General features: G+C 51.0%; 1 protein-coding gene across 1 annotated transcript; it reads right to left on the reverse strand.

Moving 5' to 3' along the window:
• Positions 1 to 1,685: 1,685 nt before the first annotated feature.
• Positions 1,686 to 59,756, reverse strand: CDCP1 (CUB domain containing protein 1). Its single transcript, XM_030305665.2, has 9 exons — positions 59,681 to 59,756; positions 30,414 to 30,623; positions 24,423 to 24,785; positions 22,714 to 23,082; positions 14,328 to 14,549; positions 12,474 to 12,854; positions 9,738 to 10,103; positions 7,469 to 7,556; positions 1,686 to 5,013 (listed from the first exon to the last, which is right to left on the reverse strand). The coding sequence occupies exons 1-9, from the start codon at positions 59,754 to 59,756 to the stop codon at positions 4,599 to 4,601; spliced, it is 2,490 nt and encodes an 829-aa protein (XP_030161525.1). The 3' UTR covers positions 1,686 to 4,598.
• Between the last annotated feature and the right edge of the window lie 10,999 nt (positions 59,757 to 70,755).

A 70,755-nucleotide genomic window follows, 5' to 3' on the forward strand; every position in this document is an offset into this window, starting at 1 on the left:
CCCTCAGGAGCAGGAATCCTTCAGAGATGTGGCCGTGCCGGCAGGGGTGAGTGTGGGGAGCTGGACTTGGCAGGGCCTGGAGGGCTGCAGGCCCTTGGCTCTGTGGCTGACACCAGATTCCCAGGCATCCCCGACAAGGGGGAGGGGCCGCTAGCACAAAGTCCAGAGAGGGCCTGTGGCGGCTACGGCGTCCCCGAGGCTTCCTTCTCCCGAAGTTCACGGCCTCCTGTAGGAAGGGGGAAAAGATGGGGGAGAAAAGGATCCCATGGGAGTCCGGGGCCACCTCTGGCAGCCCCTCACCTGATCCCGGATCCCAGAACTGGGCCCTCCTGGGCTGAACTGAGCAGGGGAGCAAGGTGGAAAGGCTGCTATACATTTGTTGCTCCGCCTCTTCTGGGTTTGTGTCCCTGGGCAAGTGACTCCATCTTTCCGGGCCTCCTTTCCTCACCAGTAAACGGGATGAAGCACTGCCGTTGGGAGTCGGCAGCGGCTGCCGGGAGGGAAGGCTTGAAAGCTTCTAGCACGGGTCTTTGTCTGGCATCTAATCCCCGCCCTCCATCTGGTAGCCTCGAGTAGGATACCTGCCTGATGTCACTGCGGAAGCACAATATGTCTCTGTTGTGACAGTTAACGTCCCCGATGTTGTTTCTGGCCACCTGCTGTGTTGAGCAGTATGAGGAAGCCGAACCAAGTACAAAATACAGACTCCTCCCTCCAAGAAAAATACAATCGTACTGGGCAAAACACAAGTATAACCTTTTTTTTTTTTTTCCATTTTTTAAAATGTTTTTATCTATTTTTGAGAGAGAGAGAGAGAGAGAGCACGTGAGCGTGAGCAGGAGAGGGGCAGAGAGAGAGGGAGACACAGGATCCGAAGCCGGCTCCGGGTTCCGAGCTGTCAGCCCAGAGCCCGACACGGGGCTCAAACTCACGAAGCCCGAGATCATGACCTGAGCCGCAGTCGGAGGCTCAACCGACTGAGCCACCCAGGTGCCCCCAAACTTCCTTTTTTGAAGTGTACATTTGATTTTTTTTTTTTTAATTTATTTCGAGAGACAGCAGGGAGGAGCAGAGAGAGAGAGAGAGAGAGAGAGACAGAATCCCAAGCAGGCTCTGCACTGTTAGTGCAGGGCCTGACGCGGGGCTTGAACCCACGAGCCATGAGATCACGACCTGAGCTGAGATCACGCATCGGACTCCTAACCGACTGGGCCACCCAGGGGCCCCCGCAAGTACAAACTTCTAAGTAATAAAACTAATGTCCCTCCGTGCAGACTATTGCCATTCAGAGGGAGAGCCTGGGCGGGGGGGGGGGGCTGGAGGGCTTCTTGGAGGAAGTGGGCAATGGTGGATTCTGAAGTGCTGGTAGGCTTTTTGCCAGGAGGGGAGGCAGGTGGCACAGCTTTTGGTAGAGAGTGGTCCAGGAACAGTGGCAGGAGCAAATCACGAGCGGTCACACAGGGAGGCGCGCGTTGTCTCAACAAAGACAGAGCAGAGCGCGCTCTGGTGTCCGAGGTACCCACTGTCAGCCCAAAGCCTGGCATCCCGTGCCATAAGCACCCAGAAGACACGGCATCTCCTGACCTTGTGCTGAGCCCGTCACAGTGAACTGGGGAATCTGGCCCTCAGCCGACCCAGGGGGCAAAGAACCAAAGCATGTAAACAACTCAACGCCCGTTTTTCTTTCCTGTACATTTGTTTATTAAAAAAAACAAAAACAAAAACAAAAAGTGTAGGAAATGAAGAAAACGGCACCGAAAAAGTATCTACCACAAAATAAATTATTTCCAGCGAAGGATTACAGATCCACACACACCGGTTCTCTAACTGTGACCAAGGACCGTAACCCAGACATATGCTTTTCCCCCTTGACTCTTCCTGGGCCTTTCTCCTCCTGGGCAAAATGACCCTAGCGCTACAGCCCAGGCCTGGACGAGCCGGGCTTCTTCACCAGCCCAGCAGACGGGTGTGGGGGCGGCCCCGGTGCAGGCAGTCCCAGCAGGGAGGGCACCGTGCCAGCACAGAAGGCATCAGCAAACATGTCCGACTGGTTTCCAGTGACCCCGAAGTACTTTACGTAAGTGGGGGTCTGGGCTTTCAAGAAAAGGGCCAGGGGTATGTTGGGCCGGCACCTGCAGGGAGGCAAAGCTTCAGAAAACGGTTCAATTCACCTGTGGTCTCAGGAAGAAGGCAACTGGGTCTGGGGCTTTGAGCTCTCGGTTAAAAAATGGCCACACGGGGCCCAAGGGTGGCCAGCCACGCTTCGTGGCTACAAGATGCAGGGCATGGGTTGAGGGGGCTTCCGCAGAGCCCAGGAGGTCGGGGAGGGCAGCAGGTGGAGGCTGGGGCTCCTACAGGGACTGGAAGCAACGATCCAATTCCAGTTGTGGGCAGGAAGCCCCAGCCCTCCGCTGGCCCCTCATGGGGGAGGTCGCCCGCATCTCAGGCCGAGAGGCCGAGGGTAACTGGGCAGGGGGCCGCCTTTCCGAAGGGAAAGGTGCCGGGGGCACCACCAAGGTCATCACTAAAACAACCGACTCTTCCTTCTGGAAAGAGTCCAAGAGGCCTCGGAAGATACACCAGTCCGGAGACTGCACAAGTCCTCATGGAGGCAAAGTAGCGAAGTCTAGGCCGGGTGTTTCCCAGGTGAATTCACCGAACACAATGAAGCCGGTTTACCTTTAAAGGAGGTCTGGCCACAGAAACACTGACCTCTGGATAGTGTTGTCAAGCCGGAACACCATCCCTCTCCTCCCGGAGGACAGCAGGGGCCACAGAGGCAAACGCCCACAGGAGCTCGGCTGGTCATTAGTGTGAACGAGGGACGCGGGGCTGTGTGTGGGAAAAACCTTTCCTGAAACACACACCAGCCTCGAGGCCTGTCTTCTCATTCGATGAGAGATCTAGGGCCCAAACTTTCCATTTCTTTATAAACAAAGCAACCCTGCAGCGGGGTGGGGGGACGCGCACTGATCTTTAGCCACAGACTCAGCATCAGTGTGAGAAGAAATGTGGTGGCAGGGGTGGGGGGGTGGGAGGGGGGGGGAGGCTGGGTTGAACCGGGACACCAGGTGTCCCACCTAAAACTGGACCTGCTTTACCAGCTCCAGCCAGCGGCTGCTGGGTGACAGCGTGAGCCCCCCAGGCCAGCCGCACGTCCCGATCCAGATTTTTACGCAAACATTTTAGAATTTTAAATGTTAGTGGCTAATTCTTAAAAAAAAAAAAAATAAAAAAGATTCTCAGGCCAAACCAAGCACACTGGCGGGCTGGGTCATTTTACAGTCTGTCCTGCACTGGCAGGGGGGTGTGATGGGCAGAACAATGATTCCCCAGAGATGTGCCCAATTCCCAGGGACCTGTGGATATGGTACCTCACACGGCAAAAGGGGACTTTTCAGTGTGATTAAATTAAAGAGCTCGACACGGGGAGATGATCCCGGATTATCTGGGTGGGTGGGCTTTCTAAACGAAAGAAGGAAAGAGGGGCATCAGGGTCACCCTGCCAGTGACAGTGCAGGTGCCACGGTGTGCCCAGCCCCATCGGAGGCAAGGAGTGTGAGCAGCCTCTAGAAGCTTGAAAAGGCAAGGCAACCGACTCTCCCCTAGAGCCTCCAGAAGGGGCTAACACCCTGATGCTAGCTGGCCCCGTGAAACCCATCCATGCCCTTCTCATCTCCAGAACCGGAAGCTAAGAAATTTGCGTTGTTTTAAGCCACCGGGTTTGAGATAATTGGTTACGGTAGCGATAGGAAAGGAACCCAGTGGCCAGTCTCCCCTGTGTCATTAAACACTTTCAGGGGATGCAAATCCTCTCTACATTTCTGCTTAAATACCGAAGTACGGCTGGAGCTGGGACAGCCACCCACGGCAACTCAAGGAAATTTCTCTTCCTTCTGGGACTGAAGGACAGTGAGGATGACCACGAGCAGAGCAAGAGAACCATGAAGCCTCTTGTCAAAGCAGGTAAGTGTCAATGCCCTCAAACATGCACACCCTTTCCTGGCTGGACAGATCGCAAATCATTCCCATCTTCCAGGGAACAGGTACATGTTTATCTAGTGGTCGGGAGAAGTCAAAACCCAGCCATCCAACCAGTGAGCGTGAGCTGTCACTACGTCAGGTGAAAAGAGCTGCGTGGTCATACCTTCGACTTCTTAAATACACAGGACCCCCAAATAAATAATAATAATAAGGCACATCGTCCTTTTCATCCAGGGGGCTCCAGGGGGAGCAGGGACCTTGGATGGGCTCCTAGGGATCAGTATTGTCGCCCTGAAGAGTTCCAAATCCAGATCCAGAGCTCATTACAACCTCGTACGGGGTGACTCACAGCCCTCCCCTCTCCTTACGGCTGGTTTACAACCCAACCTGGCTTCAGAAGGATACGGACTGGGACGACTGTATCCAGGTAGGCGTTCATCACTTTCAACGTCCCATTGTCGGAACAAGCCCGCTTGGAAATCAGGGGTTGGTGGCGTCCAGTAAAACCTCCTGCTGTTCCTTCCATAAAACTCCTCTTTAGGGTTTCTGCTGGAGACCCCTAAAGGGTGTCTCAGTGCCCCGCTTTCAGCAAAAGTCTTTGGGATGGGTCCAGGTTACTCCCCAGGCTCCGTGGGCTCATGGGTGTCCAGCAAGGGAATGTCTGTGTTCCCGTTGTTGGGGTGGGAGAAGGTATATGGTTCACTCTCAGACTCAGCAGGGAAGCTGGGGGATGGCTCGTCTACGGTCAGCTTTGCAGTCGGGGTCCTGGAGCCTGTGAGGGGTGGGGAGGGAGGGCAGTCCCCCGTGGGTCCCTGGAACGGCCGGTAGGTATCCACCTCTGGCTGTAGGAAGGAGCCGTTGGAATCTTGCAACAGATGGCCATATACCATGGTGTCATCGATGACTGCATACACGTGGGAGTCACTGTCCTTTCGTCCCTTCTGAAACTTTTTTGGCTGCATCGGCATCTGGGTGTTGATGTTGCCGTTGTAGATGCCTACAGATGGGCCTTTGCTTGTCTTCTTTTTCCTACCGGCAGAAAGGGAACAGGGCAGGAAGGAAACGACCTTAGCTGTGTTCCATTTGTAGAGCCCCTACCGGAACTCGGGCACTTTGGGGTTCCCACACGTCTCCCCCAAGTCTCTCAAATCCCTCGGTCCTTGAAGTGGAAACTCCTGTCCTTAGAATTTAGAGGGGACCAGTTTCTGGGGCGCCTGGGTGGCTCAGTCGGTTAAGCATCTGACTCTTGATATCGGCTCAGGTCATGATCTCACGGTCTGTGAGATCGAGCCCCGCATCGGGCTCTGTGCTAACAGTGTGGAGCCCACTTGGGATTCTGTCTTCACCTCTCTCTGCCCCTCCCCCTGCTCACATGCTCTCTCACTCTCAAAATAAATACATAAACATTAAAAAAAAAAAAAAAGGGAGGAGCTTTTGTCTCCAGTCTTCACAGTGGAAACAGGGTGGTGGAGACAGTGCCCGTTTTAACACTGTCTGTGCTTGGATGTGCTTCGGCGAATGCGCAGTAGCCCGGGGTGGAAACATCTGACAACCAGCTCCCCTCTGTCCTACGAGAAAGGGCCGTGCCCCACCCCGACCACATCAGGTGCGGTCATGCCCAGGCCAACCCTCTACGACTCAGTCCTTCCCGTAGCTTAAGGCTTCACCCCTCCTTTGCATGGGTAGAACTCTGACCGTCTGCATTCTCAAGGATAGGACATAGGAGACTCAGGATGGAAGGCTGTATCCTAGTTTTTAGCTGGAGCCGGGGACAATGGAAGTCAGTATTAGCAGAGGGATCCAGCCCTTCCTTATGCAGGAAGCTGCTAAGGGGAAAGAGCTCAAAAGAAAACAGCATTTAGGCCGTGACGCCAGAGCTCCTCGGTAACACCATTAACCTTTGGTTTGTAATGTTCTTTGGTCCTTGGGCGTGGACGGGCATTAGCACTCGCCGCCACGGAAAACAAAGCTTCGCCCTCCATCGCCACGAGCCAAAAGCAGGGGACGCTGGCTTTTTAGCTGACCAGTGATTCAAATGGAGGACATTAGCCCAATTAACATAATGGACCGTATAAAGCACAGGCTGGCGGCTCACTAACTGTGGACAGGCTCTCTGTCTTTTCTGAGATAAAAAAATAATCTAGTACATTTAGCTTGTAACACCGCGTGTCTGGCTGGACTGATGGGTTCCGAAGGCTCCACCCTGAAGCCCTGAGACGGACGCCCCTCATTCGTGCTTCGCAGAGCCTCGATGCTCTCCACGAACGCTCTTTTTAGGCAGTTCTGAATCTGGTCCTTCATTTCGTCCCTCTGCCCCCACACCGGGCGGTGGGAGAGACTCTGTCCTGCTCACTGTTGCATCCCCAGCACCGTGCACGGTCCCCAATGTCCAGGAGGCCGTCATTCTCACTGCAGAACCTCCCTGCCCTCCTACAGCTGGTGGCCTCCCCCACCGCAAGGCCGGGACTGGCGATTCTCAGGCCAGAAGCTGGACCCTCTCGTCGCCCGGTTCCCTCCTGATGGGCAGGGGCCCAGTGTTAACATGGAGCTTTCTGGTCTGGGTGGAAGAGACTGCACCCCAGACAAGGAAGCTTCCTAGAGAAACCATGAATCGATGATTCACAAAAAGAAGTCCTTTCTCCCCGTGCGATATATATACAATCCCATCTCATGGAGAAGAGGTGTTTCCCCGGATCGGCCGTGGGCAGCCCCCTCCTCATCAGCAGAGACATTTCTGGACAGTCTCACTGTTGGTCGGGAATTTCGGTTGTGTGCTCATGGCCCCAGTTAATAAAAAAAAAAATTTCGTTTTGGCTTGTTGGAAGGTTGAGTCGTGCTAAGGAAAGCAATTTCCCCCCCTTCCTCACGGCTTTCGTCAGAAATACGAGCAGAACTGATCAAATCTGGTAGCAGCGTGTATTAGGTCTAAAAAGGTCAACGCTTCCCTTTCGTGAAACAGCAGCCGTCACCCTGAGGGGGAGGGAGGGGAGACTGAGTCAGATAACTGGGTCTTCCTTCCTCTCGCCCACAGGGCTAGCTTTTTGGTGCCTGTCTGGAGTCCAATAAACAGACATAAAATAGTTTAAGAAACCGGAGGAGAACATGCCGGGGGGGGGGGGCAGCGTACGTTTGCTCTCAAGGGGACAGAGGACACAGGCTCAGAGGCCCGGTCTGGTGGGGCCGACGTGATGGTTTTCCTGCTAAGGTCACCCCGGTGATGGCCACCGTGTGATGAGCAGACAGTACATGATTCACAGCTGACTTGTGCTGAGGCAGCTGTGTAAAAAACTGCAGGCCGAAGTGTCACCAGCCGTGTTTTCTGTTTTTTTCCGCCCCGTCCCCTCCAAACAATATTATCTAACACCGATCCTCAGGAGAGAAACCGGGAGTAAGGAAAGAAATCCGTAATTCACGACAGCTCTGGTCTGTGGGATCTAAGGAGGCGTCAGGGCAGCTGAAGACAGTTTTGAGAAATTCCACCTACTTCTTTCTCACGAAGCAAATGATGAGTCCGAGGGCAAACAGCAGCAAGGCGCCACCTCCCACGATCGCCGTGATGATGACAGTCAGGTCTGTGAGCAGAGACACGAGGGAGAGGGATGAGGAGACGCGGGGGCGTCGGGTCGACGATCAACCGGAGGAGACAGTCTCCAGAGATGGCCGCCATCCCTTCCTTCCCCCCGCCCCCCATACACACACGCTGCTCCTCATAGTGAGAGGACCCTATTTCCCCCCTTCTCGACTCTTCTTGACTCGCCGGTTCTGAAGCCTTCTAGAGGCCTGGCAACATCTTGCACTTCCTGTCTGAGGACAAGCCAGTCAGACGCCACAGAAGAAGTCTGACGACGCTGAGGCCACCATGTTGTGAGGAAGCCCAAGCCAGCCATGTGGAGACTCCGTGAGGAACATACACCAGGGAACCTGGCCGAAGGTGACTACTAAGGCTCCAGACATCTGTCCCCAGGTGAACCATCCCAGACAAGAGCAGAGAAGAGCCACGCTGCCGTGTCCTGTCCAAATTCCTGACCCACAGGATTGCGGGCAAGCAAAATGGTGCATTGTCTCAGCTACTAAATCTCGGGGCTGTTTGTTACACGGTGATAGGTAACTAAAACAAACTGGGGGCCCTACCAGATCCACTCCAAAGGCTACGCTGGGCCTACCCCTGGGTGTATCTACCGGGTCGCCTCAGCCTATGTGAGAGAGGAGAGCAGAGGGGGTGGAGGGAAAGCAGGGAGTCAAAAGTCAGCAGTGAAGGTGTTCAGGACAGGGTTGTTTCATCTACGCTATTCTTTTCCTACAGCTGTATAAGAAGAAAGAAAATAAATCAGACAGGGAGACCCACGCTGAGCAGGGATTTAGCATTTCTTGCTTGTTTACCAAGAAAACGAAAGGTGAGGTTAAGAGAGAAACAGGAATAAATGGGGCATCTGGCGGGCTCGGTCAGAGGAGCGTGCAGCTCTGGATCTTGGGGTCGTGAGTTTGAGCCCCCCATTGGGTGTAGAGATGGCTTAAATAAACTTAAAAAAGAGGAAGAAATAGAAGTTAATGACAGAAAATGAATGTGAGAGAGTCAGCAAACCTGGGAGCTGAGCTGAGAGTATGACAGAGCTTCTCACTTGTGGTTTTTGGTTCCCCCGAGTTCTCCTGCTGCTGATCAGCCGTGTGGCTTGGGCAGACACGCAGTCTCTCTGACCTCCAGAGAGGGAAGGAAGGGGCCGGGAGAAACCACCTCCACGGTCCCTCCTGGTTCCAACACTCTGTGGTGCTCGGTGACTATCTTGGAATAAAGGCAAACGTGGCCCCATCACGTTGGCCGTGCCGCACATGTGTTTCCTCGCTGGGAACCCTTCAGCGGATTCTGCAACTCTGAGCATGAGACCTGCCCCTGAGGGCATTTTCCAGGGCTTCACCGGACTTGGAAAAAAATGCCAACACCAAACATCTGTGTCGCACTTTCCAGGTCCCTGCATGTGAATCCCCAGCGTGAAATTCCCACTGATATTTCTCTGAGGTAGTTATTACCATCCACCCTCTACAGACCAGGAAGGTCAGGGGAGTGAAGACACTTCCCCAGTTGTCAGAGAGAGATTAATGGTAAATGACCGTGACAGACGGACAATAAAAACGTACTAGTTCTCCCCACTCCCTGAACGATGTCTTTTACTATGTGACCCTTGCGGCTCCTCCCACAGAGAAGTGGAGTCGTTTGGTCCACCCCCTTGACTTTGGGCAGGGCAAAAGAATTCCAGGAGGGATGGTGTATGAGTTCCTAACCCAAGCATCAAGAGACCTTGTAGGCTTCCCCCAGACTCTCTTGGATCTCTCTGCTTCTGCCGTGAGAACAAGGCCCAGGCTGGAGTGAAAGGGACAGTGGGGAGGAGAGCCAAGGAACCCAAGCATCCCAGCTAATTGCGGCTGGGCCCCAGACTTGTGAGAGTGTGCGGCCAAGCTCGGCAAAGTCCTCTAGCTCTGTGCAGCTGCCCACGGGTGCATGAGTGAGTGAACCCGGATAAGCCCAGCTCAGACCAGAACCGCCCAGCCAACGCGTGAGCAATAACAAACGGCTGTTTTTAAGCCGCTGAGTGCCGGGGCCGTTTGTTACGCAGCACTGCTGATGCAAAAGCTGACAGAGACATGGACAGCCAGCACTCAAATCCATGTCTTCTGACTCCCTCCCAGGCTTGCCCCCCAGGCTTCGGCTGCCCATCTGCCGTCCACCGCCACCCGCACAAGACCTTGCAGGCCCTTACCCATAGTCCTTGGGGTAAGCAACACCCAGAAGAACAGGTCCAGCTGCTTGCCACTCACAGGGCTGCAGTTGGAGATGTTGACCCAGAAGCTGTGGTGGTGGAAGCTTGGCTTGGGGAGGACCTCGTCCTCCAGGCTGAAGATCTCCTCGGCCTTGGTCCGCTGCTCCTGGATGATCATGAATGCACGCCCCGTCTGGCAGACCACGCCGGTCCGCTCCTTGAGGAAGGTCAGGCAGGCCACCTGGCCGCTGGGCACACTGATGTTCCAGGACACTGAGGTGAGCGACGGCAGGCCCCGGTCCCAGTTAGGGCTCCTCAGGTAGACCTTGCTTTTTGTGTCTGGGGTCACCGTGAAAACGCCTTCCTCTGCAGGAAAGGGGAGAGAATCCACACAGATGTGTCACTGAACCCAAACAGAGGGGAAAACGACAGAGGAGAGGACGTTCAAGTGCCTGGACTAGTGTTGTCCAACAGAGCTCTCTGCGGTTTCTCACAGGCTCACCTCGTTTTGCTACACTTTGCGGATCCTGCGTTTTTTACAGATTGAAAAACGTGGCAACCCTGCGACCGGCAAATCTGTGGCGCCATTTTTCCAACAGCATGTGCTCACTCTGTGTCTCTGTGTCACATTTTGGTGATTCCCGCGACGTTTCAAACTTTTTCATTATTGTGTTTGTTACGGCGATCTTGTGATCGGCGATTACAACTTGCGGGAAGCTCAGACGATGGTTAGCATTTTTTTAAATGTTTTTTTTAATGTTTATTTACGTTTGAAAGAGATAGAGACAGAGTGCGAGCTGGGGAGGGGCAGAGAGAGAGGGAGACACAGAATCCCAAGCAGGCTCCGGGCTCTGAGCTGTCAGCACAGAGCCCGACGCGGAGCTCGAACTCACGAACTGTGAGATCGTGACCTGAGCCGAAGTCGGGTGCTTAACCGAGTAAGCCACCCAGGCGCCCCAATGGTTAGCATTTTTTAAGCAATAACTTTTTTTTTTTTTTTTTTTTGCTTACAAAAATCTTATTTTTATTTATCTTAGACCACAGTATGGTGTAAATATAACTTTTACATGCGCTGGGAAACCAAACTCATTTCACTTGCTTTATCGCAGTCGACTGGAACCGAACCTACAATATTTCCTGGGTGCCTCTATCTATACCATCCGGGGGCAGAGCCACAGCCATGAGCGTTGTGGACGGCCGGAAAAGTGCTTGATGTGACAGGACCTACATTTTTAATTTTGTTATTAATTTAAATATAAATTGCCACACGTGGCCAGCGAGTATTGGTCAGCACAAGGTTAGAGTCTCAGGTCAGGTGCTCAGATCTTGAACAAAACCAACCAACCAACCAAACAAACAAACAACAAAAAAAGAGGCTCCTTTGCCAAACCGCTGGTTGTCTCTGGAAGCTTCCTTTCAGAAACGCCCTCCAGCTAACTAACGTCCACCCGACGCGCTGCTCCCAGCGGGACTGGTAAACAGCGATTTCTGTTTCAGAGACGAAAACGCTTCAGGTTCTGGGGCGCCTGGGTGGTTAAGCGTCCAACTTTGGCTCAGGTCGCGGTATCACGGTTCGAGCCCCGCGTCGGGCTCTGTGCTGACAGCTCAGAGCCCGGAGCCTGCTTGGGATTCTGTGTCTCCCTCGTTCTCTCCCCCTCCCTCGCCTGTGCCCTCTCTGTCTCTCTCAAAAATAAATAAATAAATATTAAAAGAAAAACCCACTTGGGGTTCTGGGAAGAATGGGAGAATTGCAAAGCTGAAGAGCCTCCGACACATAACTGGATTCATTCTTGGCCTTCACGTGAGATAAAACCCCAGCATTGACACTGCACGGAGTATGTCTTGTTTTCAAAGAGCCCCCAGAAGGGGTTTCTCGGGTAGCCTTGGAGAGATCTGGCAGCCTGGGCTGACCTTAATCTTTTTTTTTCTTTTAATTTTTAAAAAGGTTTATTTGTTTTTTGAGACAGAGAGATGGAGAAAGAGAGAGAGAGAGAGCGCACAAAAGTGGGGGAGGGGCAGAGAGAGAGGGAGACACAGAATCTGAAACAGGCTCCGGGCTCTGAGCCGTCAGCACAGAGCCCAATGCGGGGCTCGAACTTGCAGACCAGGACCTGAGCCAAAGTCGGATGCTTAGCCAACTCTGGATAAGCCACTTAAGCCACTCAGGTGCCCTAAGGCTGACCTTAAGCTTATGGCCAAAGATTCTTCTCCCTCCCCACTCAGGCCTCTGGGAACAAATTACAAAGTGAACTTCAGATAAAAGTCTTGGTTGGGGCGCCCGAGTGGTTCAGTTGGTTAAGTGTCCATCTGCCTCTTGATCTTGGCTCAGGTCGTGATCTCAAGGTTCAGGAGATTGAGCCTTCCAAGTGCAGAGCCTGCTTGGGATTCTCTCCCTTTCTCTCTGCCCCTCCCCTGCCTGCACTCTCTCCCTCTCTCTCTCAAAATAAATAAACTTTCAGACTTGAACCTGATGATTTGTTCTTCTGCCTGCCACCCGTCACCTCCCGCTGTCAGAGACTTATTTCTACCTCCCGGAATTTTCCACACGAGGCTAACGGTAGAGTCAGGAGGAGGGCTCCCCAGTCTGTCACATTTCTTGCGCCAGGACCTGGCCACTCAGCTGCCCCTTCCCTTCGAGTTGACAACTTCATGAAGGCGATCGCTCACCCAACAGAAGAGGGATGCCCAGACAAGCAAGGGGCAGGGAGATGGGGACACAGAGGGAGACGTCCTCACCTTTGAAGTAGGGGATAAAGGACACGGTCAGGCCCTGCCTGGAGGCCTCTTGTTGGAAGCTGGGGGCGAAGGTGCGGAGGGTCACGGAGACGTTCTGCTTCACCTGGATGTGCTGGATGGAGCCTCCGGGGCAGAAGGAGCCGAAGTAGAGGTCCTGGCCGGGGACCGTGCTGGCCACCAGGTAGCTGTAGCTGGTGTTGCAGACCTTCTCGGGCGTGTGTTGCTGCAGCTTCTGGGCCGGCACCAATGCCAGGCTGAGCCTGTCCTTGGGTACCAGCAGTTTCCAGGAGAAGTCGTGCAGCTGCACGGGCAGCTGGAGGACGTCCCTGGGCACCTGGAGGGAGTAGGGCCTCCTGGGGCAGTACCGGTGGTCCATGCAGCCTGGAAGAGAAGAGCTCGTGGCACCAGGCAGGGAGGAGACCAGCAGGTGCATCCTGCCCTGCCCTCAAGGCCGCCCAGGCTCTCTTGCTTTTCCCTTTGGTCTCTCCTCTCGTGCTCTGTCCTCCAGTCCTGGCTCCCTGATGCTCCTGTTCCAGCTGCCCCTCTCGCCCCCTCACATTCTTTTTAACATTTTTTTTTAATGTTTATTTTTGAGAGAGAGAGCAGGGGAGGGGCAGAGAGAGAGGGAGACATAGAATCCGAAGCAGGCTCCAGGCTCCGAGCTGTCGCCACAGAGCCCGACGTGGGGCTCGAACTCGTGAACCGCGAGATCATGACCCGAGCTGAAGTTGGACGCTTAAGCGACTGAGCCACCCAGGCGCCCCAGATTCTTACTCTTCCCTAAACCGGCAGACCCGCTTCTGGGGAGTATTCGGGGCGGAAATGTTCTGTTCTTGTTTGCCAGCGTCTCTTTTGTGGATCTGAGTCTCAGATGCTAAGTATGGGCAGGGCATATAGGTTCTCCCTCCACCCAGACCTTCGTCCCAGCGTCCATGACCGTGGGCGGGTAGTTTTGTGCAGTGGTCAGAGCAGGGCTGGAACTGGGGAGACATTAGCCCGTGTCCCAGCTCGGCCACCTCCTAGTGAGCAGGCTGCTTTGCGTCCTGTGGCCTCGGCTGCTGCATCTGCGGAAACTCGGAGAGCATCCACGTCGAAGGTCATGGTGGCCCAGCGGGGGGAGGGGACTATGTGTTCCGCTGCCCTCCAACCGTCAAACATTTATTAGGTGACTAGTACGTGTGCAGCACCACCAGGGGCTCAAGGGACCGAAACAACGGAATAAGCCACAGTTCTTGACCTCCAGACGCTCGGTCTCACGCAAGGGGTGCTAAGTGCACAGTGAGCGTGGAGGTGGGGACATGGGGATGGGAGAGGCTGGGGAAGGCTACACAGAGGAGAGGATCTCATGAGGGATTCTGGAAGGCTGGGCAGAGGAGACAAGCAGGGACGTGGGGATGTAGTGTACTTCTGAAGGACACCGATGCAGCAGAGGCTCTGGTCCGAGAGGGGCGCATCTCTACCTCTCCTGGTCGCCCCTGCCTATTCTGTACTGCAGGGGACATTTCTTTTTTTTTTTTTTTTTTTTAATTTTTTTTTTCTTAAGTTTATTTTTGAGACAGAGAGAGAGCATGAACGGGGGAGGGTCAGAGAGAGAGGGAGACACAGAATCGGAAGCAGGCTCCAGGCTCTGAGCCATCAGCCCAGAGCCCGACGCGGGGCTCGAACTCACGGACCGTGAGATCGTGACCTGAGCTGAAGTCGGACGCTTAACCGACTGAGCCACCCAGGCGCCCCTGCAGGGGACATTTCTGATCAGACTGTCTATAGCCTACCCAGTGGACCCCATGGAGAAGATGGGGAGGGGCAGGGAGAGCCACCCACGGCCCCAGAGGAGTGCCAACCAAGGGGACGTACTTATGGTCTTCTCGGCGTTCACCCACAGGCGAGTCAGGTCATCACAAAGGAAGGAGATCTTGTGTTTGGAGCCGGAGGTCAGGGTGAGGTTGGTGCTACAGGTCCGAGACTCCAGACACACGAAGCAGCCGGGGACAAACCTGCGGCTGAACTTGACGGGCCGTGGCTCGATGGTGAGCGACATGGCTTGCTCATTGCTCAAGTCGACCACGTAGATTTTATCTGAAACCGCAAAGAGAAAACAGGTCTGAGGCACGGGTCAGCGGCCACCCGGCGGACAGGGCAAAAATTAGCACCAAACCTCTCCTGGCTGGGAAGCATTGGAAACACGTTTTATTAAGTGAATACACAAAGGGGCGCCTGGGTGGCTCAGCCGGCCAAGCGTCTGGCTTCGGCTCAGGTCATGATCTCGTGGTTCAGGAGTCTGAGCCCCGCGTCGGGCTCCACGCTGCTGGTGTGGAGCCTGCTTGGGATTCTCTCTCCCTCTCTCTCTGCCCCACCCCCCCGTTTTGTGCTCTCTCTCTCTCTAAATAAATAAAATAAACTTAAAAAAAAAGAGAGAGAGAACATACAAGAACTCCAGGAGAAACTGAAAAAGAAAAATAATGGACTGAGTTTCTACCACTGCTTAACTACTGTTACTCCTTCAAGTTCATCTTGGTCCTGGGTCACGCACGCATATGAACGTTTTCACCTACGGAAAAGTACAGTATACGTAAAATTGTATACTCGGCTTTTCCTTTATTACTTTACACGGCTTTGATTATGTTTCCAGGTAGTTTTCATATTCACGAATCTTTGAAAATATTCGGTCATTTAGTGGCTGCTTGATAATGAACAAGTGATATTCACCATCATTTATTTAAATATTTTCCTGCGTAAATATTCTCTTTTTTTTTAAGTTTATTTATTTTGAGAGAGAGAGAGGAGGGAGAAGGGCAGAGAGAGAGGGAGAGAGAGAATCCCAGGCAAGCCCCGCACTGTCAGTGCAAAGCCCGATGGGGGGCTCGAACCCACGAACTGTGAGATCATGACCTGAGCGGAAATGCTTAACTGACTGAGCCACATGGGCGCCCCTCCTGTATAAATATTCTCATGTGTAGTAATTAGCAGCAGTGTGCCATTAGTTCAGGGATAGAAGATTAATAGATACAATATTTCTTCATAGATATTATCATTATTCATAGATTTTATACCCATTGATATTATAATGTGGTCTCTAATAAATGCTATTATTTCCAACAAGTGAGAAAAAGATGAACCACTCCTGGCTGGGCCAGGAGAACAGTGTCTCCCATTAGTAAAAGAATCAAATTAGACTGGTACTTCAAAGCAAAGACAATATCCTTATAGATGTGGAACAAACACAAATTATGAAAGAAAAAAGAAACGTTTAGGGGCGCCTGGGTGGCTCAGTCGGTTAAGCGCCCAACTTCCGTGATCTCACGGCTCGTGAGTCGGAGCCCTGCATCGGGTGCCGAGCTGCCTGCTTGGGAGTCTCTCTCTCTGCGCCCTGCCCCCCTTTCTCTCTCTCAGAATAAATAATAAATAAACTTAAAAAAAAGTCAGCACATCAATCTTTTATTCAAGCTCCCTGTGTTCAGCTTAGGACCTCCCTATTCATGCAAATAGGATCTCTGGTTCAAAACCTTCCCTTTACCAGGGAAGAAATTCCTATCTTCTGTTGGTCTGGGGCTGGAGTGGCTACTCCAGCTTTTAGCCCTAGTTCTGGAGGTAGTTACCTCCAACTGCCAACTCCTGGGCCTTTGAAAGTTTCTTCTGGAAGTTTCCCCACTGTGGGATTAGATTCTGCACTTTCGGGTCTGCTGAATCAGTTACCCGTCTACATCTCACTTTGGGAAATGTGAGCATATTGTTTCCTTTCCATTAGTCATTTCCCTTGGGATTTATGCTTTTAGAAATGTTTTAAATGCCATGACAGGGTGGCTGAAGAAGGAAGCGGATCTCTCTTTAATGGGAAGTCCTCATTTTCCAATTGCTTGCCTGTTCTTCCCGTCAGAGAGTGAACTTCATGGATCTCCATGACCTGCATATCTGGCACATGGCAGAGAGTCCCTGACGTGTTAGGTTAAGCCTCATGATATCCTTGAGAGGTAGTGTGTCGGTCAGCTCGGGCTACGTTATGCTGCGGTAACAAGTGGTCCCGAAATCCAAAGGGTTAGAATACCAAAGATTTATTCTGCATTCAATGTATACATCCATCGTGAGTTGGCTGCAGTTCTGGTGCCTGTCTTTTATTATTTTTTTTTAAGTTTATTTATTTATTTATTTAGAGCCCGTGCGGGGGAGGGGTAGAGAGAGAGGGTGAGAGAGAATCCCAAGCAGGCTCTGCGCTGCCAGCTCGGAGCTCTATGCGGAGATCCACCTCATGAACCGTGAAATCATGACTCGAGCTGAAACCAAGTGTCAGAGGCTTAACCAACTGAGCCACCCAGGCACCCCTCTGGGGCGTGTCTTTTTAATTCTGAGATCCAGGCTGAAGGAGAGGCCTCTGCGACACCCCGGTCTTATGACGGTGTTTGAAAGGTGAACCACAGGACATGTGCTGAAGCTTCTGCTTGGAAGTGGTACCCGCATTTCCCCTCACATCTCATTGGTTGAAGCAAACTCACATAGCCAAGCCTGTACCCAATGGGGGGGACGCCTGGGTGGCTCAGTCAGTTGAGCATCAGGACTCTTGGTTTCTGCTCGGGTCATGGCCTCGGGGTTCGTGGGATCGAGCCCCGCGTCGGGCTCTGTGCTGACAGCTCAGAGCCTGGAGCCCGTTTCGGATTCTGTGTCTCCCTCTCTCTCTCTCTGCTCCTCCCCTTGATCACATTCTGTCTCTCTCTCTCTCTCAAAAATAAACATTAAAAAAAAAATAAAAAAAAAAAAAGGACCTTCCCTTTGGGAAGTTCAAAGTTGAGATGTGTTTAAGGTAATACTGCTTTTATTACCTCCATTTTATTTTTTATTTGAAAAATGTTTTAATGTGTATTTATTCTTGGCAGAGAGAGAGAGAGAGTGACAGAGTGTGAATGGGGGAGAAGCAGAGAGAGAGGGAGACACAGAATCTGAAGCAGGCTCCAGGCTCTGAGCTGTCAGTACAGAGCCCGACTCAGGGCTTGAACCTGTGAACCGGGAGATCATGACCTGAGCTAAAGTCGGCCACTCAGTGGGACTGAGCCACCCAGGTGCCCCTATTATCTCCATTTTATAAACTACAACTTTGAAGCTTAGAAAGGTTAAGTAATTTTCAGAGAGGCCTGGGTGACTCTGTCGGTTAAGAGTCCTTTTGGTTTCGGTCACGATCTCACGGTTCGTGGGTTCGAGGCCCATGTCGGGCTCTGTGCTGATAGCACGGAGCCTGCTTGCGATTTTCTGTCTCCCTTTTGCCCCTCCCCCACTCACCATTTATATGTCTCTCTCGATCTAAAAATAAATAAATAAACTTAAAAAAAAAAAAAAAAGGATTTAAGGGGAGCCTGGGTGGCTCAGTGGGTTGAGCGACTGACTTCAGCTCAGGTCGTGATCTCGCGGTTTTTGAGTTCGAGCCCCGCATGGGGCTCAAACCCCCTAACCGCGAGATCACGACCTGAGCTGAAATCAAGAATCAGACGGTTAACTGACTGAGCCACCCAGGCGCCCCTGTTACATATTCTTTTACAGATCTTTGCGCAGACTTACGGTTTTGTTTCTCTGGGCTAATTACCCTGGAGTGAAATTTCTGGGTCATAGGTAGGTATAAGTTTGTGAGAAACTGCCAGATTGTTCTCCTAAATGATCGCACCCTCTTACCCCTCCTGCCAGCAGCGTGTGAGGCTTCCAGTGCCCCTCGTGTTCGCGGACCCTTGCCGTTGCCACAGCGGCACAGCTCCTCTTTTCTTTGAGGAAGAGACACCCACTGTATACTGAGACACCCAGCGGTTAAGCCAAAACAGAGAGCGGAGTTTGTTGGGGAGAACAATCCTGATTCCGGGGCAAGACAGACCTTGCATCGTGGGGAGCGTCAGGAGACCCCCGGCCTCCGTGCTAACACGCTGCGTGCAGCCGGTTCTCTGGTTCTGCGTATGCCTTTCATTCATTAGTCCTCTGACGCGCCTTCTTTCCACACTGAGTCTGGTTGGCTCTCAAAGTAAGTTGAGGGGTTGGGGTGCCTGGGTGGCTCGGTCAGTCGAGCGTCCGGCTTCAGCTCAGGTCATGATCTCGGGGTTCACGGGTTTGAGCCCCGCATCGGGCTCTGTGCCGACAATTTGGAGCCCGGAGCCTGCTTCGGATTCTGTGTCTCCCTCGCTCTCTGCCCCTCCCCTGCTCGCGCTCTGTCTCTCTGTCTCTCGCTCTCAAAAATAAACATTAAAAGATCTTTTTTCAATGACTCGAAGGGCAGACACAGTAAATTCACGTGCTGCCTCAGGCACGTGCTCCCAGGGGGCCTCAGCTGTCAGAGCAAGATAGACGTGCGCACCCCTCACCTCTCACAGATGGGAGAAATGGAAATGTCACTATTTACATTCGCAATTCTTGCCTCACCCCACCCTCACCAGGAGGAGGAGGGGTAGGTGTGACCTTGGCCAACTTACGGCTGAAAGAGACCTCCGATTTGCTCAAGGCTACATCCTGATGGAAGGTTTCCTACCGCAAGAGAATCAGCAGGTGCTTCCTCTCGGTAAAGAACACCGGAGCTGGAGATTTGGAAAGACACCTCCCCCTTAAGAAAAAAGACAACCTTTCACTACCTGCTACTTACGGACACCGTGGAAACCCCTGAAGGGATGAGCTTATTGACTGAAGTTTCATAAAGGCCCCTCATCATTTTTGTGGAATCTGTAGAGATTTTTTTTTAAAGTTTATGCACGTACGTTGAGAGAGTGGGGGAGGGGCAGAGAGAGAGGGAGAGAGAATCCCAAGCAGGCTCCATACTGTCAGCACAGAGCCCGACGCGGGGCTTGAACCATGAGATCGTGAGCTGAGCCCAAGTTGGACGCTCAGCTCCCTGAGCCACCCAGGCGCCCCTGGGCATCTGGCTCTTGATCTCAGCTTAGGTCTTGAGCTCAGGGTTGTGGGATCAAGCCCCGCGTTGGGCTCCATGCTGGGCATGAAGCCTACTTAAAAAACAAAAACAGGGGCGCCTGGGTGGCTCAGTCAGTTAAGCGGCCGACTTCGGCTCAGGTCACGATCTCGCGGTCCGTGAGTTCGAGCCCCGCGTCGGGCTCTGTGCTGACAGCTCGGAGCCTGGAGCCTGTTTCAGATTCTGTGTCTCCCTCTCTCTGACCCTCCCCCGTTCATGCTCTGTCTCTCTCTGTCTCAAAAATAAATAAACGTTAAAAAAAAAAAAAGATTAAAAAAAAACAAAAACAAAAACAAAAACAAAAGGGCCTGGAATGTGCCAGAAACTGTGGTGGGTGTAGGAAGACGGAGGAATGAGACAAGATTCCTGATTGGGAAGAGGTTAGCGGGACACAGCTGTGCGGACGGATAAATACAACATTGTGCTGAATGCAACCCCCCCCACATGTGTGTTCTTGGGGCGCGGGCTCTGCTCTGGGCAGTTGTTTCTTCTACCGGGGCAAAGGGCGGTCAAGTGAAGGGCAGAGGCTCCTACCGAGGGACTCCGTGTCTTGAAGTCAACCCCACAGCTTCTTCCTTCTCATTTCCAAGGCCAAGAAAGAGCAGAAACAAACAGCACACAGACTAGACTCCCTTCCGGAGGCAACGAGAGGCAGCAACCGTCCGGGGGCCTCCTGCGTAGACGGGAAACGCCAGGCTCTGCCTTGAGTCTCCCCCCAGAAATCCTGCCAGCCTGCTCTGCACTCCCCGCCTTGAGCCCCATGGCACACACACCCCCGAAAACTCCTGGGACGTGACCTCCTGCATCCTGCAAGTCATGTCTCTTCTGGGTTACAGGCTGTCTCTGAGGTCAAGCGCTGGGTCTTTGATCTAGAACACGTAAGGGCGCTGACCACCTGCCAGGCACTGTGTTACCTCCTTTCATCCTTAAAACATCCCCACGAGGGCGGGCCCACCCTCTCTATTTGAAGTTGAGGAACTGAGTCACACAAAGGTGAGGTGCTCTGTCCACAGTCCCACGGCACGTAGGGAAACTGGGATTCAAATCCACGGAGGCAGATCCCACTTTATGTGAAGCCGGGACACCGCTAAACAGCTTTAAACCGCAGCTTAGCGACTCTTTACTTACCTCGAAACTAAAGCCAAACCCTTCTTGATGATGGTGAAGAAAGCGTGTTTAATAGTCTGATTCGTTGTAGAGATCAACTCAGCTGACGTTCCAGGAAATACAAGAAATCGACAGCACTTAACCATAGCTGAGATGATAAATCTCTCTGTCTCCTAAACTCAAACCCACACCATTCTTGGGTGGTGGTTTTTAACATTCTGATGATAAAATTGTGACAGTGGGATCATGGAAATACGTCGGTGGACACACCACACGCACACACCTTCTACACCTTCTACACGGTTATTATAAATCAGAAGTCATCTTGGGTCAGGACACGGTGGGGCTGGGGCACCTGGGTGGCTCAGCCAGTTAAGTGTCCAACTCTTGGTTTCGGCTCAGGTTATGACCTCACGGTTCATGAGTTCGAGCCCCTGCATCGGCTCTGTGATGACAGCACGGAGCCTGCTTGGGATTCTCTCTCTCCCTCTCTCTCTCTCTGTCCCTTCCCTGCTTGCTCTCTCTCTCTCTCTCTCTCTCAAAATAAATACAAAAACTTAAAAACAAAAATGGATGTGGTGGTGTTGCATCTTCCAGAGACGCCCAGAGGCAGCCCCTCGGGCGGGTCCCACACTGTCACTTTCCAGACGTTTATCAGCTCTACTAAAATAAACACCATGCTCCCATTTAATTCCACTCTGAACTCATCTTGTACCTTTTTTTTTTAAGTTTATTTATTTATTTTGAGAGAGAAAAAGCACAAGTTGGGGAGGGGCAGAGAGATAAGGGGAGAGAGAATCCCAGGCAGGCTCTACATGGTCAGCTCAGAGCCTGATGTGGGCTTGAACCCATGAACTGTGAGATCATGCCCTGAGCTGAGGTGAAAGGTTTAACCGACTGAGCCACCCAGGCTCCTTTTATTTCAACAGCTGCGCCCCTCCCCGCGGAGCAAAGTTGAAGGAGGCGCTCGCTCTCAGGGGCTGACCTTGTACTTACGTGACCCTGAGGGTGAGCACCTCCAGAAGGGCAAGTAAGTGCCGCAGAGCAGGTGCTTCCTTCAATGTCGCTACCTGGGCACCTGGCCTCCCCCTACTTCCGGCCCTGACTCCCCTTTTCTAGGTTCGTGGCATCTCAGTAACTGTGTGTAGAGCGATGTAAACCCCCCACTCGGGGTTCAGCATGATCTAGAGCACAGGCTCTGGGTTCTGGGCTTGCTCTGCTCCAGACAAGCTACGTGACGTTGGGCTAGTTCTATAAGCAATCTGGGCCTCTTGGTTTTCCAGCAGTAATTGAGGGTAATTCCCGCCTCCCCTCTGGGGTTGTAATAAGGATTAGCTGAGGCGGTGTAAGTGGTTGCTTAGGTCAGGGCTTGGCATGGAGTGTGTGCCCACAGTACGGATGGGGCACTCAGCCAATAAAACTGGGTTCGTTAATGCTGACGGTGGCCGTGCAATGTGAATCCTGATTCACATCGAGGGTCAAGACATGTGATACAGAAAGTAACCTCCCAATACTTTCATTAAAAACAACTTAGCCTAGGGGCGCCTGGGTGGCTCGGCGGGTGAAGTGTCCAACTTCGACTCAAGTCGTGATCTCATGGTTTGTGGGTTCGAGCCCCGCGTCGGGCTCTGTGCTGACAGCTCGGAGCCTGGAGCCTGCTTCGGGTTCTGTGTCTCCCTCCCTCTGCCTCTCCCCCACTCGTGCTCTCTCTCTCTCTCTCAAAAATAAATAAACATTAAAAAAAGTGAAAACAACAACAACAGCTTAGCCCGGGGCCACCTGGGTGGCTCAGTCGGTTAAGCGTCCGACTCGGTTTCAGCTCCGGTCGAGCTCTCGCAGTTCTTTGAGTTCGAGCCCCACATCGGACTCTGCGCTGACAGTGGAGAACCTGGTTGGGCCTCTCTCTCTCCCCATCTCTCTCTGGCCCTCCCACCTTCTCTCTCTCTCTCTCTTTCTCAAAATAAATACACTTAAAAAAACAAATAACTTGGCCTGAATGCAAGTTTGCATTTGCTTCTCGCAGTGGGTGTTCACCAGCGAGCCCGTCCTAATGCCTGGCAACGCACGTCCTGAAACTCTTACAGGGTCCAGAGTTCAGGTGTTCCAGAAGCCACAGGTGAGAAACAGAAAGGGAACCTCACGCCAAGCGGACTATCCAGAAGGGAAAGAAAGAGCTGGAGGGGGAGGGAAAGGAAAGCGGGGCTCACTTACTGCTTTCATTCTGTGGATGTTGGACCAAAACTTGAAACTGCAGCCGGAGGATCCCTGGGTTTTGGGCGTCTTGGTCACAGCCCTGGAGAGACAGGTTGAAGTTCCCAGCCATGTTCCCGGGCTGCTTGTCCCCCAGCTTGAACACCTCGGGGTTGGTGGTGGAGCCCGGGATATAGTATTCAACCCGTTCCTCTTTCTTCTCGCAGTTGGAGACGTTGAAGTGAAGGAAGGAGACGCTGGCCCGCAGGTGCGGGGGAACGACGAACTGCCAGGTCATGAGCTCGTCCTCAGGGAAGCCATCCGGGTAGTTGGCAGACATCAGGGTGGCGGAACCTTCACCTTCGAACACGGATTCGATGATGCACAGCCCTATAGGGAGCGGGGCCCAAACGAGACAAAACGGGAGGCGATGAGACCCCTGTCCTGGCTGTCGGTGGCCGGTGGGCAACGGGGTCAGGAAGAGGGGAGGGCGGCTCTCCGCTCCCGAGCTCTGGGTCTGGTCTCATCCTCGCTAAGGATACATCAGTGGCGGGTGAGGAGGTGTTTACCAACCCGGCAGGGGGAGAAAAGCACCCTAACGTGGGGCGCCTGTCCATTTCCTCGCACCGTGGCTGATTTCAAGCACGAATGTGGAGTCGGGAGCAGACGTGCAGTAGCTTGTCGCCGTATGGTGTCGCCACCGTAGAGGCACAGTCAGCGTAAATAACCTCAGGAGCACAGAGAACCGTCAAATGTGGTGAAATCATTAGGAAGTGATGAGTTCTGAGCGCATATTATTACCTTTGTTTCTAATTTAACTGTGAGTTTGCGTGATTTTATTTTCATCAGCAGCTACGTTTAAGCCTCAGCTCACAAAATTCCCGAGCAGTTTAGCACCCTCCTCTGGCAAGCCACCGACACAATTACAGAAAACGTGACGGGGTTAGAAGACAGGACAAAGAAATGAGGGACCGGGTCATCAAGAGAGGTCTGTGGAGCCAATCCCACTTCGTGTTGTGCAAAAACCTCACAGGCAACAAAGGACCAAGAAAAGAGAGTGGCATCACGGTTTGTTTATGAGGGAAGGGTGACGGGGCGCCTGGGTGGCTCAGTCAGTTAAGCATCCGACTTTGGCTCGGATCATGATCTCACGGTTCGTGAGTTCGAGCCCCGAGGCGGGCTCTGTGCTGACCGCCTGGAGCCTGGAAACTGCTCTGAGTCTATGTCTCTCTTTCGTTCTCTCTCTGCCCCTCCCCTGCTCACACACTGTCTCTCTTTCAAAAATGACTAAACATGGGGCGCCTGGGTGGCTCAGTCAGTTAAGTGGCCAACTTCGGCTCAGGTCATGATCTCGCGGTCCATGAGTTCGAGCCCCGCGTCGGGCTCTGTGCTGACAGCTCAGAGCCCGGAGCCTGTTTCCGATTCTGTGTCTCCCTCTCTCTCTGACCCTCCCCTGTTCATGCTCTGTCTCTCCCTGTCTCAAAAATAAATAAAATGTTAAAAAAAATTTAAAAAAAAATGACTAAACGTTAAAAAAAATTTTTTTTAAATAGAGAAGGGTGACTTCACACCAGGAGATCCGCACCACTTACAGAAGAGTGAGATCTTCCTTCAAGACATTCATACCATACTGCCCAACACCTGACCGTCTAGAGCAACGGGCATTTTTTGTTTTGGTACGTTTCAGCCTCAGCAAACGGTGGGGACGGAGCAGGGGGAGGTGTGCTCACGTTTTATAGAAGACCGGTTTGCGATGCTGAAGCCAGAGACGTTTCTCCTGTGGAACCACGGCAAGTGTAAGGCCATTTTCACCCCTTCTTGCATTTTGATGCGGGACACAGTGCCGTTGCTGCAGAAGGTTCCGATTCTCACCACGGTGGCATCGATGCGGCCGCTGATGTTGTAAGTGACTCCGTCTGGGCAGCTCGCTCCCGGCCCGACCTGCCTCAGGCGAGGGACCGAGAACTGCAGCTCTAGACCAATGCTCTTGTGAGCCTTGACGTCCCAGATGAAAGTTCTGTTGACGGCGGGCAGCACCGATGTTGACGGCTGAAGCTGGACCTCCCCGAAAGGACACGGGCCTGACATGCAGTCTGAAACACACCCACAAGAGCAAGCTTGGTCACAGATGCTACCAGGCCGCGCACTGTGCCTCTCGACCCCTGTGGGAGAAGCCGGGGGGCACCTCCAGGCAGAGGCGTGATCTCCTGGCTGCGTGGGTGTTGGTGGCCAACAGCTCACTCTTCTCTGGGGAGTCGCCTAGGCCGGGGGAGCCCCCTTTGGCCAGAAAGCCTGAGAGTTGTCCTGCACCTACCCCTGCCCCCCAAGGTGGGTAGCAGCCCACGGCCGATCGCTGCCCAAGGCTGGGGGGAGCAAGCCTGACCTCCCTGTCTCATGTGACAGCCTGGGGCTGCCCTCTGACACCAGCATCAGCCTGTGGTTCCAGTAGTTAAAACCACACCTTTGCTTCCTTCTTCCCTTGGCTCTACCCTGCTTTTCTCACTGCTTTGTAAGTGTCCTCCAAGGGTACTCTCTCGACAAATGACTTAAAAAAAATCCCCATCTCGGGGTGCCTGGGTGGCTCAGTCGGTTAAGCTTCTGACTCCGGCTCAGGTCATGATCTCACGGTTCATGAGTTTGAGCCCGGCATTGGGCTCTCGGCTGCCGGCACGGACAGAACACGCTTCGGATCCTCTGTCCCCTCGTCTTTCCCCCTCTCTTGCTCATTCTCCCTCTTTCTCAAAAATAAATAAACATTAAAAAGAATTAAAAATTTGTTTTAACGTTTTATTTTTTTTTTTTTTAATTTTTTTTTCAACGTTTTATTTATTTTTGGGACAGAGAGAGACAGAGCATGAACGGGGGAGGGGCAGAGAGAGAGGGAGACACAGAATCGGAAACAGGCTCCAGGCTCTGAGCCATAAGCCCAGAGCCCGACACGGGGCTCGAACTCACGGACCGCGAGATCGTAACCTGGCTGAAGTCGGACGCTTAACCGACTGCGCCACCCAGGCGCCCCGACGTTTTATTTTTTTTTTTTATTTTTTATTTTTTTTTATTTTTTTTTTATTTAAAAAATTTTTTTTTTCCCAACGTTTATTTATTTTTGGGACAGAGAGAGACAGAGCATGAACGGGGGAGGGGCAGAGAGAGAGGGAGACACAGAATCGGAAACAGGCTCCAGGCTCCGAGCCATCAGCCCAGAGCCCGACACGGGGCTCGAACTCACGGACCGCGAGATCGTAACCTGGCTGAAGTCGGACGCTTAACCGACTGCGCCACCCAGGCGCCCCGACGTTTTATTTATTTTTTTTATTTTTTATTTTTTTTTATTTTTTTTTTTATTTAAAAAATTTTTTTTTTCCCAACGTTTATTTATTTTTGGGACAGAGAGAGACAGAGCATGAACGGGGGAGGGGCAGAGAGAGAGGGAGACACAGAATCGGAAACAGGCTCCGGGCTCCCAGCCATCAGCCCAGAGCCCGACGCGGGGCTCGAACTCACGGACCGCGAGATCGTGACCTGGCTGAAGTCGGACGCTTAACCGACTGCGCCACCCAGGCGCCCCCCGACGTTTTATTTTTTGAGAGACAGAGCACGAGCAGGGGAGGGGCAGAGAGAGAGGGAGACACAAAATCTACAGCAGGCTCCAGGCTCTGAGCTGTCTGCACAGGGCCCGATGCGGGGCTCGAACCCACAAACTGCAAGATCATGACCTGAGCCGAAGTCAGAGGCTTAACGGACTGAGCCACCCAGGCGCCCCCCCCCCCCCCCCCGGGCTTTTTTTTTAAAGGCTAGCAGCTGATGACATCCTCTGATGTACTTTTGTTTCCCAAGACTCTTAAAACAAAGCAAGAACGCTGTTCTCGAGGAGGAAGGAAGCATGTGGAAGAAGGGACAGAGAGCAGACACAGAATAGTAAGGCTTCCGTCGTCTCCCGTGCAGGGAATCTGAACGGTGCCTTGGCTTCCGGCCACTCTAAGGGGACCCTTCGAACCCTTACTGCTGCTCCAGTGGGGTGTCGAAGGCACCGGCAACGTGAGGCGGGATCATGGGAGTCTTTCAGAGCTGTCTGAGGACCCCCCGAGGTCGTTCACGCCCAAACACCCATTTTTGCAAAGCAGTCCTGGAACCTCGGTGACAAGTGTGTTTGCAACGCACAGCCCCCCCAGGAGGAAAGCCCGGGCCGTGGCTGGTCCGCCCGAGTTCACGCCAGCACAGTGTGCTGCCTGACCGACGAAACAGGGTTAGATAACAAGGTGACGGAGTTGGCTAAGATCAGATTTTGTGTGTGGGTAAGGATAGTACCTGTTTTTAGGAGCTCGGGGAAACTCCACTCCGTGAAGCCGTTTCTTTCTGGGCTTTGCAGCCACGCCTCCAGTGTGCCCAGGGCCCCACGGAGTGGCTCCTGCTGGGCTCCTGTGGGATCCCTTCACCCTATTTAGACAGTGGTTTTCTTTTTTAGGCTCTGGCGCGTTTTGATATGAGGGTTGGAAGAGCTTTATTCCATGAATCGGGAAATGCCACCTCTTTCTGTGCTCTAGAACAGGGAGGGGGTCAGCAAATCCCAGCTCGTGGGCTCAGTCCAGCCCAATACCTGCTACTGAGAAGAGACACGTGGGATGGCGCTGCCCATACGTTTAGCTATTATCCGTGGCTGATTTCGTGCTGTCCCAGCGCGGAGCTCAGTGGTTGGGCGGAGACGCTCTCAGATATTTACCATCGCGTCTTTTACAGAAAACGTTTGCCAACCCTCTCCTAGAATGTTCTTTTTTTTTTTTTAATTTGAAGAGGACACGGAGAGAGAGAGAATCCCAAACAAAATCCAAAATCAAGAGGCGGGTACTCAACTGACTGAGCCACCCAGGTGCCCCTAGAACGGTTTAAATATTATAGAAATGATCTTCTCCTCGATGTATTATAGAATCCTCTATGAAACCATCTCTAATTAACCCAAACCCCACTTTCCTCCATCTTGCACATTTTTTTCCAACCTCCTCCTGGGTTATTTATTGATTTGGGTTTCCTACCTTTCTTTTTAAAAAAATTTTTTTTTTTTCAACGTTTATTTATTTTTGGGACAGAGAGAGACAGAGCATGAATGGGGGAGGGCCAGAGAGAGAGGGAGACACAGAATCGGAAACAGGCTCCAGGCTCTGAGCCATCAGCCCAGAGCCCGACGCGGGGCTCGAACTCACGGACCGCGAGATCGTGACCTGGCTGAAGTCGGACGCTTAACCGACTGCGCCACCCAGGCGCCCCACCTTTCTATGAGTCAATCTGGCTCACTGAATTTTCCCTGAAAATTATTCCTTTTATTCAGATTTTCACATTTCTACCATAATGCTGTACACAGTCTATTTTAGAAATCGCCTCTGTAAATGTCACGAAAGCAACATTTAGCCTTTCAAAGCTGTACATTTGTATTTTCTCTGTCTTTTTTCCAGCAGACTAGTCAGAGATCTGTCTATTTAATTAGTCTTTACAGAGAACCACACCTTAGCTTTAGTTACCAGATGGAGTTTCAAAAGCTGCTGGTAAGCACTTTAATTTCTTTTCTTTTTCTGAATGCCTTCTTCCTAGGGTTTATTTCGCCCCTTTCCTTGCTTATCTATTGCCTGATTCATTTATTTTCAATGGAAAGCAAAGAAATTTAAAAAAAACTTAATGTTTATTTATTTTTGAGAGAGAGAGAGAGAGAGAGAGAGAGCGTGAGCAGGGGAGAGGCAGAGAGTGAGAGAGAGGCATAGAATCTGAAGCAGGCTCCAGGCTCTGAGCTGTCAGCACAGAGCCCAGTGCGGGGCTCGAACTCAGAAACCGTGAGATCATGACCTGAGCAGAAGTCGGACGCCCAACCCACTGAGCCACCCAGATGCTCCAGCAAAGACATTTTTTGAGTATGGCTTTGATTGGATCCCAAATAGTGCTCTCCTTGATGTTACGACATCAATGTTCCTAGCTGACATGCCCACCTTAAAACGATTAGGAAATTACACATTTAATTCTTTCTGCCTGGTTATTATATCTTATGTTAATCTCTCATCCCAAGTTCAAGTTGTGAGTAATAGTAATAATGTCAGAGTCATCGTTTGTTGAATCCTTGTGTGTCAAACATCATCAGTGTATTAGTTTATTTCACCCTCATGAGAACCCTACTGGTTGGTACAATGACTTATTTCACAGACTAAAAAACTAAGTCACAAAGCAGTTAAGTGACTTATACAAAGCCATGTGATGAGCTCACATGACCAGGAGCCTGAAGCTTGAAGCCAGACCAGATCCCTCAGCCTCAAAAATTCTGTTTTTCCCCCATCGTGCTTTGCGGACCCACCTCTCAACCCTCCAATTCCTTTTCTCAACCCACCTCTCAACCCTTATGTGCTCAACCCTCCAATTCCTTTTCTTTTTTTAAAAAGATTTTATTTTTAAGTCATCTCTATATCCAACATGGGACTCAAACCTACAACCCTGAGATCAAGAGTTGCACGTTCCACCCGACTAGGCCAGCCAGGCGCCCCTCCAATTTCTTTGTCTTCCAACTCCTTGCTTTTTGCTCCTTGTCGGCAAAATTTTAGCCTACAATTAAATTAGTTTAAATTTGAGGGGCGCCGGGGTGGCTCAGCCGGTTGAGCGTCTGACTTCGGCTCAGGTCATGATCTCACGGTTCATGAGTTCGAGCCCCGTGTCAGGCTCTGTGCTGACAGCTCGGAGCCTGGAGCCTGCTTCGGATTCTGTATCTCCTCTCTCTGCCCCTTCCCAGCTCACGCTCTGTCTCTCTCTGTCTCTCCAAAATGAATAAATGGTAAAAAAATTAAAAAATAATAAATTAGTTGAAATTTGAGTTAAATTAGCTTTAAGGTTTTCGTTTAAAAACTTTGAACCTCAGTTGAAAAACACTTTAGCACATCAGCTGGAGCATCCCAGACCTGAAGATCTGAAGTTCTATCAAGAAACAGTGTGGTGGGGGCGCCTGGGTGGCGCAGTCGGTTAAGCGTCCGACTTCAGCCAGGTCACGATCTCGTGGTCCGGGAGTTCGAGCCCCGCGTCAGGCTCTGGGCTGATGGCTCAGAGCCTGGAGCCTGTTTCCGATTCTGTGTCTCCCTCTCTCTCTGCCCCTCCCCCGTTCATGCTCTGTCTCTCTCTGTCCCAAAAATAAATAAACGTTGAAAAAAAGAAACAGTGTGGTGGGGCGCCTGCGGGGGTTGGGTGAGGCTCAGTCTGTTTGGCGTCTGACTCTTGATTTTGGCCCAGGTTACAATCTCATGATTTGTGAGACTGAGACCCGCCTTGGGCTCTGCCCTGACCAAGGGGAGCCTGCTTGGAATTCTCTGTCTCCTCCCTCCCCCCTGTCTGCCCCTCCCCTTCTTGTGCACTCGAGTGCATGCTCTAAATGAATGAATGAATGAATGAATGAATGAAAAGAAACCATGCAGCACAGTGGTGGCAGGCAAATCCTGGGGCCAGAATACCTCAGTGCTTGTCCTGCTGCTTTAGTCGCTATGTCATTTTAGGCAAGTTACCGTCTTGGTGAGTTTCTCACAGGGCTGTTTTGGAGATTCAAGACCTTAACCTGGGTAAAGCACTCAGAACCATACGTGGCCACATAACAGCTAAACAGAGTGTGGAGTTTCAGAACAGCTCTTACCTCCCTAGCATTAGAGACCGGCTCAGCACCGGAAAGAGAGGCAGGGAGGCCAAACAGGTCACGAGTGTGTACTTACCAATATTCTTCTGGATCTCGATGACAAAGTGCTTCTCTGGGTCCCGGCAGTTAAAGGAAAAGACCGCCTTTTCTCCGGATTTGATGGTCAATGTGGTTAAGTGTCCTTTAGTACTGATGATGTAACAGGGTTTCACCGGCAGCGTGGGGGTCCCAGGTTTTATGAGAACCGTAATGCCACTTCCGTGTGGCAGAGCAATCTCGGAAGCTTCTGGAAGAAGGAAGAAAAATGGGAGTGAGCAGGAGGCTTTACATCTCCAAACGTGCTGCCCTCCCCCACCCCCCCGCTGGTCCAGGGAGCCCCCCACTTTGACACCTTTGTTCCCTCCCTCCTGGTCTGAGAAGGAGAGTGATGTAAAATAAAATGTCAGTGCTGTCCTTACCGATGGGAAAGTGCCAGGCTATGGCCGATGGGGTGCCAACAAGTATCTCTTGTTTGCTTTATTGAAAAAAAATTTTTTTTAAGTTTATTGATTTTTGAGAGACAGAGCATGAGCGGGGGAGGGACAGAGAGAGAGGGAGACACGGAATCCGAAACGGGCTCCAGGCTCCGAGCTGTCAGCACAGAGCCCAATGCGGGGTCTGAACTCACGAACCGTGAGATCATGACCTGAGCCGAAGTCGGATGCTTAACCGACTGAGCCACCCAGGTACCCCTCTTGTTTGCTTTATTAATGTTTCTAAAAATTAAAAACACTGTACCACATCCTAGATGCCTTGAGCAGTATATATTCACGTACCCCATCTGTGCAGCATTAAACAGCAATCAGAGACACTGTCACACCTCTTCTCAATATGACCAGAGACGAAAGTCCACGTACAGTCTATGTACACAGGGACATGTTTGTTTGCAACGAGCCGCTGTCTCCTGCCCTGAGCGCTTCACATGCCCAGGATATGCCTATATTCAGTAGTGGAGGCTAGGAAAATGTTTGCAGAAATTAGATACAAACATGTTGTGTCAACCAACTTTGAAAGAGCTGAAGAGCGCTAATACTGTAGACTGGGGTTCTGCAAAATGATCTGAATGGACAACACCAAGCCGGTGAGACGGCGGTTGATCACTGAACAGAGGGGTACGTACCGGTCAGGACGGGGCCCTGATTCATGAACAAGTGCCATCTCGGCCCCTTCTGTGACTTGGATCCTGATTTGGGGTCACTGAGTAGCTGACGGCCTGGGGGCAGTGGATGATGGGGCAGTCATGTGTAGGGGAGTCCCGTGGAGGGAACCCAGGGGCTCGTGGAGACGTGCGGGGCTGATGTAGGTGTTCTGTTCCACCACGTTCTGGCACAAAGGACGGTTAGTACCTGTTATGGCACCTGCTCATGGAAGGTGCCCAGTAAGTCTTCAGCCAGTGAATCAATAGCAATCTAACCAGCTATGCTTTTCCCACCCTTTTAAAAAATTTATTTTGGGGCACCTGGGTGGCTCAGTCATTTACGCATCTGACTTTAGCTCAGGTCATGATCTCACGGTCCATGAGTTCGAGCCCTGTGTCAGGCTCTGTGCTGACAGCTCAGAGCCTGGAGCCTGCTTCGGATTCTGTGTCTCCCTCTCTCTCTGCCCCTCCCCTGCTCTCACTCTGTCTCTCTCTGTCTCTCAAACATGAATAAATGTTAAAAAAAAAAAACTTTTTAAGAGCAAATTTATTAAGGGGCGCCTGGGTGGCTCAGTTGGTTAAGCGTCCGACTCTTGTTTTCAGTTCAGGTCATGACCTCATGGTTCGTGGGTTCAAGCCCCCACCTAGGGCTTGGTGCTGAACGTGAAGCCTGCTTGGGATTCTCTCTCTCCCCCTCCCCTGCTCACGTGAGCATGTGCTGTGTCTCTCTCGGGCACTCTCTCTCTCAAAATAAAAAATAAATAAAATCAACTTTACTGAGCTGTAGTTTACGTACATTAAAAAGGACCCACTCATTTTAAGAGTTTTGACAGATGTATATACACATGACCACTATCACAATCAAGATCTAACAAATGTTCGTGGTCCCTAAACGTTCCTTTAATGTCCCTTTGCAGTCAACTTCGGCTTCTGGTCCCAGAAAACTTATCGGTTGGTTTTGCCCGATCCAGACCTTCATATAAACAGAATCCTACAGTATATTCTCTTTGGTACCTGGTTTCTTTGCTGAGCACGTTTGTGAGATCAATCCACTGTTCCCTACTCTGTTTCTTTTTATTCCTAAGTAGTGTTGTATTATCTGTGTAGACCACGGTGTATTTATTTCCATGCACCTGTTGGGTGACAAGTGAGTTCCTTCCAGTTTTTTGACCAGCCCCTTGCTTCATTTGGATCAAAACTGCTAGCCTGCATGAGGGCTACACGCACTTTCCTCCCATGGGAAGGTATGAACCCACTTGCGCTCCCCAGGCCAGCAGCTACGTGATAAAATGTTGGGACTTCCGTCAGCCTCTTCTGAACCTCTCTCCCCCTTGTTCGCTCTGCTCTGGCCTGACCAGCCAGCCGCTCTTGACGTAGTGTGGAAGTTGATCCCTCGGTCTGTGATAGTGAACTGCAAATATCTTGTCCATTTTTATCGGTAAGAACTTTACCCTCTTTGGGCCTCCGTTCCTCCATTTATAAAAGGAGGGGGCTAGGCCGGAAAAAATCAACCATTTCCTGCCAGCTCCCAGTCTGTGATCAGTACCTGAGAAAGAAGTGACCTTGCAACTGTACGCATTCCCAGCTACTGCCCGGCAGCGACACATGCCTCAGGGCGCCAGGACACCAGCTCAGCTGCCTTCCTGACTTTGCTTTCAAGACGGCCTCGGTTTGCATTTTTGGAGCAAAATGTCTTAATCTCTCCAACTTCAGCTTGTACCCCTGTCTGCTTTGGTCACCGTGCTCAGTGACCACCTTTGCCTTCTTTCTTGACCACACGAACCTCTTTCCCACCCCCAGGGCCTTTGCGCGTGCTGGTCCTGGTTTCTATGAAGCTGTTTCTCTAGCAAGAGCTGGGTCCTTTTGGTCCTTTCAGTCACAGCTCAAAGGTCATGTCTTCAGAGTGACCTTCCCTGACCAGCCTCCTCCAGTGCTCCCCTCCTCCCCCACCCCCAGTCTTCCTGCTTTTATGTCCCTCCCTGCTCTAGTCTTTGAGAGTGTTCATTTGTTTTCGCCTCCTATGATCAGAACGGGAGCACCTTCCTACTGGAAGGCAGCAGGAATTGCCCTGTCCTTTTCGGTGGCGGCCTCGGGATCCAGACAGTGCCTGCTGTCCCCATGGAGGCTGAAGTGACGTTTAAAATCTTCAGGGACGGATCTGAAGGCTCGGGGGCTCTCTAAGACATCAGGTTAAAATGAATCCAGGGGCACGTGGGAGGCTCAGTCGGTTAAGCGGCTGCCTTCGGCTCAGGTCATGATCTCGCGGTGCGTGAGTTCGAGCCCCGCATCAGGCTCTCTGCTGTGTGTGCAGAGCCCTCTTCAGATCCTCTGTCTCCCTCTCTCTCTGCCCCTCCCCCGCTTGTGTGCACCTGTGCGTTCTCTCTCTCTCTCAAAACTAAATAAAAACTTAAAATGAATCCAGATGCGTGTTCGGAAACCCAGTTGCCAGGCTTCCACGCAAGCGGTATATGTCAACCTTGTGTTCTTTTTCTGTAGTCGTGAAAACGTCTTACCACGTTATTGGTAAAAAAAAAAAATTCCTGGGACACCCAGTCCCGGGAGGCATGGCATGCTCTCTACGGCCTCCGACCCCGGGTCTCTGGTGGGGCTAATTCATTGCACCCAGTGTCTGGACTGCAGCCCAGCTTAGCCAGGTTATCACCTTCCTCCCCATTCTCACTTCTCTTCTGTCTCTGTTTACACCCTTTGGCCACAGCATTATTTCAAAATTCCTGACTCCAGGGGCGCCTGGGTGGCTCAGTTGGTTAAACATCTGATTTCGGCTCAGGTCACGATCTCGAAGTTTGTGGGTTCGAGGGCCGCGTCGGGCTCTGTGCTGTGAGCTCGGAGTCTGCTTTGGATCCTCTGTTTCCCTCTCTCTCTCTCTCTCTGCCCCTCCCCTGTTCCTGCTCTTTCTCTCTCAAAAACAAACAAGCAGCAAAAAAACAAATCCTGACTCTACAATTATTACGGTTATTTTAATTAAGTGTTAGACCCTAAGCAGCCCAGCAGTTGCCTAATGCTGGAGGTGGGGGCAGGGGCTGGGGTCCTGGGGGGCAGAGGAGTCTTTGCAGGATGGGAGGACCATTCTGTGTCTTGACCATGGAGGTGACTGCACATTGCACACAAATGCCACAACTCATCAAACTGTACACTTAAAATTGGTGAAGTTTATTATATGGAACTTATGCCTTAATAAACTAAAAAGAGGAAAAAACGTGTGTTAGGAAGATTGTCTTACTGCATAAAGTAGGCACTTAATAAATGACTAAAGGAGTAGTCGTGACCACAGTTAAAATATTACTTAATAAAATCTTGGGGGTGGGCCTTGTTTCTCTCGTGGCATGTGTAATATTTTAAAATATCCCTAAATTAGATTTGGAGAACAAAGCTGATCTCACTACAATGCCTCCACTCAGCTTTTCTTTTTCTTTAAAAAATTAAAAAAAAAATATTTATTTATTTTTGAAGAGAGAGACAGACAGAGTGTGCGTGGGGAGGGGCAGAGAGGGAGACACAGAATCCGAAGCAGGCTCCAGGCTCCAGCTGTCAGCACAGAGCCGGACAAGGGGCTCGAACCCACGGACCGCAAGATCATGACCTGAGCTGAAGTTGGATGCTTAAATGACTGAACCACCCAGGCACCCCATCAGCTTTTCTCTCCTGCTTCCAGGCAGGTCAGTACCCCCAACTAATTCTGGGTATACAACAATCTGTTTTACTATTAGTGACAGTCCGGGAAAAGTGGACAATCTTTTTTAGCAAAGTTTTTTTCTTTCAGAATCTATGAAATCACGTATTCATTCAACAAACATCGTCTGGGTTAATAGTATGTTCTAGGAAACCATACTTGGTACACATGATTTCATGACAAAAATTGCTGGAGTTCCTGCCCCCAGGGAGTTAACAGTCCAGACTGGGGGTTTCTAAAAGGCCTCTGGAGGGCTTTAAGAATGATGAAGTCCCAATCGGACCTAGGGATTTCTACTGGAAACACTTTTTTTCTGTCTCTGCTGGGATTCACTTCTATTTTTTTTCCATATGGAAAGCCAGCTCTAATTATTGAATACACCAATCCTTCCTTCACAAATCGCTAATGCTACCTCTGTTACGTGTACATATCATGTTTATTTATTTTTGAGAGAGACACAGAGTGCGAGAAGAGGAGGGTCAGAGAGAGAGGGAGGCACAGAATTGGAAGCAGGCTCCAGGCCCTGAGCTGTCAGCACAGAGCCCGACACGGGGCTCGAACCCACGGACCGTGAGATCATGACCCGAGCCGAAGTCGGACGCTTAACCGACTGAGCCACCCAGGCGCCCCTATATTTTTTATTTTGGGTCAAAATAACGTAGATTTACATTCTAACTCATTCTGCAAACAAAGAAGATGAAGCTTTGAAAGGGTTAAATGACTCACTTCGGTTGTACTTTATCATCTCACAATGTTTCTTTGTTCTGCCTCCCAGGTGACCCCGCCCCCTGCCCCCCCAGCACATTCTACTGCCCAGCAGTGGTTCATAGCTCTCCTTTAGTACCCCAGACCAGAGAATCTCCACTTGGCTTCCTCGCCCACAGGAAACACGTGCAAGAAAGCCAAGGCCCACCCACCTTTGCAGCAGGAGGGGACGATTTACATGACAGGCTGTTTCCTAAGGTCACAGCCAAGGACACATTACCCACAGGACAGCCCTCCTCATCTTCAGTGATGAATATATTAGCAGAAGGGGGAGATGGGGAGCGAGAGGCTGATGACCCAACTTTGTACCCACTTGAAATCCAGAATCCCCCCCTTCTCCGCCTCCCCCGCCCCCAGCCCTTCCATTCAGTGGCAGAGAGACCCCTCATTGCTTGAGTGAAATCACTTAAAACTCATCACAGATGCTCGGAGTTTGAGAACGTCATGTTGCGTGCACATTTCTGTCTTCTGCATTCCCCACCATTAATCATACCATGAAATCGGAAATTCCAACACCGCGGAATAAATCTCAGCCTCCCACCCCGGCCACTGCCCACCGGGTCAGCACATCTGAGTGTTTGACAGACGTGCTGTAATTTACAGAAAGTGGTTGGGTGGGGTGGGGGTGGGGGCGCCTGGGTGGCTCAGTCAGGTGAGCGTCCGACTTCGGCTCCGGTCATGATCTCACGGTCCGTGAGTTCGAGCCCCTCATTGGGCTCTGTGCTGACAGCTCGGAGCCTGGAGCCTGCTTCGGATTCTGCGTCTCCCTCTCTCTCTGCCCCTCTCCTGCTCACACTCTGTCTCTCTCTGTCTCAAAAATAAATACACATTTAAAGAAAGTGGTTGGGCTTTTTCTTCTTCACCATCTCTTTCTTTTGCCTCCCCAGGAACTTGGTATTTCTCTGGTGTAGTAATTTTGGAAGATCTATTATTACCCAGGTTCACAGAAACTCAGACAAAGCTCCAGATTCTGGCGTGATTTCCAGGTCTTCCGAGTGGAAAGAAATCCAAGCCAAGTCAAGCCCAGCCTCGTGGAAAGCAGCGAGTGGGCTCGCGGCCTCCGGGCATTCGGGAAAGCTTGTAGGCGACGGGCTTGGGGTCATGAATCACACTTCTCTTCACTCTCCTGCCTTCCGACCACTCCTTATTAGGATAACTTCGTTAGTTTCTGCCTCACCAGCGGCATCTCAGGCGGGAATTTCCAATTGTTTTAATCACCATTCATTAATCACCGTATCACAGGATATTATACAAACACCCCTGTTCTTTCTTCTCCCTGCCATCCTATCTCTTTGCAAGGGAAAGACGAGGCAAGGAAAATAAACCCAAAGAAGGGGATTCCACCAGATACACATCAGGGGACTTACCTGCTCCCAGATTTGTCCAATACAGGGTTTTTTTGTTTAAAAAAATTTTTTTTAATGTTTATTTATTTTTGAGAGAGAGAGAGAGAGAGTGTGTGAGTGGGGAAGGGGCAGAGAGAGACAGGGAGATACAGAATCTGAAGCAGGTTCCAGGCTCTGAGCTATTAGCACAGAGCCTGACGTGGGGCTCGAACTCACCAACTGTGAGATCACGACCTGAGCCGAAGTCGGATGCTCAACTGACTGAGCCATCCAGGCGTCCCTGAAATAACAGTTTAAAAGACTGACGAATGTGATTTAAAACTTTTTTGATGGGTCATAACCAGCTGCCTCAATTCTGGGTGTGGTTCCCAGGGGGGGTTTGACTTCCACTCACTCTCCGTCCGCCCCCGACACCAAGCAGCTCCCAGCAGGGCCCGGGCCCAGCCTGGGCACCAGGAGACACCTATGATGCCCGGCAGGAGAGCCCGGGATGTCGAGGGAGACAGAACGCAGAAGCCAAGTGGCATAATCGTGAATCAGCATGGCTGATCAGTCACAGCCTGCGTGGGAGTCCGATTCCCAAGCAAGCCCATAATGGGAAAAGCACTTCCGGCCACCACAGCCGTGTCCTCTCTGAGGAAGGTGTCACATTGCACGTCAACATCCCTCCCTCAAGTCTGCTGGCTGCGGCCGGCGTTTGCTCATCCGTGGCGCGGATCCCTGCCTCTCAGGTCGAGCACCAGACAAAGCAGCGATTTGGTCTTAGGGGCCGGGTTTGCAAAACACGTTTTGTTAAATTGTGGGTGATCCCTCAGGGCATGGGATCATGGGAGCCCGAGGAAATGACACCAGCAGAAGGGACACCTCGCATCCACCCTGTGGGGACGCTCACACCATTTGTACAATCTCTCCTGCTTTTATTCCCTGCAGGAAGCAGTAGCTAAATTCATGTACGTTGAATATACATTTGCTTGTCTGCCCCACCAGACCTTACCTGATAGTCAGTAACCTTAGGCACCAAGGAAAGTCAAGGTATTCTGGGGACACTGAGGGTCAGCTATTAACTGTCTAGGGGTGGTGGTCCGGGAAGGCTTCACAGAGGAGGCGCGACTTAAGATGGGTCTTGAAAAATAAATAGGAGTTTGCCAGTCAGGGACAGCGAGATGGGTGTCGGGAAGGATCGGGGGAGGCCAACAGCAGGTGCGAAGACAGAGGTATGAAGAACGTGGCTCCCTTGGGGCCACTCCATGGAGATTGTTTTGGCTGGAGGCCCAGGGAAATGTGGGTAGAAGCGGCAGAGAAGACAGAGGCAGGGGACAGGCTGGGAAGGGGCGTGGTTGCGGCCAGTGAGTTTGGGCTTCCCCCAGTGGACCAGCATAACTTAGCAGCTTTGCACAATGGTTAAGAGTTTAGATTCTAGAATCTCCCTGCGTGGGATGGATTCCTGGCTCTACCGGCTGTGTGTCCTTGGACAAATTCCTTAGCTTCTCTGTGCCTCGCTTTCCTCATCTGCCAATGAGGATAATACAAGAACCGTGGTAAGGATGAAAAGAAGTATTAATGTGCCAGGTAGTCGATCAAGGTTAGCTGCTATTGCTGTTGACAGTCTAAAGCCCAAGGCTGGGCGGGGGGGGGGGGGGGGGGGGGCGAGGGTGAGGCCGGTAAGGCACCTTGGGGCAAACCTGAAGGAGGCATTCGCTCTCAGGGCTGTGCAAGCACGGAAGCCTCCTTAGATTTTCCACGCCTTCCCTGCCCTGGCCTGGCCCTATTCACTGCTTATCAAAGCCTTTCTGTAGGTGTTGACTCATTAGATTTCTGCAACACTTTGCAGCTCAGAGAAGTGACTTTCACTTCCCCATGTTTCCCAGACACCGGAGGCAGCTGGGACATGCTGGTCGGACCCCAGCACCCCTGCCCCGTCCATTCTACCACACCGAGCTGCCCTCCTGGAGGCTGTCAAGGTTGGTCAAGTCAACCAACAGAGGGGAGGAGGAACTGCTGTTTTCCTCTCCTCCCCTCCTCTCCTCTCTTCTCTTTCCTTCCTTTCTTCATTTATTTTTGAGAGACAGAGACAGAGAGAGAGAGACAGAGACAGAGCATGAGCAGGGGAGGGGCAGAGAGAGAGGGAGACACAGAATCGGAAGCGGGCTCCAGGCTCCGAGCCGTCAGCACAGAGCCCGACGCGGGGCTCGAACTCACAAACCGTGAGATCGTGACCTGAGCCGAAGTCGGACGCTTAACCGACTAAGCCCCCCAGGTGCCCAGGAGCTGCTGTTTCTTACAACACGCAGTGAGTTGCTGATCGACACCAAGGAGCTGGGCATCACCACCAACATAACCTATTTAGTGGGGTCCGCTGTAGGGAGGGGGTGCCAGGCTGTCATACCATCAAATTCAGAGTCTTACTAATCGGTGGACCCGGGGCAGTGAGGCCCTGCAGACAGTGGAGGGGATAACTGGTTTAGAACCCCCTATGTCCATCTGGCAGCAACCTGGCCAGGTCTGTTTACATACTGGTGAACTGAAGGGACTGTCTTCCCAATGGCAGGAAGTCACCCACCTGCCTACCTGGAAAGAGCGAATCTCTCACATCCACATAAAACAGGACACAACCCAAGGAACTCATCAGTCTCTCCTGAGTGAGAAGCCTCTGGAATCTAGGCACCTGGCTTGCCCAGGCGATGATTACAAGGAATATTCAGCGACTGATTAGTACGGGCAGCCTTCGTGCTCGTATTCGGTGTTTAAAAATCTCTGCAACCACCCCACAGAGTGGGTGCTAACATCATCCCCCATTCTCCAAATGAAGAAACTGAGGCTCTGAGGGATTAAGGGATTTGTCCAGGTAGGGGTGGGGCCGGGTTTTGTGGCCACGTGGTATGACCCTGGAGCCCAGCACTTGCCAGATGAGTACTCTGCAAACCTCGTCCTGCCCAGGGAGTTCCACACACGGCCAGGAACCTGGTGATGACAATGGCTTGTTCTCACCGACAGAGTCAGGACGGAGTAGAACATGTCCCAGCTGCTGTCTGTCCGGGGGGGAGGGATCTCCAGGATGTCAGAAGGGAAAAGTGTTTGTTTAAAACGGCTAAATAGGCACCCTGCATTATTAGAAATCATTCGTCATGTCAAAGTACTTTGAAACTGTAGTCTGAATTTGAACTTCAGATTTAAAGTTCCCCAGGGGCGCCTGGGTGGCTCAGTCCGTTAAGCGTCCAACTCTTGATTTCAGTTCAGGTCACGCTCTCACGATTCGTGAGATCGAGTCCCACGTCAGGCTCTGCTCAGACAGCTCAGAGCCTGCTTGGGATTCTCTCTCTCTCTCTCTCTCTCTCTCTCTCTCTCTCTGCCCCTTACTGCTCTCTCTCTCAAAAATAAATAAATAAACATTAAAAAATAGTTTTGGGGTGCCTGGGTGGCTCCGTCAGTTTAAGCATCCGACTTTGGCTCAGGTCATGATCTCACGGTTCGTGGGTTCGAGCCCCACGTTGGGTTCTGTGCTGACAGCTCAGAACCTGGAGCCTGCTTCCGATTCTGTGTCTCCTTCTCTCTCTGCCCTTCCTCCGCTCATGTTCCCTCTCTCTCTCTCTCTCTCTCTCAAAAATAAATAAACATTAAAAAAAATAATAAAAAAAAGTTTACCGTTTCCATGGGTCTTAGAGCAATCCTAGAGGACACAGTAAACTGAAGTTCAAAGAACAATGTTACAGGGAACCTGTGTGTACTTCGAGTCAACTCGACTTGGGGAACAGTCTATCAAAACAGGGGGCTGTTGTGCCCACCCATCCATTTCCTAGTCTTAATTCCTAAACTCTTCAGGAAAGAAATTTATATGCACCGATGCAAGTTGTCTATTTTCTAAAGTAACTGAATGATCCTCTAAAGGGGATGCTAGCCATCGACAATCTTCAGGGCTTGTGTTTTGAATTATTTTTCTAACGTGGTGATCAGTGTGCATATCCAAACCTTTCTGCTGTATCCTTCTCTGTCTCTCTTTTTTTAACGTTTATTTATTTTTGAGACAGAGAGAGACAGAGCATGAATGGGGGAGGGTCAGAGAGAGGGAGACACAGAATCTGAAACAGGCTCCAGGCTCTGAGCTGTCAGCACAGAGCTCGACGCGGGGCTCGAACTCACGGACCGTGAGATCACGACCTGAGCCGAAGTTGGACGCTTAACCGACTGAGCCACCCAGGCACCCCAATGTTTATTTATTTTTGAGAGACAGACAGAGAGTGCAAGTGGAGAAGGGGCAGAGAGAGGGAAACAGAGGATCCGAAGCGAGCCCCACGCTGACAGCAGACAGCCCGATGCGGGGCTTGAACTCACCAACCGTGAGATCGTGACCTGAGCCGAAGCGGGACGCTCAACAGCCTGAGCCTCCCAGGTGGCCCTGCATCCCTTCCCTTTTATGATCAAAGATGCACACCGTATTAGAGATGCATGTGAGAGACGCACCACCAGGCTGTGGACGGTCTGGGCCCCGGTCTGGAGCAAATGCACACATCTATGTATAAATCGCTCTGGGACCATGGCCATTTTAAGGCTTCTTGCCAACCCAAAACATGGACTTTCACATTTAACTCCAGATTGAGTCAAAGCGCACTGGGCGAAGGAATGATTTCAAAGAGGGCCACAGAGGGAGCAAAATGATAACAGACTGTGAACATGGGAATTGCAGAATTAAGTAACACACATAACTCAGCTTATAACCTCTGTAAATAATTCATGATGGTCTGTTCCAATGCCATAAGGCCAGTTTGAACCACATTTCCATTTTATGAAATGTTAAAAAGATTCCTTCTGTCAGACCCTGAAGTGTGAGCTAGCACGACTGTGAAAGTCAATAAGGATCAAAGGATGGATGGGGAAGAATCAAAGAAGCAGATTCTAAAACTCATCCGTATGTCTGCTCACGGACATATTCAGGACAGGAGGCCCATCGTTCCCTTTTCCCAACTGCTAAATGTTTACAAGTTGCTGAATCTCCAATTTCTTCGGTGTTCCCGCCCTAAAGTACTTTGTTCCACTGGCCCCACCTAACCACCAGGGATTAGCTGTTCGGGTTGAGCGGCCGACTCTTGGTGTCGGCTCAGGTCACGATCTCACGGTTCGTGAGTTCGAGCTTCATGTCGGGCTCTGTGCTGGCAGTGTGGAGCCTGTTTGGGATTCTCTCTGCCTCTCTCTGCCCCTCCCCAACTCCCAGTCTCTCTATCTCAAAATAAATAAATAGACTTTAAACCAAAACAATCTCGCGGTTCGCGAGTTCGAGCCCTGCATCGGGCCCTGTGTGGACAGCTCAGAGCCTGGAGCCTGCTTTGAATTCTGTGTGTGTGTGTGTGTGTCTCTCTCTCTCTCTCTGCCCTCCCCCGCTCATGCTCTCTCTCTCTCAAAAATAAATAAACATTAAACAATTAAAACAACAAAACAAAACAAACCAGGGGCACCTGGGTGGCTCAGTCGGTTAAGCGTACAACTTCGGCTCAGGTCATGATCTCTCTGCCCCTCCCCTGCTGGTGCTCTGTCTCTTTCTCTCCCAAAGATAAATAAACAGTAACAAAACAAAACACAAAGTGAGCAGCAAGATGGTTAAACAAGAATCCACACACAAAAGACTACATAGTATATGATTCCGGTCATATCAAGTTCCAGAAGACAAAGCCAACCTATGCTGGCATAAGTCAGAACAGCGAATGCCCGGCGGACAGATATTAAGTAGGAAGGGGGAAGAGGAAAATTCTGGGGTGCTGGAAGGGCATACACACACGTATAAATGTGTATGTATAAGTGTATATACATCTGGAAAATGTATCAAGCTGTATACTTAAGATTTACGTATCCTCATGTGTGCCTCAATAAAACAGTTTTGAAAATTCAGAGAAACAATAGCTAACTGTTTGGAACGTGCTCTGATGAGAGCCTCAACCCCCCCCCCCCCCCCCCCCCCCGTTCTATCCTTCCAGGCGTGCACTAAACCCTCCTGAGTCCCTCTTTGTGACCGCAGGGTGCTGGGCACGGGGTCTTGTCCACACAACCAGGAGCTTAGCGAGTTAGGCTTGTGGAAGGGGGGACGCTGTGGGGTGTGTCCAAGATTTCCTCTAAGGCCACCGTTAGAAGCAGATACATCCGTCGGTACATTTACCAAGCAAGCCTGGGGATCGTAACGTGTGCTCCACTCTTTTTTCTTCATTGTGGTAAAAAAATAAATTAGAAAGAAAATGGAAAACGGGGCGCCTGGGTGGTGCAGTCAGTTAAGTGTCCGACTCCTGGGTTCAGCTCAGGTCAGGATCTCGCGGTTTGGGTGTTCGAGCCCCACGTCGGGCTCTGCGCTAACAATGCCAAGCCTGTTTAGGATTCTCTCTCTGTCCCTCTCCCTCTGCACCTCCCCCACTTGTGCTCTCTCTCTCTCTCTCCCGTCTCTCAGAGTAAATAAATAAACTTTGAAAATTTTGGGAAAAGAGTATTCATCCTTCTGCTACCCATGAATAAATCCCACACACTTTTCCCCCCCTTTTTAAAATTGTGGTAAAGTACGCATAACAGAAACTTTACCATGGTAGCCATTTAAAAAAATTTTTAATGTTTACTTATTTTTGAGAGAGAGAGAGAGAGAGACAGACTGTGAGCAGGGGAGGGGCAGAGAAAGAGGGAGACACAGAATCTGCAGCAGGTTCCAGGCTCTGAGCTGTCCGCACAGAGCCCGACGCGGGGCTCGAACCCACGAACCGCGAGATCATGACCTGAGCCGAAGTCGGACGCTTAACCGACCGAGCCACCCAGGCGCCCCTGGTTAATCACATTAAAGGGTACAATTCAGTGGCATTAAGTCTATATATTCACGTTATTGTGAAACCACCCCCGCCATCCATCTCCAGAATATTTCCATCTTCCCAAACCGAAACTCTGTCCCCATTGGACACTAACTCCCCGTTCCCCTCCCCCAGCCCCTGGCGCCCACTGATCTTTCTGTCTCTATGGATTTGACTCCTCTGAGGACCTCGCATAAGTGGGAGGGGGACACTCACTATTTGTCCTTTTGCGTCTCGCTCATCTCACCGCGCGTCACGTGGTAGGCGGGCTTTGCTTTTTCAACCTGAGCATCGCTGACCGCTGATCTGAGTAACAACCCAAGAGTGAGCAAAAGGACACAGGCTCAAACTCATAGCTACACACGATATTCGCTTTGCGAGAAGGGGGAGGAAGTTTTCTCTGAACCGAAAAACGGTGTCAATAAACTAGGAGACTCAGAAGATGGGAAAAGGTTATGAAAAAAAGAAGCAGGAGTATTTCTCTGAAACGCGGCCGGTCAGAGCGTCCCTCAGCCTGCTAGCCACCCGCACTCAGCGACCCTGACCTTCCCGGTGCCGCAGGCCCAACAACGGGCTACGGTGACCAGTGTTCTGACAGGCCCGCATTCCTCGGCGATTAGCAACAATATCCATGAAGACGCTCTTACTTGTCCGTACAGAAGCCACGCGCTGGTTAATCTTCAAGTGAGTTTCGTTTAAAATGGGCTTTTCCAGAAGGTTATATCAGCCTCTTTCCATCTTATTATTCACTGTCCCTCAAAGATAACGTGAAGAGATGGGGGTAGGGAGGCAGCAGGGAAATGCCTCATTATGGAAACATCCACCTTTGAGGGGCGCCTGGGGGGCTCAGTGGGTTGAGCGTCGGGCTCTTGGTTTCGGCTCAGGTCATGACTCAGGGTTTGTGGGTTTGAGCCCCGCATCGGGCTCCATGCTAGTGGAGCCTGCTTGGGATTCTCTCTCTCAGAAATAAATAAATAAACTTAAAAAAAAAATCCGTCTTTGATTTAGGTTGGCCTGCAGCTTAGCAGGTCCGTCATGAGGGAGCAGGGAGGGGCAGCAGGAGAGAAGGTTCTATTTGGGCCTGACCTATGCTGGGGGCCACTAGAGTCTTGACCTCTGTCCCTCAGTCTGATGTGAGTAACCCTCCCTGCCTCATGAGCCCAGTCTCTGCGGTCATCGCTGGGGCCACGCTTGGCTGGGCCGCTTTGGACAAGCCACCTTACCTCCTTATTTTATTTTATTTTATTTTATTTTATTTTATTTTTTTAATGTTTATTTTTGAGAGAGAGACAGAGTGCAAGCAGGGGAGGGGCAGAGAGAGAGGGAGAGACAGAATCCGAAGCAGGCTTCAGGCTCTGAGCTGTCAGCCCAGAGCCCCACGCGGGGCTCGAACTCATGGACCGCGAGATCATGACCCGAGCCAAAGTCTTGCTTAACCGACTAAGCCACCCGGGCGCCCCCCATCTTACTTCATTAAACTGCAGATTTCTATCTGTAATATTTGGCCACAAACATGAACCACACGGGACTTCTACAAATACCGCAGTGAGACCACATGTGTAAGTGCAAAGAATATCACTTCCATACACACAGACGGGACCAAGCCCCTGAGCCTCTGAACCTTGTGGTAGGCAGAATCTCAAGGTGACCCCAGAGACCCCGTGCCCTGTAGGTACCCCTCCCCTTGAGTGTGGAAAGGACTCCAAATATCAAGGCATATCATTCATGTGATTAACTGATGTTGTAGGGCCAGGTCAACTTTATCCTGGTGGGCCTGACCTAATCAGTTGAACCCCTAGAAGAGTTTGGGCTTTTCCTGGAGAAAAAGGAATTCGCCTAGAGGTAGATTCTCTGTAGCTGGTTTTGAAGACGGAGGGGGCCACATGGTGGGAAGTTTGAGTGGCCTCTAATTGCTGTGAGCGGGAGTTCCTTGGACTTACCCGCCACAAAGCACTGAATTCTGCTACAACCGTGTGAACGCAGAAGAGGAGCCGGGCTCTAGATGAGAACACAGCCTGACCAACATCTTGATTTTAGCCTGGTGAGACTGAGCCAAGAAGCCGTCCACATCTCATCTGGACTTTGTCATAAGCCACTAAGTTTGTGACAATTTGTTATGTGGCAGTAGAAAACCCGTGTAGAACTTGTAACCAGATAGGGTACCAGGCAGGACATGCTGAGCTGCTCAAGGAAAGGGGTTTGGATAAGTATACGGTACTGTCTAGGGCGCGGAACCTTCCCTTCTGAGCTGAGCTGCCGTTGTGATGTGATGCCAAGTGGACAGCTTTGATGGAAGGGTACATCAGTGAGGATGTCTAAACACACTGTATTCACCGTAAAACCTTAGTATCCAGATGCTAGAAGGTGACAGGGAGGGTGGGTCAGAGTCAAGGGGGCGCTGTGGTCAAGAGGGCTCGCGGCTGCTCATCTCACCTGGTCTTGTGGGCAGAGCCAGAGCAAGAAGAGGGTCCTCAGATGCCAACCAGAAATCAGGGACAGATCCGGTGGGAAGCCTGGCCTTCATACCCCAAGAGCCCAGAGGCGTTAGGCTGTGTAGGGCTGGCCAAACGGAGCTGGCTTCTGGGAATGACGGCAGTAATTTACCACCCCATCTGTTCGGCACCTGCTATGTGCCAGATACTTCCTGTAGGTATCCTTTAGGTAAACTGTTCACGTTCACAGCTGGGAAGATGCATGCCTGAGATTCAAACCCGGGACTGCCTGACGGCAAAGCCCACGCATGGCTGCTACTTCAAGACGTCCACCCTCAAGGTCACGGGCTGCTGGGCAGCCTGGGCCCAAGCGTCTGCCTCCACCCCCACCCCCGTGAGAGAGGGGGCAGCAGTCAGAGGGACCTGCTTCCGTCTGTAGCACTCAACACCGCCAACACAGAGAGAAGTGTGAGCAATCCACCCTGCCCTCTGCCCTAGTGCAGAGCAATCCACACAGCCTGACTTGGAGAACAAGTCTCTGAATGACGCTCTCTCAAACGACTACAGGCCAGGTCAATGAAGCGATTCCTCTGGTAGGCCGGGTAGGGCCAGAGTGAAACTGGCCAGCAAAGAAAGGCTGCACACTGCAGGAAATCTTTGGGGCCAGACAGACGCGTGCTTTCCTCCCCAACGGGGGCTAGTGCAGGAGGTGTTACGTCCACAGGGAGGATCGTTCTGGAATACGTTACATCAGAGGATGGTGATTCTGGAAGGTGTTATGTCAACAAGGTCAACCACCACCGAAGGTGTCTCACCAACGAGGAAGGTCGTTACGGAAGGTACTATGCCAACACGAACTGTTGCTACGGAAGGTGTTATGTCCATGAGGGTGGATGGTATGGAAGATACTGGCACGGAAGGTCTTAAATCAGTAAGAATGGATATTATAGGGGCCCCGCCATCACACAAAGAGTTACATCAACAAGGATGGTCATACTGGCCAGTAGGGGACTAGCCAGCGATCTTAAGATAATTACGCTAAACATTCAGGGACGTAAAAAACAAGGTTGAAGGACCATGAATGTTGAGATGAGGCTTTTGAGGAGCCTGGTTCCCAAGCACATCGCGTCGGCAGGTGGAAGAAAAGAGGCAGATGGTTAGCACTGAAAAGGAGGGAGAGACTGTGGTTCAGAGCACTTCCCTTTTCGTGAGCCATACTCCTTACATCTGGAGTTGGTCCTACTGCTAAGTGCTATTTCCAAGGAAGGAAGGAAGGGGGGGGGGGGTGGAGATGGGAACAAATCCAGATAAAATCCCAGAGCGATGAGGCATTTAATCTTCATTTAACTGCATTCGGTTTTGCTCCTATAGCTGGTCTCCAGTTGTAAATCACACTTTGAAGGATCACTCTTTTTTTAAAGTTTTAATTTAAATTCCAGTTAGTTAACCGGGGTCACCTGGGTGGCTCGGCCGGTTAAGCATTTGATTTCGGCTCAGGTCACGATCTCACGGGTCGTGAGTCTGAGCCCCGCATTCAGGCTCTGTGCTGACAGCACGGAGCCTGCTTTGGATTGTCTGTCTCTCCCCAGCCTGCATGCGTGCATTCTCTCTCTCTCAAAAATACACAAACATTAAAAAAAAATAAATTCCAGGGGTGCCTGGGTGGCTCAGTTGGTTAAGTGTCTGACTCTTGATTTCAGCTCAGGTCACGATCTCACGGTCGTGACGTCAAGCCCCGCGTCTGCGGACTCTGCACTGACAGAGCAGAGCCTGCTTGGGATTCTCTCTCTCTCTCCCACCTCTCTCTGCCCCTCCCGCTCCCCCCCCCTCAAAATAAATAAATAAATAAACCGGAAAAAAATAAATAAATTCCAGTGAGTTAACATACAGTGTAATATTAGTTTCAGGTGTACAACGTAGTGATCCAACAATTCTATACAACAGCCGGTGCTCATCACAGCAAGTGCACTCCTTTTTAAAAAATGTTTTATTTCTTTTTGAGACAGAGAGAGACAGAGCATGAGCAGGGGAGGGGCAGAGAGAGAGGGAGACACAGAATCCGAAGCAGGCTCCAGGCTCCGAGCTGTCAGCACAGAGCCCGACGAGGGGCTCGAACTCACGGACCGCGAGATCATGACCTGAGCCGAAGTCGGACGCTCGACCGACTGAGCCACCCAGGCGCCCCGCAAGTGTACTCCTTAATATCCATCGCTTGACAACACAGTGGGATTACTGGTAACGAATGACAGAGCCACACTTTCACTCCAGGGCCAGCCTCATGGTTTCCTGTGATGGCCCACAGACCTCAGACACCAGGAGAACACCTTGTCTTCTGCCTTCTCTTTTCCTGTCTATGAAAGCTATTCTCCATCCCGTATCTTTACTGTGGTTTTTATACATATATATCTTTGAAGAGTAGTTATCACATTGGACAGTGTCTCAGACTCCTGCTTTCGGGGACCCAGGCAAGCAACATAAACAAGAAAAGCCAACACAGCGTCTTTGCTGAAACAGAGGGTGCATGCTTTACTGAATACTTTGTAAGTCAGCTTTTTTTCCAAAACACATCCAACAGAACTGGGCCAAGACCTCTAGGCCACCATGGGAACCTCTAGTTCCCATGTTTGAATCCCTTCTGCATGATGAGTCCCTGGAGAGCAAGGGACTGGTGGTTCCTACCTCTGAATGTCCACCGTCTAGCATAGGGGGCCTCCAAGATCTGTGGATGGATGGGGTTTATTACCAAATGGCCTAAGATTAGACTGGAACTTTCAAAGATTTTCTAGGCAGAAATCAAATTCTCTAGGCCTGCTCAGTGCTATGCTCTAAAAGCAGACAGGAGGGAAGAGTAGCAATTTCCTCTTCTAGAAATGTCGCTCCAAGTGGAGAAGGCAGCTTGGGTCATCAGTTCCCCAATTCCTAGTGACTTAATATTTCTCCACAACCAAATTCCTGCAGGAAGCAACTGTAGACTTTTTGAAGACAGTATCTACATTCACGATATCTGTGTTTTCACAAAGCAGAACTATTGATTGCTATACCCGTACCTGCCTTTGGATGTTTTCTTAATTTAAAACTACTTTTTTAATTTCAATTTTTTTAATGTTTACTTTTGAGAGACAGAGAGAGACAGAGCACGAGCAGGGGTGCGGTGGCCGGCGGCGGCGGGGGGTGGGGGGGAAGCAGAGAGAGGGAGATACAGAATCCGAAGCAGGCTCCAGCCCCTGAGCTGTCAGCCCAGAGCCTGATGCAGGGCTCGAACTCATGAACGGTGAGACCACAACCTGAGCCTAAATCAAGCGTTGGACCCTTAGCTGACTGAGCCACTCAGGTGCCTCTGTGCATCTTCGTAAAGCTGAAAAATATGGTTTACATTTAAATTAAATAATACACGAAGCACAAGGTAAAAAAACAAAAAAACAAAAATGAGTTTTGACCGGTAAAAAGTCTCACTCTTATCTTCAACCTGGTGTTCTTGCCAGGGGCAATCCCTGACACCGGTTTGCATGTCCTTGTACAGGAAATCTGTGAATACGCAAGTGTATATCTATATGCCACCCCTATTTTATTTTATTTCATTTCCTTTGGCCAAAAGGCAACATGCTTTATTCACTGTTCTGAACCGTATGTTTTCCTCTCCATAATATATCTTGGGGGTCACTCCCCATCAGTACACCGAGAGCTACCCAGTGACCTTATATGGCTGTGTAGCATCCACTGCTGGGATTTGCCATCATTTATTTAACCAGGCTTCTAATGATGGATGTTTGGGTTGTTTCCAGTCTCCAACCACCAGCACAAGGAGCAAACCATGCTTATCTAGGGTTTCAAGGCGCTGGTGGGGTACGCCTTCCCTGGGTCCCAGGTTCCTGGTCACGACTCGGGCTGTACTCCCCACACGGGGAGAGACCAGGGAGGCTGGGAGATGTTAATGCCAGGGGTTCGGCTACACTGGGTTGTGACGGGCTTCTGCAAGACGACCCAGCACCGTTCACAATTTGAAAAACATCTTCTGTGTTCTGACAAGTTGAGAACTTGCTCCCGACAGGTTTAGCCCAAGGCTGAAGTGCCTGATAAGATTGTCAGCAACTTCTGGGCCAGTTGAGCAATCCTCCATCTCTCGGAGAGGATTAAAGGCAGGGGTCCAACTCGGCTTTTGCGGCCTGGCACCCTCCAGCCCAGGCTTGGAGTATGACACCTGCTCACGAGAACAGCTGTAATCCTCAGAAGCCTCCTGGGGTGTTCACATTCATGTCTCAGAATAATTGGGCCTGGCATTGAAGTCACAGAAAACTGGTCTGGTCAGTTCCCTGGTTAACAGGAAGTGTGTGTGTGTGTGTGTGTGTGTGCATGCGTGTCTGTGTTCACTTGCAAACAGTTTTTTTTTTTTTTAATTTTTTTTTCAATGTTTATTTATTTTTTGGGACAGAGAGAGACAGAGCATGAACGGGGGAGGGGCAGAGAGAGAGGGAGACACAGAATCGGAAACAGGCTCCAGGCTCTGAGCCATCAGCCCAGAGCCCGACGCGGGGCTCGAACTCACGGAGCGCGAGATCGTGACCTGAGCTGAAGTCGGACGCTTAACCGACTGCGCCACCCAGGCGCCCCCACTTGCAAACAGTTTTTAAAAACTTGTGCTAGTATCATTGAGGACAACTTCTTGCAGTTTAAAAAAATGCTTATTTATTTTGAGAGAGAGAGAGAGAGAGAGAGAAAGAATGAGTGGGGGAGAGGCAGAGAGAGTGAGAGAGAGAGAGAGAGAGAGAGAGAGAGAGAGAATCCCAAGCAGGCTTTACACTCGACGTCGGCTCGATCTCACAACTGGCTCGAGACCTGAGCCGAAATCAGGTTCCCCAGCTAAGCCACCCTGGTGCCCCAACTTGTTGCAGTTTTTAATCCAGCAGCTTCTCTTCTAGGAACTTCTCCCAAGATGTCTTCACACGTGCCCAAAGTCAACTGCACCGGGAGAGTATCCAAAGCACCGTGTGGTAGCAGAAGCCCGAGAACAATGTCAGTTGTCTCCCACGAGCGACCCAGGGCAGACTCTGCCCTGGCAGTTTGGTCCAGACTGCCTGCTGCTGCAAATCTCCAAGTTCTTCCTGGGCTCAGCTCAAGTTATCGAAGAAAATGGCAATTCTCATTCACCGAGGAATGCGTTTCAGGTCCGACCTTAGTGCTGAGGGGTTTACAGCCGTGATTCCATTCGACCCACCCACGAGGTGCTGCGGTGTCCTCGTTTGGAACTGAGGACACAGTCCTAGGGAGGCTAAGTGACCAGCACAAGTTGTCTAGTTAGCAGGTGGTGGAATCAGGACACCCCGAAGCCTCTGATCTTCTGTCACTGAGGGTCAGAAGTATCCACACTTCACTTAAAACTTCAAGAAAGCTACGCTGGGGCGCCTGGGTGGCTCCGTCGGTCGAGCGTCCGACTTCGGCTCAGGTCACGATCTCGAGGTTCGTGAGTTCGAGCCCCACGTCGGGCTCTGTGCTGACAGCTCGGAGCCTGGAGCCTGCTTCCCATTCTGTGTCTCCCTCTCTCTCTGCCCCTCCTCCCGCTTGTGCTCTGGCTGTCTCTCTCTTTCTTAAAAATAAACATTAAAAAAGCAAATTAAAAAAAAAAAGAAAGCTATATCATCTGTGCTTATGGGACAGTTTTAATTTATTCTGGCAAGATGTTTCCAAATTTATTACTTACACACGTTCACACGCTGCAGCGACGTGTTTAATGGCCTCAGGGTCGTGAGCTGTGTGTCCATCTAGCAGGATGGGCAGCTGGTCCAAGAGGGCGGCCCCTCCCTGGCAAAGTCAGACCAGCAAGGTTTCCAGTGGTGCCCTTGTCTTGGGCTCCACTCGGGAGAGAACTGAGACCTGCATATTATTTTTTAAGTCCAGTACCCGAAGAAAGAACCTCTAATTTCCTACAAGCTTGTGAAGTGACGGCCAATTCTAATATTCTATTGTCTCCTCTTGCAAATTCAGCATCACTATGTAGAGAAAATCAAACCAAACCAACCCGGTTAGGAGACGGTGGGGCAATGGTGGCTCAAATGGGGAGAACACGTGGGATAACATAGAGTCCTTGTCACCGTCCTTACTGCTACCGACGAACTGTCCTTTGTACAAGAGGACTCTGCTGAGCCACCCCAAGAGGCCAGACCCTTTTGGTGGGGCGTCCTTCCCGTCTTTTTTCCTGAGCTCCTATGAGATACAGACAGAAGGACAGCAAGCTGACACGAGTCGCCCTGCACACACATGACTTTACTCCCTGCTTCCTTCATTGTATCACAAGCAAGTCCTCATCGTTTCCTGGCGATTCCCTTGAAGGTTTCTAGAAGCGGGATTGCATTCCTGCGGACCCACCCACACCCCCATCCGCTGCCTTCTGAGCACAGGTTTTTGGGGGACGAGCAGAGACTTAGTGAAGACCCCAGGTCCTGGCCTGAGGTAGAGACCCCGGCCGGATACCAGGGAGGTCTCCCCCACCCCCTGCAGGGACACAGAGAGCTGCGGTTCCCTCTGTCCATCCGCATTCTCTTTTTTCTACTTTCCAGGACCCAGCTTCCCTCCTCTTCTTCTTCTGTCTGATTTGCATCAGAGCTGGGGCCAGAAGATCTTGGAGTTAGCACTTCGGGTCCTCAGCCCCTTCCAACAGTGCGACTTAAAGAAGTCATCTCACTTCTTTAAAAAAATTTTTTTAATGCTTTTTATTTATTTTTGAGAGAGCGCGAGAGAGACAGAGTGGGCGGGGGAAGGGCAGAGAGAGAGGGAGACACAGAACCTGAAGCAGAGATTATGTCTGTCAGCACAGAGCCCGACGTGGGGCTTGATCTCACGAACCGTGAGATCATGACCCGAGCCGACGTCGGACACCCAACCGACCGGGCCACCCGGGTGGCCCAGAAGTCCTCTAACTCCTCTGTGCTCATTCCCTCCTAAAAAGACTCGCTTTGATGGCTGACCCGGAGCACCTATCTGTTCATTCCACACGCAATTTATTCAATGCTAGCTATGTGCCAGGCACAGTTCTAGCCAGAAACTTCACGGGGGTTGGATACGAACCTGCCTGAGCTGTTCCCTCAGCTCAGGGGTCTCCAGCAGGTCCACAGATCAGCTTTGGCAGAAAAGATTAGGGCTGGTACTTCCTCTGCATGGTCCAAGCCCCTATGTCAAAGACCGGAAAAGCGAGGCCCAGAGAGGCGAGGCGACTCTCCCAAGTCTTAAAGCTTGCTGTCGTTAAGACTTGAGCTTACAGCCACGCGTCCTCACTCTTCAGTGGGGGTGCTCTCCCCACTTTGCCCACGGTCTTGCCAACTGGACAACGCTAACTTCTTCCGGGGTCCCATCTAGACGACATTCCGGTCTCCCTTCCACCGGGATGGGGCCAGGCCACTGACCTGGAGCCAAGAGAACGGCCACACAAAGGATGTGAAACGGCTTCCGTGCTCAGGCGTCAAGACTCCCACGGGAGCCCCTCTGCACTCTTCTTCCTTCCGTCAGCGTGACGTGGATGAGCGCGGAGGACAGGACACATGCTGAAGACAGCAGAGCCAGGAAGTCAAAGGACCCTGGGTCCTCATCACTGCTTGGAGGAGATCCCCTGTTTGGGGTCTCATCTGAGCAAGAAATAAACACCTGTCGTGTGTGAGCCATCGCACACGGTTGGGTTTGCGGCTTAGTCTGACACCGCTAGACTCGCCGATGTCAAAGTCAGCAAGAACGAACGAACGTGACGCAGTGCAACACGACGTAGACCCGGGAGGAGCTCCCAGGGCCCATGCCTGTCCTCAAGTCTTCTTGAGCATGTCATCAAAAGTCAATATTTAAAAGGAAGTTCAAACCGTTTCTCTGACTAAAACTTAGGGTTAGTTTCACCTGGAAGGAAGGAAGGAAGGAAGGAAGGAAGGAAGGAAGGAAGGAAGGAGGGAAGGAAGGAGAAAACGGCAGTGTGGGGAGGGACAGAGCCTGGGCTCTGAAACGAGTCTGCCCAGGTTCACGGATGGCACCCCCGCTTATTAGCTGTGACCTTGGGGGAGTTGCCTCACTTCTGTGACTCACTTTCCTCCATTTGTTCCCTGACACTTTCTGTACAAACTCTTTGACCCAGTAATTCCCTCATCCTGGTCTATATTCCTAAAAAAGACAACTGCAAATATGGCAACTGAAACTCTCTATAAACACAAAAGACTGGGGGCGCCTGGGTGGCTCAGTCGGTTGAGCGTCCAACTTCGGCTCAGGTCATGATCTTGCGGTCCGTGAGTTCGAGCCCCGCGTCGGGCTCTGTGCTGACAGCTCGGAGCCTGGAGCCTGCTTCGGATTCTGTGTCTCCCTCTCTCTCTGCCCCTCCCTGACTCATGCTGTCTCTCTCTCTCTCTCTCAAAAATAAATACACATTAAAAAACAATTTTAAAAACAAAAGACTGGAAACAACCCAGCAGTAAGAGGCTGGTGACACCACACGGCGTGCCCACGGCCAGGAATATTACGTGGCCGTCGAAAAGAACGGCAGCCCCCATATGTTCTGATACGGAGCAAGCGACAAGATGGGTTGCTAAGTGAGCAAACTCCAGAAGCATATGAGACGCATCCCATGCCATATACCATGGTTATGGTCTGGCTGTGTAAAGAAGGGACGTACGCACATTTATGAGGTTGTGCTTGCGTAGAATTGCTCAGGAACAATGCACAAGAAACCGTGGCTGCTTCTGGGCGAAAGCCCGGGGTCAGAGGTGGAAGGGGGCATACTTCTTCCCACGTACCCTTTTGTACAACTGGAATTTTTGTTACCACGTACAGGGGTTTCGAAGCACAGTCTTTAAACTGTTTGAGTATTAAAAGCACGTACACATCCGCAGAACAAATATGAACACAACACTCAGTGTTTTGTTTTAAACATTAAAAAAATTTTTTTTCATGTTTATTTTTTGAGAGAGAGAGAGTGTGAGCAGGGGAGGGGCAGAGAGCAAGGAAGACACAGAACCCAAAGCAGGCTCCAGGCTCTGAGCTGTCAGCACAGAGCCCGATGGGGGGGCTCGAACTCATGAACTGCGAGATCATGACCTGAGCCGAAGCCGGACGTTTAACTGACTGAGCCCCCCCAGGTTCCCCTGTATATATATGGCTTTTGGAAATGCCATATTTCCAAATGGGGGTGGGGGTTGTTACCATGTCTCCCGTAGGAAATCGTGAGACGCAGGGCATCGGTTAGTGTGTTTATGCAGCACGTGTGGTTTTAAAGAAAACATCACTGACGGTAAACGGGAGATGCTTGCACATAAAACACTCAGAAGGGCGGCTGCCGCAGAGCAGTACGTGTTCGCTATTACAAGCAGTGGTTAGTGATTTTTAAAAATGATGTCCTGAAATACAAACCCAAGGCTACAAAGGGGTGAGGTAGGAAACCTGGCTCTCCCGGCCCGATTGTCTAGAACGTTGCCAGCTGCCTGGGAGAAGGTGACGGGCTAATTACAAGGCTGTAGGAAGTGGTTTGAAATAATTTGTGGGAGAATTTTTATCACTTAGAATGATAATTAAAGGGTATGAACTGTTCTTCATCACTCAGGTGGACAGCCTTAGCCATGGGTCTTCCCTAGCAGGGGTCCTGACCTCCCCCGCTGCCCCACCCACCTTGACCGCAATCATGAATCCTGACCAGCAAACCCCACCCTCGCCCCCGTCCAAACCCGCAGGTGAGGCTTGTTATAAGTCAAGGGGCTCCATTCTGTTGCGTGTGTGTGTGTGTGTGTGTGTGTGTGTGTGTGTGTTTCAGCAACATAATCGCTTAGCTGGGGTGCTCCTAAGATTCTCGAACATCCACCAACACCATTCAGACCCAGCTTGCTGCACTAGAGGGAGGAAAAGCCTTCTTCCATAGATGTCACTGACATCTATGAGGACAGCCTGATAGTGTGGGAACCAGGGACCGGCACACGCTGGCCCGAACGTACGCCAGGACCACAGGATGAGCTCTCCAGAGGGCCACAAGGCGGGATGTCTCCAAAACCTGAGCATTTTGTCTACTCTCCATGCCAGCAATTCGATTCCCAGAGTTTCAGTCGGACAAGATCGTCAAGGAAGTGTGCAGAGCGATATAGCCGACAAGAATTCATGCTCGGATATATCAAAATGTGATAATCCAGCTTTTATTTTATAACCTCGGCAACACAGAGACGACATCATCTGATGTCATTATAGAATCCGCACCACGTCACTTTCGATGTCTTTTCACTGAACAGACCTATCAAAATGGACACAGGCAGTTCCCTACTGTTGGACACGTTCTGTTTTTTTTAGCAGGAAAGTGGGAAGCCGCCTAAATGTCCACCTGTGGGGGGCTGGTTAAAGCCATATGATGGATGGTCCCAGGTCTGGTTTTGGGCGCACACACGCACACGATAAGACTGTACCAAAGTGACCAATGTGCTTTGCTTACAGATTATTATTTTTTTCATTTTGGTTATATTTATTACCAATTTTTCTACAGTAACTATACTACGTGAGATATTTTAATTGTTGCTTTCGACCTTCTTCTCCTACGTTGATAGCCCGGGAGAACCCCCCAGAAGAGCATCTGAGGTGAACCCTGAGGCTGATGGGCCAGCATCAGAGCACATCCTCCGGGTCAGCAGAGTGGCCCTCTCTGACTCTGAACCACGAAAATCTGTGGGGGTGAGGGAGACTCATCACTCCTACCAGTTACACATTCCAGACAACAGCTACCAGCTGCTCATTTGAATCCAAAGAATGACGAAGACGCAGGCTCATCCGGGGTCAGCGAACACATCATTTGATGCTTGCTCACATTTCTGGTGAAACACGATGGCGGCAAGAATGGGGTCACCAAACCCAGACTCTGGTGTCTCAGCAATTCTTTTTTTAAAAAATTTCTTTTTAAATGTTTGTTTATGTTTCAGAGAGACGGAATGCAAGTGGGGGAGGGGCAGAGAGAGAAGGAGACGCAGAATCCGAAGCAGGCTCCAGGCTCCGAGCGGTCAGCGCAGAGCCCGACGCGGGGGCCTTGAACTCGTGAACCGCGAGATCATGACCTGAGCCGGAGTCGGAGGCTCAAAAAACCGAGCCGCCCAGGAGCCCCACTCAGCAATTCTTAAAAAGCCAGTAAGTTGAGGTTTTACCACGGTTCTGATTCCAACTTAACCAGTCCTTCGCTCTTGGAAGTGGGGGAGCGGGGGGTTACACCACACTCACCCCAACACATCACACCAAGACATTAACTTTCCCTTTGCAGTTCAGTTCTGCAGGGACACCAACTTCACGTTCACTAGGCCGTCTTCATTAAGAGAGCTCAGGGATTTAAAAAACAAATCCATTGTGCCGGGCTCTCCGGCTTTTTCCATCTTCTCTGGATAGACTCCAGGAACTTCTCAAAGACCCCTACCTGTTAGGCCAACCCCAAGACGTCAGGCAAAGCGGCTGTCCTCTGAAACGGCTCCAACCTCCAAGACGCAGCCCCCAGTTCAGGCCAGCGAGGTGGCCACACACAGCCAATTCCGGAGACCACAGGAAGATTTTGGAAAGTGAGGTGGGAAGTCCCTAGGCTTCCCCGTATTTATACCTGAACCATGAGAGCTCGCTCCGACAGTCAACAACTTCCTAAAAGAAAGCGACTATGCTGTAGGCCAAAATGGCAGCCTCTCCAGGCCAAAGGGAGAAATCAGTTAACAGAGGCCCGTTCAGGCCAGCCTGTCATCCTTGGCATTGGTAATGCCTTGATTTACACCATATTCTTACTGGGGGACTCCTGGTCATCACAGACAACCGGAAACACCTCAGACAATTCCGAGTTTCAGTACAGCTCCCAAGTGTGATGGGCACACATTTTTCTCTCACACACATTTACATGCATTTTCACCCGCGAAATCACTCTTTATTCTCAGACGGATTTTTTTTTATTTCTTCAAAGAAAATCTTGAAAATGCAGTCTTCCGGTAAATTTGTATTACAAGAGATATGCATACGGGCACAAGGCTTTAAATGTGGTCTTAAAATGGTCTAGGGAATGTACAGTAAGTAATATGTCACCTGATGCCGTTGGAGAAAGGAACCAGGAAGCTTTCCTGTAGGTTTGCAATGACGGCAGTTGCCAGAACGCCAAAGTCCACCACACCCGCTTCGTTTTATTCCTTAACTTAATTTACCCTAATCTACCTACCCGCCGAATACAAACGCCCCCTTAGGGGCACCAAAGAATAATCCAAGACCCCACTCGCCTCCCGGATAACTCTTTAGAAATCACAACCTGGGCTAGCCTCAGGAAAGGCTTCGAATCAAGTTCTTACACGAAGAACCCCGGTTATTTCTACGTTTCGATCTACTTCCAGAGCCCACGGGAGCGCGCACCCGCAGCGGGGAGGCGGCGGTCCCGGCGCACAACGGTATCAACTGGAAATTCACACACCTCTCCGGAACGTCCCCTCGCCGACCCCCTCGCGGGGTCAAAGTACAAACACTACCCTGAGGCACGAGGGGCGGGAGCTCACCGCCCCCGTGGCAAGAACGCCGGGACCCTTCTCCAGCCTGGCGCTTCCATTTTCAAATTAATTTTCCGGAACTTCGAGAGAGCTAGAATGGGGCGTGCGGACCGGGAAAAGGGTGATCCCGTGCGCTACCGGGCCAAACCGCTGTTTTCTTGCCCCTTCTTCCAGCCCCAGGTGAGGAGGTAGAGGGTGGGCCGAGAGAGGAAAGCTCCCTCCCCACGGCCAGCCCCGGCGCCCCCCAAGCACTCAGGTAAAGCCCCCGATGCGCGGCAGATCCCCGGGCCTCAGCTGGGGCGCGCGCTTTTCTCCTCCTGAGCCGTCGGCGCCGGGCTCATCCCCGCGACCGCCGGGCTCCCAGCTCGGGGACACTCCCATGTGCCGCGGCCTGCGCCCAGGGCGAGGTTGCTCGGAATCCAGGAGGGCACGGCCACTTTGCCCGACGCGGCGCGCCCAGGCGCCGGGCGGTCCCGGGGACCCCGCGCCGTCCATGCATCCCGACTGTGTCGCCCCCACCCCGGCTCAGCATCCCCCGCACCTTGCTTCCTTCTGCGCCCCCGCACCCTCCGCCGGGCGCCCGCTCTCCGGCCGCTTCCACCGCCCAGCGCCACCCGCTACCGCCGCACCGCACTCACCAGCTCCCGGGCGCACGGCGCCGAGCAGCAGGACCCCCAGCAGTGCGATTGTGGCCCCGCGGGACTGGCCAGCCATGGCTCCGGGGCGCCTCGGCCTCGGCGGGGAAAGTGGCTGTGGCCAGTGGCTCGGAGCGGCGGCCGCGGGCGCCTGAGCCTGGCACCGGCTCCTCCCCGGCTAGCTCACCTGCGGGCGGGCGGGCGGGCCCGGGCTCCGCCCTGCGCGGGGGAGCACGAGTTGGGCCGGCCTGTCCCCTCCTCTGTCTCCTCCTCCTCCCCTTCCTGCCGCAGCCGCCCGCCTCTCCCTCCCAGGGTGCCGGGACTTGTTGCCACTTTCCCGCGCTAGTCTTTCCTCCCAAGGCCGAGAGTGCTCAAGTCTTTGTGCCTACAGGCGCAAAGGTCGCCTTTGGAGAAGCCGATCCGCTTTCCTTTCACTGTCCAGGCGACAGGGAGGCCCTTGTGAGCCCTGTTTTGCACGGGAATCCTATTTGTGCGTCACCCAAGTCCTGGTTTCTCGTGGGCTCGCTCCTCTCCTACCTGCTTTGGGCTCGCAAGACTTTAAAGCCGGGCCGCCGTTCCTGTTTGCAGAACTGCGAGTCTGCAGCCTCGGGCTCTTCACCTGCACAGGGTCTAATGCTCGCAGCACCCCCGTCCTCGTTGCACATGAGGCAGACTGCTGAGTTCTGCTACCTGCCCAAAGGCAGTTAGTCATCTACAGAGGCAGGATTCGACAGCACAGGAAGGGTTTTCTACAAACGGAGCTGCTTTGAAGAATGCATGAATGGGTGCATGAATGCATGAGGCTGGAAAGGGCCAAGAGGAGACAGTGTGGAGCAGTAAATGTGTGACCTGGGCATGAAGCATTCAAGCCAGTCTTTGGGCAGTAAAAGTCGATGGCGCTGGGCTCCTTGCCTCCTCCCAGCTGCCTGTGTGCGTCCTGTGTCGGGCTTCCGAGGTCCTGTAGGTTCCCCCTTCCACCCTGTAGGCTACACACCAAGTCTAGGACCACAGATAAAAGCAGTAGACAGTTCAGGGGCTCTCAGCCGGCAGACTAGGGGTTCACCAAAATGACTCCATGGGCTACCTGTGCCTGTGGGCCGCCAGAGGCTGAGCCAAGGTCACCCAGAACAGCCAAGGAGGGCTGGGCCAGAAACCTGAGTACATGCGAAAGCATCAGCCCACTGTCTGGCCCCAACTTCTGTCTAATTCTTGGGGGGCACTGAACCTCTCCCACTGCAGCCCCTACTCTCCTTGTGAACAGGCTGAGAAGTCATCTCTTAGGAGCTTCCTGCCCTTCCTTTTCTGTGTCTTCACGGATGAGAAGAGCCCATAGGAGCCCTCGGGAGCCCACAGTCCATGGGGGAGGCAGAGACGTCCAGACTGAGGGCATGACCCAACCTTTCCCCTCCCTAGAAGGGCTTGGACTGTGAGCTCGTGGGGACCTCAGAGCTTATCCTCTGGTTCACTTCCCTCATCAGGCAGACAGGTGGGGAAACTGAGGCTTAGAGGGAGGGAGGAAGACGAGAAAAGTAGGGAGGCTCTTGGGTCTCCCCCAGTGAATGAGTGAGGACACTCCATCAAGAAGAAGAAATCTTGAGAAAAATCTCAGCAACCTTTTAAAATGTTTACGCTGACCCAGAGAGCGAAAGCAGATTTTGTCTGGTGTCCTGATTCTAAGCAGGAATATATACCCCAACATCTTTTCCTAGCATCCATAGCACCATTGTCTCCCATATATAATAATAATAATAATAATAATAATAATAATAATAATAAATTTTGGAATGGCAGTGTGTTGAACTCAAAATATCAGAATTGCTGCTCGACAAGTTTAAGCCTAAGGAACAAGTTATGTCGTTACTGTCTTCTTTCTCTAAAGTTTGTTGAACTGTCTTCCCTGGGATAGTGACACTGACTTTCTGTAAATGATGTCAGAAATTCTCAGATGTGAAGGATCGGTGACGGTCCCAGACAGAGGCAGCGGCGGAGGCAAGGAGACAGAGATGAGGAAAGTAGGGAGGCATTTCTGTATCCTTTGCGTGACAACCTAACTACATAGTGGAAGTCAAGATGTCCTGATGTCATGTGTTGGTTCTTGGAGCGGAAGGTGAGCAAAGCATTGTCAAGGTATGGAAATGTTTTGTCTTACAAATGTGCTGGATGGAAGGAGTCTGTTGTTATTTCTGAGCTGGAAAGAAATGCAGGCGGTTACTGTCTATTGCCAGAGAAAAATGACAGATGGAAGGGTGAGTTTTAAAATAGACTGTTCCTAGGGGCGCCTGGGTGGCTCAGTCGGTTAAGCGTCCAACTTCGGCTCAGGTCATGATCTCACGGTCCGTGAGTTCGAGCCCCGCGTCGGGCTCTGTGCTGACAGCTCAGAGCCCGGAGCCTGCTTCGGATTCTGTGTCTCCCTCTTTCTCTGCCCCTCCCCTGCAATCTGACCAGCCCAAGAGGAAAGAGCTAAAGATGGGGACATTCGTCCCCATCAACAGAATAACCAGAGCACGATTATGAGGCTCCCAGTTGATAACCTCCACCAACTCAGCTTTTTAATCTCTTTTAAATATGACTAGACAATTAGGATTTCAAGACATCTGAGGAGAGCTTCTAACATGATAGACGCAGAATCAACCAACTAGCCAAACACAAAAAAACAACTTGGAGGAAAGAGACTATATAAGGAGAAGAAAGCAAAACAAAGCAGAACAAAAACAATTACTAAATTCCTTAAAGAGATAGCAGACAACATTATGTCTATGAAACAGGAACGGGATGTTATAAAACATGAAGATTCAGGGAGCCACAAAAGAGTTCTTGGAAATTAAAAAAAAAATGATAGTTGATATTAACAAATAAATAGAAGGGCTGGAAGACTTCCCAGAAAGTAAAGCAAAAGGACAAAGAGAAAAAATAGAAAAGTTGAGAAATTAGAGATCCAGTATAGGAGATGCAACATCTGAATAATTTCTCAAATAATAATAATGCCCTCTCTTCTCAGAGAGAGAGCAAATGAGACAGAGAAAGCATCATCAGTGATATAATTCAAGAAATCCCCCCAACCTGTATGATATGAGTTTCCAGATTTAAAGACTCATGGAGTGTCCAGCACAATGGATAAAATAGGTCACATCAAAGCATAGAAACCTATGAACAAAGAAGAGTCTATAGTTTCCAGAGGCAAGAAATTGGTCTCACGCAAAGGAACAGAAATCAAAATGGGTTTGGATTTCTCAACAACAGCCCTGGAAGCTAGAAGATAGTGAAGCAATACCTTCCAAATGCTGAAGGCTTAATAACTTCCAATCAAGAATTCTATACCCAGCTACACTACCAATTGAGTATAAGGTAGAAAAGGGGCACTTTTAGATATCTAAGATCCAAGACAAGTAAAACAAACAAACAAACAAACAAACAACTAATTCCAAACATCAAACTCCCACACTTTTTTTTTAAGATTTTGTTATTTTTGGGGGTGCCTGGGTGGCTCAGTCGGTTAAGCCTCTGACTTTGGCTCAGGTCATGATCTTGTGGTTCGTGAGTTTGAGCCCTGTGTCAGGCTCTATGCTGACAGCTCAGAGCCTGGAGTCTGCTTCAGATTCTGTGTCTCCCTCTCTCTCTGCCCCTCCCATGCTCATACTCTGTTTCTCTCTCTCTCTCTCAAAAATAAATAAAAATTAAAAAATTAAAAAAAAAAGATTTTGTTACTTTTAAGTAATCTCTATATCCAATGTGGGGCTCCAACTCACAACCCTGAGATCAAGAGTCTCACACTTTCCCAACTGAGCCAGGCAAGCATCCCCTCCCACACACGTATTGCCAGGAAAATACTGGAGGATGTGTTCCATTAAAAGAAGAAATGCAGGGGCACCTGGGTGGCTCAGTTGGCTAAGCATCTGACTTTGGCTCAGATCACGATCTTGGGGTTTGTGAGTTCAAGCCCCACATCAGGCACTGTGCTGACAGCTCAGAGCCTGGAATCTGCTTCGGATTCTGTGTCTCCCCCTCTCTCTGCCCCTCCCCTGCTCATGTTCTATCTCTGTCTCTCTCAAAACTAAACATTAAAAAAAATGTTTTAATTAAAAAGTGCATAGGGGCACCTGGGTGGCTCAGTCAGTTGAGCGGCCGACTTCGGCTCAGGTCATGATCTCGCGGTCCGTGAGTTCGGGCCCTGCGTCGGGCTCTGTGCTGACGGCTCAGAGCCTGGAGCCTGTTTCAGATTCTGTGTCTCCCTCTTTCTGACCCTCCCCCATTCATGCTCTGTCTCTCTCTGTCTCAAAAATAAATAAACGTTAAAAAAAAAATTTAAAAAAAAAATTAAAAAAAAAAGTGCATAAATCAGATGAATCAATACAGGTTTGTGGGCTGAACTTAATAACCTTAAGAAAAAAAATACAGAGTTACAAACAAAATCAGGTGTGAAAAATGACTATTATTTAGAACAAAGAAAGAAATACCCACAAACTACAAACTTGAAAAAAAAATGGGAACAAGATCCGGAAAGATATGGTATCTTTATTATTAACTCATCGGTACAGCTCAATATCATTTGTTCCTTCAAATGATTTTGCTTCCTTGATGTGTGTGCAATTTCTTCAGGAACGGCCAGACTTCATGACGAGATACATCAGATGAGCTAAGATGCCATCTTGATTTATTGGGTTGAATTCACATAGAAATACTCACTGTTCATAGAAACCCTACACTGCCGTGCCCTACGAATACAGGAATTCTTACAAATTATGTTTGTGTGACTTCTGTTAAATACAGAGAAGAAAGTAGTATGGTACACTTATCATTGTAAGTGCTGCCGTAATCCATGTATTTCTGACCGAAAGAAAAACTTTTAGTTTTTTGATAAGATGATAAGAACTGAATATTCTGCTTAAAATTGTGGTTTTGGGAATTGGAAGAGTGTTCTGCAGAGGGGTTTCTGGCTGTGTACGTGTCAAACTTGGCTCCTCCCGCACCATCCACGTACTGCTGGTTGGGCACCGTAGGACAAGTGAGTAATAGGACACCACCTCTGACCTTACCCCTTCTGGTCACCTCACCCCTTGAGTCAGCCAAGTGGGTGGGCATATTCCTGGAAGCCCCTGCTGCATGAGAGTAAGTCATGACTTAACTGTATGGGGAAGTGACTGTGAATTAGTTACGTGCCTTTCATCAAACCCCAATTAGATATATCTCCAATTCAACTTTTCCTTACCGAGATCCCAAAATGTCCACAGCTACTCAGCGCCGCATTGCCTAAGGGGAAGCGTGATGAAGGGGACGTGGGCGAGAACTTTTTCTGCGGTTGACATATGTGCCTTTGCAAATGGTTCAGGAAAAACATATGGCCGGGCGAGTACATACATGCCCTTGGAAGGGGCTGCACAGTGACCTTCGAGCTTTCTAAGCTCCTGTGGTATATTAGCCAACGGACACAGAAAACACAAGATCCAGCTGGCGGGAGAGTCAAGAAATTCCCAGGCAGATGTGCACCAGGCTTACGGAGCTCAGAGTTGAGTCTAGCCTGAGTCAGGCTGTTAAACGTATGGCCAAGGATGGTGGGGGTCCCTCTCAAGGGAATAGACGGACAGGGTGAAGTCAAACGGCGTGTTACTTTTATGGATGAGATCCTCAAATAATAATGGTGGTTGGCCACTGGGGCACCTGGGTGGCTCAGTTGGTTAAGGGTCCGACTTCGGCTCAGGTCGTGATCTCACGGTTCGTGAGTTTGAGCCCCGCGTCGGGCTCTCCGCTGTCCGCTGTCAGCACAGAGCCTGCTTCCAATCCTCTGTCTTCCTTTCTCTGCTCCACCCTCAAAAATAAATACATATTTTTAAAAACGGTGTTTGCCCGAGATGCATACCCCTCGTACCTCAGCATACCCGTGCTTTCTAAATGCACCTAAGCCACATACAGCTGAACAGTGAGACAAGGAGCCAGCACCATGGAGTGGCACACCAGCCTAGGACACTGACCTGGATTTTTGACACGAGAGAGGCATAAAGTTCTCTTTCTTTTTCTTAAAAAATTATTTATTTATTTTTTAAATTTACATCCAGGTTAGTTAGCATATCGTGCAACAATGATTTCAGGAGTAGATTCCTTAGTGCCCCTTCCCCATTTAGCCCATCCCCCCTCCCACAACCCCTCCAGCAGCCCTCTGTTTGTTCTCCATATTTAAGAGTCTCTTACGTTTTGTCCCCCTCCTTGTTTTTATATTACTTTTGCTTCCCTTCCCTTGTGTTCATCTGTTCTGTGTCTTAAAGTCCTCATATGAGTGAAGTCATATGATATTTGTCTTTCTCTGACTGACTAATTTCACTTAGCATAATACCCTCCAGTTCCATCCACGTAGATGCAAACGGCAAGATTTCATTCTTTTTGATCGCCGAGTAATACTCCATTGTATATGTATCCCACATCTTATTTATCCATTCATCCATCGATGGACATGTGGGCTCTTTCCATACTTGGGCTACTGTTGATGGTGTTGCTGTAAACATGGGGGTGCATGTGTCCCTTTGAAACAGCACACCTGTATCCCGTGGATAAATGCCTAGTAGTGCTATTGCGGAGTCATAGGCTAATTCTATTTTTAATTTTTTGAGGAACCTCCATACAGTTTTCCAGGGTGGCTGCGCCAGCTTGAATTCCCACCAACAATGCAAAAGGGATCCTCTTTCTCCACATCCTCGCCAACATCTCGTTGTTGCCTGAGTTGCTGATGTTAGCCATTCTGACAGGTGGGAGGTGGTATCTCACTGTGGTTTTGATTTGTATTTGCCCGATGATGAGTGATATTGAGCATTTTCTCATGTGTTGGTTGGCCATCTGGATGTCTTCTTTGGAGAAGTGTCTATTCATGTCTTTTGGCCATTTCTTCACTGCCTTATTTGTTTTTTGGGTGTTGACTTTGATAAGTTCTTTATAGAGTTTGGATAGTAACCCTTATTCTGACATGTCGTTTGCAAATATCTTCTCCCATTCTGTCGGTTGCCTTTTAGTTTTACTGATTGTTTCCTTCGCTGTGCAGAAGCTTTTTATTTTGGTCCCAGTAGTGCATTTTTGCTTTTGTTTCCCTTGCCTCCGGAGACGTGTTGAGTAAGAAATTGCTGCGGGCAAGATCAAAGAGGTTTTTGCCTGCTTTCTCCTCGAGGATTTCGATGGCTTCCTGTCTTACATTGAAGTCTTTCATCCATTTTGAGTTTATTTTTGTGTCTGGTGCGAGAAAGTGGTCCAGGTTCATTGTTCTGCATGTCGCTGTCCAGTTTTCCCAGCACCACTTGCTGAAGAGACTGTGTTTATTCCACTGGACCTTCTTTCCTGCTTTGTGAAAGATTAGTTGGCCATACGTTTGTGGGTCCATTTCTGGGTTCTCTATTCTGTTCCGTGGATCTGAGTGTCTGTTCTTGTGCCAATACCATACTGTCTTGATGATTACAACTTTGTAGCATAGCTTGAAGTCCGGGATTGTGATGCCTCCTGCTTTGGTTTTCTTTTTCAAGATTGCTTTGGCTATTCGGGGTCTTTTCTGGTTCCAGACGCATTTTGGGATTGTTTGCTCTAGCTCTGTGAAGAATGCTGGTGTTATTTTGATAGGGATTGCGAACTTCTCTTCCTAAAGCTTCTGTGACTTTGGGCTTCGGGTCTCTTGTAACCGAACCTCGTCCTGAGGCAGGCATCATAGATTTTTCTGGTGCTCTGGCATGTTTCAGGGAGAGCAGACCCAAGTGATTCACTCCAAAAAGGAACCTGACCTAAATGGGTGAAGTTCAATATCCCCGAGACTGCCAGTGTGGATTCTCCAGTCGGACGGGTTCAGATACGGGCCCTGCCAGTTACCAGCATGTGCAAGTCTATATGTGCCTCAGTTTCCTCATCCATACACTGGGGCTAGGAGAGGGCACCCTCCTAGGGCGTTGTAAAGATTCGTGAGATACAGCGTGTGATGCATCTAGCCCGGAGGTTGCCTTCGCCACGGGAGTCGCCAGGAGAGAGGTATCTGCTTGGCGGGAGTGGAAGCCATGGAGGTGGAAGAGAATGCTCTGGAAAGAGAGGTCTGGAGACAGACATCTTCACGGTCTCATTCAAGCATGAAAGTGTCAGCTCCCCCACGGGAGGGGGCGGTCTCGGCTTTATTGATCTGGATGTGCCTGGTGCCCAAAAGAGTGCTTGGCATCTAGTCGGCGTTCAGCAAATAGCCGGGGAGATGAGTGGACTCGTCAAGCCGGCCGGTGCGCGGATTGCCCCGCCGACGCAGCCGGCCGAGCCTGGGGAGCTCCTGGAGACCGGGACCCTGAGAGGGTGAATGCACAGTTCATTTGAAAAAAGGGGCGGGGCCCCCGGCTTCCAGAATGAGGCCACTGTGGCTCCCGCCAGGTGTCTGGCAGCCTTGTGGGAGTGACCAGTGTCTGGTGAGCCAGGACTTTATCTGCTCTGAACACAGGGTGGGAGGAACATCCGTCTGAATCAGGCAGGCCGTTTCTCTGAGACTTTGCTTTCCAGGCCACGAAGCACGTTCACTAAAGTGGAGATTCTTTCGGGGCACCAATGGCCCTTAGTGTCACTGCGATACCGACTACTGTTTCCGGGGAGAAAACCGTCCAGGCCCAGTTTGGGGCAGAAGACCCTTTGTGAGTCTTGAGACAGAGGAGCTCGCTGTGGTCTTGGGATGAGGTGGGGGGTTGGGGTTGGGGTTGGGGGGTTGGGGGTGGGGCATGACTTAGCCGGCCAAGTAATTTGCCTCAGGGTAACCACGTGGTACGATTGCAGTCCTGGGATGAGTAAGACAAAAGAAGGAAAAGAAGGAAGATCTTGCCGGAGCAGGTCGGCTGCTGGGGACGGACTGGGGGGGGGGGGGGGGCGGGCCTGGGTGATCTCGGGTCTGCGTGACTCAGGCACGGGCCAGCTCTTCGATGCTCACCCCAGAGTTCCCCGAAGCCCAGGGATACATAATTCTGTCACCTCCCCAGCCAAGCCGCTTAGAAGGTCGAGGTAAACGACAGGTGGCAAAAAGAGAGGAAGGTGGACCGGAGACGGTGCTCTCTTCTCCGCCCTTCTCAAAGCTTGTGAAAGTGGGTCCCTGTAAGTCACTTGCCCTGCAGGGCGAAGAAAGGCACCCTGCCCTTCCTCGGAGAGCACCGCCCTCGGATATGACCCATACCCACGTCGAGCCCGTGCCTGCCGGCCTTGCTTCTTTCTTTTCTACGTTTCCGCTTGGAGTTTCAGAAGGGAAGGGCCTCTCTGATGCTTTCAGGAACCTTCTTGCCCTTGGAGAGGGAATTGAGTCATGTACTCATTGAGCTGGAGCCCTTGGAGCACATCTGGTTGTCCCCTCCCGCTGGATAGAGTCTCAAGAGAGGGGATGTGACACAAGTCAAGTCACCCAGCAAGTGACCTTCAGAGCAGAAGCCAGATGTCTATCCAGGAGCACATGAGTCCTGCCCTCTGTCCCATCAGCATGCTGTCACCTGCCCCTGACACTCACCCCTTGGCCTTGGCTTCCACCCCCAGTGCTCTGCAGCCGCTTTTCTCCCCAGAAGGGCCAAAGCCCCTCCTCTTGGTGCTCCCAGGTCTGAGAACAGGGAGATGGCTTTAGAAGGAGGTGGGGGTGGGGAAGGGTTGTGGGCTGAGGCTCTGAGGGTCCCGCTGCCGCATCCACGACCCCCCAGGGAGGTCACACGATGTCTCCAGGCTTCTCTGCCATAAAGTTACCATCTTTCCCCTTTCCCTGCTCCGTTCCTTGAAAGCAAATCACTAAGTCCACGATATGTCTTTTAAAGTCTTGGTATGTCACGATATGTCTTTTAAGTCAACAGGTCCCCCCATCTTTCTTGTTTTTTTTCTCAAAAGTTATTTCTGAAGAAACCCAGTCTTTGTCCAGTGGTATTTCTCAGGTCGTAACATGTTCCTTTGCTTTTGATAGTTGCTGGAAATGGATATTTGGATCGAGGGGCCTGATCCGATTCTCGGCTGGTTTTCTCAGCAGGACCGCCTCACCGGTGGGGAGGGGGACTTCGGTCAGGAGGTACCGGTTGTCTCCTTTTCGTGACGTGAGAGGCTGTTGGCGCCCAGCGTGTTACCTCCGTTCTAACGCCTTCTGATTCTCAGGACTTCCCTTATCAAGGCAAAGGTATTTCCTAAACGAAGACAGCTCACTTTCCACCCTCCATCACACATAGTAGATTCCAGCAAATCAAAGACATCTTACCACTTGGAACTTCTCCGCTGTCAGTACGATACCAGGGTCGAGTGAGCGTTTTTCTTTTTCACTAACCCAGAGGATTATCGTTTCCTCCGTTGACTTGCATTTGCAGGGAGTTCAGTCAAAGTCGGCGGGACGCCTCTGACGGCTGCATGTCGAATGTGCCTAACACTCCCCAGGTCTTTGTGGCATTCTGCTCTCCATTTGCACACTTCTCTAATTTATTTATTTATTTATTTATTTATTTATTTATTTATTTATTATTTTAAACAATATTTTTTAGGTTTATTATTTGGAGAGAGCGGGCCCGTGTGCGCGTGAGCGAGTGGGGGAGGGGCAGAGAGCGAGAAGGAGAGAGAGAATCCCAAGCAGGCTTTGCAGGTGCAGGTGCCGAGCCCGTCCGTTTGCACACTTCTTAGTGACAACACAGGCTAATCTAATTCTCTTTCTTCTGGGTACATTTCGTAAGACCCACAGCACTTGGTTGTAGCTTTGCAAGAACCTGGGGAATCGTAAGGGCAAGTATTTGCTACTCCACTGTTTAATTTGTGCCCCACTGCCCTATTTCCATGCCTTTCTGTGCCTACACCAGCTTTTTGCGTCCATACTGAATCGTGTTGCTATCTTTTGGATGTTGTTAAAAAATTTTTTTTCTTATTTATTTTTGAGAGAGAGAGAGAGCAAGCAGGGGAGGGGCAGAGAGAGAGGGAGACACAGAATCCGAAGCAGGCTCCAGGCTCTGAGCCGTCGGCACAGAGCCTGACGTGGGGCTCGAACTCACCAACCGCGAGATCATAACCTGCCCCAAATTGGATGGTTAACCGACTGGGCCACCCAGGCGCTCTAGATGTTATTTTAAACGGTAAGTAAACTCTAACCAACC

The sequence above is a fragment of the Lynx canadensis genome, chromosome A2, assembly GCF_007474595.2.
Source record: "Lynx canadensis isolate LIC74 chromosome A2, mLynCan4.pri.v2, whole genome shotgun sequence".
Lineage (NCBI taxonomy): Eukaryota > Metazoa > Chordata > Mammalia > Carnivora > Felidae > Lynx > Lynx canadensis.

Bases quoted from the DNA above. Each gene is read 5' to 3' on its own strand.
- CDCP1 (XM_030305665.2), bottom strand. From the start codon at position 59,756: ATGGCTGGCCAGTCCCGCGGGGCCACAATCGCACTGCTGGGGGTCCTG. The intron at 24,786-30,413 runs GTAAGTACACAC...GGTGTGTTTCAG, and splicing joins CGAGATCCAGAAGAATATTG to ACTGCATGTCAGGCCCGTGT. The intron at 23,083-24,422 runs GTGAGCACACCT...CGCTCCCTATAG, and splicing joins AAACCGGTCTTCTATAAAAC to GGCTGTGCATCATCGAATCC.